The sequence below is a fragment of the Patagioenas fasciata genome, chromosome 24 (genome assembly GCF_037038585.1).
Source record: "Patagioenas fasciata isolate bPatFas1 chromosome 24, bPatFas1.hap1, whole genome shotgun sequence".
In the NCBI taxonomy this organism is placed as follows: domain Eukaryota; kingdom Metazoa; phylum Chordata; class Aves; order Columbiformes; family Columbidae; genus Patagioenas; species Patagioenas fasciata.
The window spans coordinates 8,250,000-8,315,685 of NC_092543.1; the positions used below are offsets into that span (position 1 = coordinate 8,250,000).

General features: G+C 49.2%; 6 protein-coding genes and 2 long non-coding RNA genes across 14 annotated transcripts; 5 read left to right on the forward strand and 3 right to left on the reverse strand.

Annotated features, from left to right (window-relative positions):
* The first annotated feature begins 1,628 nt into the window (after window positions 1–1,628).
* Window positions 1,629–17,999, forward strand: DDX6 (DEAD-box helicase 6). 2 transcript variants are annotated; one of them, XM_065855548.2, is made up of 14 exons: window positions 1,629–1,785; window positions 3,834–4,293; window positions 5,797–5,860; window positions 6,322–6,426; window positions 7,204–7,333; window positions 7,799–7,945; window positions 8,180–8,278; window positions 8,528–8,646; window positions 9,127–9,255; window positions 9,531–9,647; window positions 11,180–11,243; window positions 11,558–11,659; window positions 12,419–12,598; window positions 13,808–17,999. In XM_065855548.2, the coding sequence occupies exons 2-13, from the start codon at window positions 4,094–4,096 to the stop codon at window positions 12,592–12,594; spliced, it is 1,452 nt and encodes a 483-aa protein (XP_065711620.1). In that variant the 5' UTR covers window positions 1,629–1,785; window positions 3,834–4,093; the 3' UTR covers window positions 12,595–12,598; window positions 13,808–17,999. The 2 variants fall into 2 exon arrangements, with proteins under 2 accessions (XP_065711620.1, XP_071654768.1); XM_071798667.1 differs by lacking the exon at window positions 1,629–1,785 and adding an exon at window positions 2,893–2,958.
* On the reverse strand, window positions 17,556–18,503 carry LOC139825541 (uncharacterized). The gene is made up of 2 exons (XR_011735632.1): window positions 18,294–18,503; window positions 17,556–18,215 (listed from the first exon to the last, which is right to left on the reverse strand). It is a non-coding gene; the product is annotated as an uncharacterized lncRNA (long non-coding RNA).
* An 82-nt stretch (window positions 18,504–18,585) lies between these two features.
* On the forward strand, window positions 18,586–27,230 carry VPS11 (VPS11 core subunit of CORVET and HOPS complexes). Its single transcript, XM_071798662.1, has 16 exons — window positions 18,586–18,771; window positions 19,084–19,232; window positions 19,417–19,552; window positions 20,315–20,478; window positions 20,580–20,827; window positions 21,231–21,432; window positions 21,714–21,865; window positions 22,836–23,022; window positions 23,416–23,559; window positions 24,046–24,228; window positions 24,524–24,685; window positions 25,179–25,318; window positions 25,619–25,821; window positions 26,304–26,475; window positions 26,580–26,802; window positions 26,961–27,230. Exons 1-16 carry the CDS (start codon window positions 18,618–18,620, stop codon window positions 27,123–27,125), a joined length of 2,784 nt encoding a protein of 927 aa, XP_071654763.1. The 5' UTR covers window positions 18,586–18,617; the 3' UTR covers window positions 27,126–27,230.
* A 164-nt stretch (window positions 27,231–27,394) lies between these two features.
* On the forward strand, window positions 27,395–35,965 carry HMBS (hydroxymethylbilane synthase). The gene is made up of 13 exons (XM_065855638.2): window positions 27,395–27,565; window positions 29,148–29,220; window positions 29,888–29,937; window positions 30,034–30,089; window positions 30,938–31,015; window positions 31,329–31,406; window positions 31,976–32,051; window positions 32,729–32,842; window positions 33,180–33,218; window positions 33,667–33,786; window positions 34,027–34,080; window positions 34,615–34,701; window positions 34,923–35,965. The coding sequence occupies exons 1-13, from the start codon at window positions 27,449–27,451 to the stop codon at window positions 35,094–35,096; spliced, it is 1,116 nt and encodes a 371-aa protein (XP_065711710.1). The 5' UTR covers window positions 27,395–27,448; the 3' UTR covers window positions 35,097–35,965.
* H2AX (H2A.X variant histone) lies at window positions 35,885–36,817 on the reverse strand. The gene has a single exon (XM_065855639.2). The coding sequence runs from the start codon at window positions 36,632–36,634 to the stop codon at window positions 36,203–36,205; it is 432 nt and encodes a 143-aa protein (XP_065711711.1). The 5' UTR covers window positions 36,635–36,817; the 3' UTR covers window positions 35,885–36,202.
* A 380-nt stretch (window positions 36,818–37,197) lies between these two features.
* On the reverse strand, window positions 37,198–41,799 carry DPAGT1 (dolichyl-phosphate N-acetylglucosaminephosphotransferase 1). Of its 2 annotated transcripts, XM_065855637.2 has the most exons (9): window positions 41,511–41,799; window positions 41,307–41,427; window positions 41,017–41,230; window positions 40,688–40,834; window positions 40,465–40,549; window positions 39,836–40,024; window positions 39,149–39,236; window positions 38,685–38,840; window positions 37,198–37,769 (listed from the first exon to the last, which is right to left on the reverse strand). In XM_065855637.2, the coding sequence occupies exons 1-9, from the start codon at window positions 41,663–41,665 to the stop codon at window positions 37,704–37,706; spliced, it is 1,221 nt and encodes a 406-aa protein (XP_065711709.1). In that variant the 5' UTR covers window positions 41,666–41,799; the 3' UTR covers window positions 37,198–37,703. The 2 variants fall into 2 exon arrangements, with proteins under 2 accessions (XP_065711709.1, XP_071654769.1); XM_071798668.1 differs by lacking the exon at window positions 38,685–38,840.
* Window positions 38,789–57,628, forward strand: C2CD2L (C2CD2 like). 5 transcript variants are annotated; one of them, XM_071798665.1, is made up of 16 exons: window positions 38,789–38,874; window positions 39,818–40,052; window positions 44,293–44,388; window positions 44,864–44,983; window positions 46,845–46,955; window positions 47,832–47,945; window positions 48,536–48,653; window positions 48,809–48,932; window positions 49,285–49,349; window positions 49,954–50,081; window positions 50,371–50,542; window positions 51,310–51,402; window positions 51,538–51,671; window positions 52,157–52,439; window positions 52,964–53,173; window positions 54,282–57,628. In XM_071798665.1, the coding sequence occupies exons 3-16, from the start codon at window positions 44,386–44,388 to the stop codon at window positions 54,392–54,394; spliced, it is 1,788 nt and encodes a 595-aa protein (XP_071654766.1). In that variant the 5' UTR covers window positions 38,789–38,874; window positions 39,818–40,052; window positions 44,293–44,385; the 3' UTR covers window positions 54,395–57,628. The 5 variants fall into 5 exon arrangements, with proteins under 5 accessions (XP_071654766.1, XP_071654764.1, XP_071654765.1 ...); XM_071798663.1 differs by lacking the exon at window positions 39,818–40,052 and having other exon boundaries at window positions 38,806–38,874; XM_071798664.1 differs by lacking the exons at window positions 38,789–38,874; window positions 39,818–40,052 and adding an exon at window positions 41,893–42,023.
* A 6,065-nt stretch (window positions 57,629–63,693) lies between these two features.
* On the forward strand, window positions 63,694–64,031 carry LOC139825553 (uncharacterized). The gene is made up of 3 exons (XR_011735653.1): window positions 63,694–63,752; window positions 63,828–63,866; window positions 63,951–64,031. It is a non-coding gene; the product is annotated as an uncharacterized lncRNA (long non-coding RNA).
* The last annotated feature ends 1,655 nt before the right edge of the window (window positions 64,032–65,686 follow it).

Sequence of the window (65,686 nt, forward strand, 5' to 3'; positions counted from 1 at the left end):
GGAAGCTCTGTTCCCAGGAAAACCCACACTAGAAACCACCCCAGATCCAGGCAAGGCTCCACGATTGGCCACCTTCCTGCAGTGCTGGTCTTGCCCACAATAAAGATGTGAAAACACGATATCCTCTGCTAGTGGAAATGGACATTTTTGGCGTGGGAATGACAGAGCTTCAGGGGGGCCATTCCAGAGCAACAGACACCAACAATTTCACTTGCAAACACACACTACGCTGAGAAAACTGCGGCTGTACAGGCATGACCTGTGGGATCTGGGTGTTGCTGTGATGTGAAATGTGGGAAAGACGACGGTGAGAGAGAAGAGCATGGGAGAAAAGCAAATGGGGAGAAAGGAAGTTTAAACAAAAAATATGTCACTTCACAGGCAGCTAAGGAACTGACTATGGCAGAAAATAATCACAAAATTCAATGATAAATATTTGAGGGATGTTTTGGTGTCCACACATGGGAATTCCTGGCCAAACTCTGATTTTCTGCTGCAGATACACACGTGCACTGGAGAGCTGTTCTCGTCAGGAACATATCACTTTCTTAACTTGTCTAAGGTATTCTGATAGTAACAGTTCTACACAAGGGTGATAAAACGCACTGCTTGCCGATGAAGTTGCTGTGTTCTGTATAACTGCGTCTGACGGGCACGTCCAGGGACCAGTTCGACACCGCACTGTCCGAGCTCTGCTTGAGAAAAGCCCGATTGCTGCTGGCTCTTGAATCATCTTACCTTACTTGCTGTCTTATTTGCTATCACCATAACTAAAGCTTTGCCTGTGCTGCTTACGGATGTCAGCCCTATTTACTGATCTGTTGATTTCTGTTGTCATCTGTTCTGTTCAGTCAGAGCGCCCTGTTTCCTGTGCATCTCCTTGCGAAGCGCGGCGCTCAGCCCAGCGCAGGGCGGAGGTGGAACGCGGGTCCCCGCTCAGCAGGGCTGGAGCGGCAGCAGGCACGGGACAATGGGACCTGTGGGGACCATAAGGCGGGCCCAGAGTGTCCCTTGTGCTGTTGAGGAGTAAATGACCTAAAAACAGCTGTAGAGGTGAGGAAGTAGGAAAAAAATGCACTGTGAGCAGAAATAAATGGGCTTCTCTGTCCTTTTCTGCCTATCTCGGGAAAACGTATGAACAAAAATGTCTGCAGAACAGTTTTGGAACTACTTTTAGGCTGGTGTTTGAGATTGTATTCCTGTTGTGCCTCGATTTGCCAAAATCCCCGGCTAAATAGCAGCTCTCTAAAAAGAAGATGATGATTCCCAGTCTGCCCCGCAGGTGGCTGTGGCTCCTGCAGGCCACAGGCCAGTGCTTCAGCCTCAGTCTGTGTGTGCCGTGTGCTAACGGCTGCGTGAGGAGCCGCGCTCGCTCGCAACAGCCCTGGTTTTGTTGTCTTTACTCCGAGGTCCGAGCGCAGAGCGCCCGGCGCTGGCGGTGCCGCCGCTGCCATCGCGTACCCCCCGCCCCACACGCACGCGACCGGGCAGGGCCGCTCCGGGGCTGCATGCGCGTGCCCGCCCCGAGGCCCCGCCCACAACCCGCGAGGCCCCGCCCCGGCGAGCGGCGCGCGCACAGTCACGTGGCCTAGGGAACGCGGCGCGCGCCGTGCGTGAGCGCGTACATGCGTGAGGGGCGGGGCCGGCCTGCCCTGCCGGGAGGGGGAGGGTGCACGGGAGGAAGGAGGAAGCCGCCATCTTGGAGCGTCGAGTCGCCATAACAAGGCACCAAGGGGGAGCGAGAGGATTTTATACCCGGGCGAGGGGCGAGCGCAGCTGGTGGCGGTGAGGACGGGCCGGGGTGCCGGGGCGGGCGCGGGCCCGCGGGGCGCGGCGGGGGGGCTGCTGCCGCCCGGCTGGGCTTCGCGGCCTGCGGCGGGAGCGGCGAGGCCTGAGCGGGGCCTGGCGGCGCTGAGGAGCCGCGAGCGGGGCGGGGGCGGCCGGGCAGGCCGGGCCCGGCTGGGCCGCGGGGCCGGCGCGCGGGGCGGGGCCGCGGCGGCGCTGGCTGCCGGCCGGGGCGGCGGGCGGAGGCCGCTCCATTGTTCGCGGGCGGGAGGTGCCGGTGTGGCGCAGCTGCGTTCGGCGGGCGGTGCCGGCCCCGCCGCGGGGCCCGGAGGCCGCGCCGCTCCCTGCCACGGCAGGGGCGGCGTCGCAGCGCGTCCCGGGCTCACCGGGAGCAATGAGCCCCATGGGGGCCGCTGTGTGCCGGGGCCGGACCTGCCGGGGTGCGGGGGCCGCTCCGGCGGAGGAAGGGACCGGACCGGACCTCCACCCCGCCTGCCTGCGTGGGCGACGCTCGGAGGGGGAGTCGCGGTGCGGGGAGCGTTTTCCCCTCCGCCCGCCGGTTGGCGAAGAGCTGATGCCTCTGGTCTCGGAACCGGGAGAGCTGCTGTTTTCGGTGGGGCTGTGCGCTCCGCTTTGATCTCTGCCCTTTCAGAGGGCGGTTACGAGCGCGGGATGGAGAGGTTCCATCTCCTGCAGTCTCGGAGAGCACCTCGGTGTTGGTGTCCGGGTCTTTCGAGTGGCCCTGGTTACTTTTGTGACTCGTCCGGTTTTTACGAAGTTATCGAGCAGGAGAAATCTCTCTTGGAACAGCGCTTCCAGCCAGGGAGAAAAATCCTACCTCTGCGAAGTTTAAAGTTTTGCTGTGAGGCTAGAACCGGCACGCTTGAAACAGCGAGGAAGAATCTGAATTCCTTTTCTATCCTCTCGAAATGGTCTTGAATGCGCCTTTTATTCACTGGGGCAACGCACCTTTTTTTGGTGGATGCTGAAGTTAGGAAGCAGTAGTCTGCTGGTTTTTCCTTTGCGTTTTCCCGAGGTACAGACATGTTATGGTGAGAAGTTGTAGAGGTGAGCCTACTTTTTGTTGCTGCTGAAAGGTTTGGGACTAGGAATGTCTTGGCTCCCTAATACCATTGCAAGGAGGTTTTCAGCTCTGGGCCGTGCTTACTTTCGGTATGTAAGGTGCAAGACTTTATTGCTTTACAGTTTTGCCAACCTTTCTGTTAAATACGATGTTAATATTAAGTCATGTGTACCAAGTGTTATCTTTTAAAGCACAAGGTGAGTTGTTACTGACAGCTGGAAGGTAAGGTCACATGAACACATAAGCAGGAAGCCAGATATCTAGTGTAAATGTATATTACTTACCGGTTCAGTTACTTAAGCTTAACAAAACAGGAAGCTACTGTCAGTTTAGCTTGGCGGTGTTGTTAGTTTCACTGTTCCAAATGGTGTTAAATCAATACCCAGTGTAAAAGTTTGAGTAGGCTGGTTGAACTAACTTTTTGGGTTGGAGGAGGGCAAGCTGCTTTTTTTGGTTGTTGTTTTTAAATGTGAAAAAGATAATATAATTTCTGTTTCCCTTTCAAAGTGAAAACAGCAGAGTAACTTAAGGGTTTTGTTAGCTCTAACTGGAACGTCTGCTTCATATTGTGATCTTACTTTCTGTCACAAACTTGTGCATAACATTGTTGCTCAGCATTCGAGGGCTGCCTTCCTCTGTCCCAGAACTAGGGGAACGTCAAGCATCGGCATAGCAATTGATACAGTTCTTGCTTGCTTTGATGGGGGGGCAGGTAATATTTCTCAAGCATATAGCTGTTTAGAAAACTATCTTGGGTTACTGAGGGTGGTGGGCACAGATGTATAGAAAGGGGAAAAAGGTTTGATGCTTGTCTGGATAATTATCACCGAGAAGACAGAAAAGCAAATACTGTTGTTGCATGCTGCCTGAGAAGAAGTGATTCTTAAAAGACAAAGGTAAACTGATGTGATTTTATGTAGACAAAAATCCACATTCTAATTGTTATCATCTGCTTCTCTTTCAGATTGAAGCAAGTGAATTCTGATATAACTCAACTTTGTTAGAGGGCTTTTTTTAAAAAAAAAAGTTGATCCACAGTGCATCAGAGCAAGTTACTACTTTACTTTTGAGTGACTTACAGGTGCTTGCCTGCATTGCAATAAAGGACTCATATATTGAGCAAGACTTATTTATCTCTTCATTTTGGAGAGTCTAATAAACTGTTATTACAGTTTCTGTACTGACTTTCAAAGTTTTGAAGTCTAAAAAGACATCTTTAAAAACATGAGCACGGCCAGAACAGAGAACCCTGTTATAATGGGTCTATCCAGTCAGAATGGGCAGTTGAGAGGCCCTGTAAAACCCAGCGGGGGCCCAGGAGGTGGAGGCACACAGACTCAGCAACAGATGAACCAGCTGAAAAATGCCAACACAATCAATAATGGCACTCAACAGCAAGCACAGAGTATGACCACCGCTCTCAAGTAAGTGCTGGGTCTGGCTGCTGCAAAAGTTGTGTTTAGAAGTGATATATGGGGAAGTGTTGTTCCTATGTTGAAAAAGATTTTCTTCTGTCATTTTATGATGTTGGTGGTTAGAATTGTCCTGTGGTGGGCATTAGACAAAGCTGTGTTGCCATGTACGAGCTCCTCTCTGTCAGTGCTCTTTGCAGTGTGTTTGTTGTGAAAATCAAATGTGATGCTTTGCTTTTCAGAACATGTAGTCGCTGGTCAGAGGTAGCCTGCTGAGCAGCAGTAGCATCCTGTTTTCTTTGCTTGTTGTGAACTGTAGGAGAGGGAAGTTGGGGAGTGGCAAGGAACTAAACTGAAATTTAAGACAGAGGAGGAAACACCACCTAGGCTCGGTCTAGTTGTGTGCTCTTTTCAATTGTTTGTTGCAGTCCTTTTTCATGGTGAGAAATATTATAAAGTTGATTATCTATCTTTTGTCATTGATCTGAAATAGTAGCGCTTACTCTCCTTGGTGTAATGCTTTGGCTTTAACTCTTCAAAACATGAGTCAATATAATATGGTACCACTCTGATACCCTCCTACCATCAAAACATTTTGGAAGTGTGCTAATAATACCTAAATGTGGTGAATGGAAATTCTGAAAGATGTAAAAGACTTGGATGGAACAGTAATGTGGTGGTGGTGTGGTGTGGTTTGTTGTTGTGTTTTTTGTTTGTTTGTTTGTTTTTCCTACCTGTGGTTCTTTCTTCCCCTGAAAAACATTCACTTTTATTTTGTTACTTGGTAATTTGTGAAGGAAATGTTAGCTGTTGTCAGAGGGTGTATAATGGAATACCTAGTTCTTAAAGTTTGTCTAACTTGTTTCCGTTTAAAAAAAATTATCTCTTTTGAAAATGGGTTACTCTGAATTAAACTGATGAGTTAAACGTAACTTCCTGGGATGGGAGAAGAGGAGCACTTACTCCTCTCTGTACAGTGGCTTTTGAGAGAGGATGGGTGTCTAAATCTCGGAGAGCAAAAGAGAACATTTGATCAACAAGTGGAACGTGTGCTGACTTAATTTTCTCCCCAAAACTGTTTTTTGTCTTCTCACATTACTCATGGGTTAAGAATGGATATTCCCTGGGCAAGAATTTTTATTTTTTTCAAATGATGAAATATTCTCATGCGGATTTATTACGGCCCGTTTCTGTCATATCACTAAGTCAGTGTTCAGTTTTAAGTCTCTGTTCTGCTGGATTGATTCAGTGCTCTAAAAATGGGACTTGAATAATGACTGGATGAAGATTTTACAAATTGTGCGCTTGGCAGACTGCTTGTTTTCTCTGTTTACTCTTTCCTGCCTGTTGCATGCTGCATAGCTCTGAGAAGACTTGAACTCATATGTGCAGGTGCTTTAAGCTTTCTGGAGGTTAATATTTTATGTGTTTGTCACTGTACTGAAGAAAATAACATGCAAAATGAAATTATTCAGCCTTTAAAAAAAAATAAATATAATTTTATTTTTGCTATAGACCTGGTGATGACTGGAAGAAGACTTTAAAACTCCCTCCAAAGGATTTGAGAATCAAAACTTCGGTAAGGATGGTTGAATTATCAAATATTAAATAAAAGATGTGTGAGAAGCTCCAGTGACGAAGTATTTGTCCTAAGCAAAGATTCAAAAGCAGTTCAGCTCTTGCTGTTTCAAATGAAGAACTGATTTGTTCTACAACTGTTTGGGAGAGATGCTTCTCTTGGCAAGCTCAAGAATGGACTTTACTGTGGGTTTCTTATTTCATTAGTGTTACAGCATGGGACTGATTGTCAGTGTCTCTTGCATAGCAGATGGAAAGATGTCAGTGTATGTTCACAGTACTGTATTTGGTTGTGAGAAAGCTGATGTTTAGCATTGCACAATTTAGTGGGAACTCCTGTACAGGAATGGAATGCACTTTGTGGTCTTCCTGGACAGGGAAACTCTCATGAAGTCAGACCAATCTACAGCTGTAGGTTGTGTGACCTTATCTTACGTATGTGCTTTTTCTCTGATTGTTCAGGACGTGACCTCCACAAAAGGAAACGAGTTTGAAGATTACTGTTTGAAACGGGAGTTGCTGATGGGAATTTTTGAAATGGGCTGGGAAAAACCATCTCCTATTCAGGTTGTTTACAAACTGCTCACAAGCAATGTTTAAGTTTTATAACTTTACTGAAATTCTTATTAATGCTTAAGTGTCAGATGCATCATAATTTAGGAAGGCTGGGGTTGTGCACGGTAGAACTCGGTGGCCTTTGGGGAAGATGTAAATTTCTAACACTCAGCTAAATCACTGAGTCATGCTATGAGTGGCTTTGGAGGTGGGACTGACACTTTAGAGAAAGCAACTTGGATTTTCCTTTTCACTGCAGAGGCATTAGTGTGTTTCTGTTACAAGCAGTCCCAGTGGGAACAGGGTGGTTGTGTAAATTTTCCGGAAAACTGACTTACCATAGGCTGCATACCTTTAGTTGTTGCAAAGATAATTATGTCTTTATTACAGAGTCTTGTTTTTTTATCATAAGCATCTGGAAGGAGCGTAACAGAGATTATGGGAGAGAGATTAATATGTTAGCAAGTCTACTTTTCTGTCCCTCCATGTGCTTTTACAGCTTGCTCCATTAAGAACTGTTGATGTGTAAACTTCGGGGGCGGGGGGGGAAGGTTGAACTCTGTTTTAATTGCTCTTTGGAGGATTATCCTTGACACAGTTCTGCCACTTTATCCCCTTAAAAGCCATAGCTTTCTCATGCCTTAGGTAATTTGCCTGCTTGCAGGCTATTCTGTACATGAAACAATTAGATTTTATGTGATACTGCTGGTGTGGAGAGTTAAATTTGGCTGGCTGCTTTAGCGAGCATGACTTGTGATTGCTCACGCGCTGTCTGTTGCTGTGTTTCAGGAGGAGAGCATCCCCATTGCTTTATCTGGTAGGGATATCTTGGCTAGAGCGAAAAATGGAACAGGCAAGAGTGGAGCCTACCTCATTCCTTTACTTGAACGGCTAGACTTAAAGAAGGACAATATACAAGGTCAGTTGAGATGAATCTCACTTACCTGCATCTAGGTAACGGTATGAGTTGCTACGTAGCAGACTTGAATCTGAAACTGGTTAATGATGTTGAGCAGTGTAGGATATCTACTTGTGCTTTCAAAGCAAGTTAATGGGGAGTGGTGAGGGGAGGTGGAATTTCAAAAGGTCCTCAGTCACTTTCAAAAGCTTGAAGTGGAAGATGTCTTATGGATTTTGCTGTCTTGCCCTGACAAATGGATTTGGAGTAATAAGCAAGCATGCTGTCTTGAACTCGTGCGGAGGGAACATCAGGGGATGGAGAGCCCTTGCGTGGAATTTACCTTGTCGTAAGCAATTTCTGGATCTGGATCAGGATACTCGGAGTGGAACTCCAAAACCATGAAAGTATAGCTTTCATGAAGTTTCTTAGTATTTAAGAGACAGTGTGTTACTGGTAACTCACACTGATGCTTTTACCTTTCAGCAATGGTGATTGTTCCCACCCGTGAACTAGCCCTGCAGGTCAGTCAAATCTGTATCCAAGTCAGCAAACACATGGGAGGTGCCAAAGTGATGGCAACAACGGGAGGAACCAATTTGCGAGATGACATAATGAGGCTTGATGATACAGGTTGGAGCCCTTTTGCTACACTGTAGTTGCTGTTTGTTTGTGGCTTTTACAGGGTGGCCGTGGGATTTCTGCTCATTATTGTTGTTTGCCTGTTACAGCACAGACTGCAATATGCCGTGTTCATTGTTTATATGCTGTCATCATTCTCTGACTGTTTGTATGAAACGTGGTCAGGACTGCTGGAAACATTGTTTTAGTTACCTTAACCACTTTTTTTCTCTTTTAACCTTACAGTGCATGTGGTGATAGCTACCCCTGGGAGAATCCTCGATCTCATCAAGAAAGGAGTAGCAAAAGTTGAGCATGTCCAGATGATAGTATTGGATGAGGCAAGTTGCTCATGTTAAACATTTTGGGATTTTAACACTAAGTTGAAGCAATTATGTGTCTCAGCGAATCTCCTCATTATGCACAGCCACAAATCAAACATTCCTTTGATTCCATTTAAATCAAAGTGCTGGAAACCTGGAGAGGATAAAGTTCGTTTTGCTGATGAATCCAGTCTCCAGCAGCTAAACCACACATCTTCTGAAAGCTTACCCGCTTAAACTCACTCTTTATTACTTGTGTTGTTACAGGCAGATAAGTTACTGTCTCAAGATTTTGTTCAAATAATGGAGGACATTATTCTGACGCTGCCTAAAAACAGACAGATTTTGCTTTACTCAGCCACTTTCCCTTTGAGTGTGCAGAAGTTTATGGTGAGTGCAGATTTCTTCATATACGTATGACGGTGAAGTTGCATGTGCAGTGTGTGAATGAGTGACACGTAGCTGTTCGTGCTTTTTTAAATGCATCCAGACTTCACTGATTTTACCTATACCAGCCTGAGCCTGAGGCAGAAGTTTGAAAATAATTTTTGACCTGACTTAGCATTTTGACAAAGCTAGGTATGCACAGTTCTTGCCTGTAAGGTACTGTTTTCCACTTTGGACATTATGTGCTGTCTGCGCTGTTTTGCTTCCAGAGGGTATTTGTGTTTGACCTGCTTGGTCACGTTGGATTTATAAGGAACCCTTTGAAATTTTACCCACCCTGTCAGTGTTGTGTGTAGCATGAAGAGCGAGTGGGTGGGTAATGCATCCGTGCTGTGGAGGAAGTTCAGTGTGCCAGAGGGCGGGAAGTACTTCTGTTGTTTTATGTGTAGATATGCCTGCTTTATCCTTACTTTTATTTTTCAGAATTCCCATTTGCAGAAACCTTATGAGATTAATCTGATGGAGGAGCTGACCTTGAAGGGAGTTACCCAGTACTATGCTTATGTAACTGAGCGTCAGAAAGTACACTGCCTCAATACACTGTTTTCCAGGGTAAGCAGCAGGGCTGGTTCAAGAACACATGGAATAAGACTGAGGGTGGCTAAGAAAGCTGATCTTGTGATATAAGCTGAAACTAGAAATGTGTGCTGCTTGTACTGCACCTTTGTGTTATAGAATCTTAATTTTTAGCCCCCTTGTACCAAAACATAACGCTCTGTAAGTTACCAGCAGCACACCTGCTTTGCTTTCTTTCTGGAAGGACTTATGTCTTGGTTTATTTGTTAGTCAAATGCTGCGTTTACTGAGCACACTACGTATATATTCAGCTCCAGATTAACCAGTCGATCATTTTCTGCAACTCCTCTCAACGGGTTGAATTGCTAGCCAAAAAGATTTCCCAGCTGGGCTACTCCTGCTTCTATATCCACGCTAAAATGAGGCAGGTGAGTATGAAGTTAACAATGCTCTATTCCACACCACCCCAGGCTTTACTGTCTAGTTGAATTAAGTCTCATGTTTGCTTTAAATTTGCATATTCTTTGAAAACTGAAACATGTATTGCTTTGCTCTCGGTTTGCATTTAGACTTCAGCCGTGCACCCTTTAACCTCTTTCCAGACTATTCGTTGCAGGTGGTCAGTTGATATGTGAGAGGTGGCTTTGATCCAACCCTTTGGCGAAAGCCGCAACTGGTGTGTGGTGGCTGAGCCCCTGTGGCCTTGGTGTAGATGATGAAAAATGCCAATGTGGCTTTGCCAGCACAGAAGTTTTGGTTAATTGTATGTTGGCTCACATGTCCTTGAGCTTCTTAGCATAACTTCCTTGTTTTCAGCAAGTGCACTAAAAAGTGTTGTCGGAAGGTGGAAATGAGGCATGTAAAACAGTAATACTTGGAAATGTTTTTTCATTTTATATGTAAGCTAGAAAAAAATAAAATGAAAGCTTTAGAGGAAACCTAGCTTGCTCTTTGTGGAACTTACAGGTAATGCCAGTGTTTGCCGGGCCATATGCAGACCAGTAATTAAGCAGAGATAGAAGTGGTGTCAGTATTGAGAATGGAGAGATAGGCTAAAGGTTTTCCTTGAAGTCTGATTTTTCGTATGCTTTTGATCAGTCCATAGATGACCTTTGTGGCAAAATGCACGTGTGTTTATGTGAAAACCTTCAACTTGTTCATTCCCACTGTTAATTTCATTCCTTAACAGTGATACTACTTAATCTCTTTGTGCCCCAAAGTGACTTGTTTGTGAGAGTCTTCACAGACAATTGACTCATCCCACCCCCAATTCTGAATTGATAGTGAAAAATACTCCATACTGGAAAAAGAAGTTCCTGACAGCTTAAATTTTTAAGGGAATGAATAAAACGTGCATTGGATTTGGCACAGGACTGGCAGAAGACGATAGTCAAAATATCAGAAACTGTGTGTAATGAAACACAGTCCTACCTGATTTCTTGCAGTTGCACATATGCTGGTGCCTGTGTTCACTGCTTGCAGAAATCGGTGTGCGGTGTGTCTGATTGGGAAAGGGGAGGGCTAGTGGCAGCTTCATTAGCTTGGTGCCATTCCTTTTAATAGCAGTCTGCCGTCAGCTTAACTTCCGGGTGCACATTTTGTGTAATTTTAACTTAAGATACTCCTGGTCTGAGGTGGCTTTGATGCAACTGTGGGAGTTTAAAACACAGTTAAGTGTCTAAAAGTGATACTGGGGCCCCTCTGTTAAGTTCTTTAGAGTATATGGGTAAGAAGTGCTAAAAAATGTGTTGTAGCATCTTAGTTTGACTCAGCTGCTTTGTAACTTGAATATAGCTGAAACTCATAGCTAGTTTTGTTTTGGGGTTTGTTTTTTGTGTTTTGTGGTTTTGGATTTTTGTGTGTGTGTGTGTGTTTGTTTGGTTTTTTTTTAAACAAAACAATAAAACCCCAACAACAACAACCCTCACCACTTTGTTTTTATATATGTATCTATTTCCAGGAGCACCGCAACCGTGTATTCCACGATTTCCGAAATGGCTTATGCCGCAATCTTGTTTGCACTGGTAAGAGTTCCTGCACGTTTTCCTGTTTTTCCGAAGGCTGCAGTAGAAGGTGGATTAGCCATTAGCCCAGGTGTGATAGATCAGTGAAGCAAAACTATGTTTGTTAAGACGTCTTTGTCAAGCCTGCGTGTAGCAGGATGGAGAACTCCTTTAGGCAAGCAGGTCTTGTCTTCTGTGACAAACTGTAAACTGTCTTCTAATGCAAGGGAAGCTGGAAACTAGTGCAAGCCAGTGTTAATCATTATGAATCTTTCCACCCTAAATACTGCCAGCATTTGATCTCATTTAAATTAACTTTCTGGATTCTTTTTCAGATCTGTTTACCCGAGGTATTGATATCCAAGCTGTGAATGTGGTGATAAACTTTGATTTCCCAAAGCTGGCAGAGACTTATCTCCATCGTATTGGCAGATCAGGTGAGAGGAGAAACACCTTTTAGGGGCAGTTTTGATGAGGACTCTATTTCTTAGGATTGAATTGGCTTATGGTTTATATTACTATATCTGAGAATAATTTTAGGTAGTTTTGATTTTTCCAACAAATTTATTTTTGGCTATCATCTCAATGGCTATCCTGACAAATATCTGAATAAAAGGCTGTTGTCTTGAAACTGGTGTGAACAGCTGAATGAGGGAGAGGAAAAAAAAAAAAAGAGAAATGCATATTTTGCTTGAACCTCAGGAGACTTAGTGGTGCACCGGTGTGCCATTTGGAGAAAGTCTGTACTGGAAACTTAGCTTCTGTGGTGTCTTAAGTGTAGTTTTCTTCTGAGTGTGCTCCGAGGTGTGTTTCTAATGTCTGGACATCAGCAATCTATACTCTTTAGAAAGGCAGTAAACAAAGGAACTTGGTGTACTTGAACTTCATAGTTCAGGCTTATTCAAGATCTGCGTTATTGAAGAAGGGCTGGATGTACATAATGCAGCAGCGAAAGTCTTCTGTTGGTAATTAATGAGGAGGTTTGGTCAGAGCATTTTGAACACTCCTGGGTTTTCTTATTCCTATAGCAGTACAGAATTCCTTACCAAAAACGATGCGGAAGTTGTGGAGACCTGTTGCAGGGTCTGGGTTTGCTTTTATCATCAGACAGTGATGCTGATGCACTCTGCCGACTCTCTCAGTCAGCCCTCTATTACTCTAGTTCAGTGTTGGTTGGTTGGTTGTTTTTTTCCTAGGTCGCTTTGGTCATCTTGGCCTGGCCATCAACTTGATCACCTATGATGATCGATTCAACCTGAAAAGTATTGAAGAGCAGCTGGGAACTGAAATTAAACCCATACCGAGCAACATTGACAAGAGCCTGTATGTGGCAGAATACCACAGTGAACCTGTAGAAGATGAGAAACAGTAAACATGTGCGTACATAAATGCCTTTCTGAATGGAGAAGTTGTGTTGGATGTAAGGAGAGGTGACGTGTGTGTGTTACTGCAGGGGAAGAGGGAAACTGGTGTGCTGAAAGGCGGTGAATGTGAAAATAAGGGTTTGAAATACTGTCAGGGCAAGGAATTCTGCACATGTCCTGAAGCTGGGAGGGGAGGATAAGTTATTTTTAGTTGTTTTAATTGAAATGCTGACCGTATGCGAAGGAGACCAAAAATGGGGTAAAAGAGGGAGTGGGGAGAGGCCAGGATTGCTACTGGGGTGAGGGGCAGAGAGGAAGGCTGTACCCAAAAAGGCAAGGACAGAAAATGGGTCACTCTGGGGACAGAGAACCCAGAGAAGAGCCTAAGCCCCTCACCAGTTAAATGAAACAGGTCCAGACTAAAGGTGCTGCATCTGTGGCATCCTTTGGCTCACAGAACTCTTGCAAGTAAACAAAGTAGGTAATAAAGCTGCAGTTTGTTTTTGCTGCCGCTTGAGGTCGTCTATGTAGCTTTCAGAGAAAATGAGTGCGTCTTTCTGACCCAGGGTGGTGTTTGATCCGGCTTTAGTTGAGCTGCTATATTGTGCAAGATCAGACACTGTACAGTTTGGGTTGGAAATCATTCTTGTGTGTACTCATCTCGGAGATCATGCATTAGAAAGGGACTTCCAATGAAGCTCCTGAAATTCTGCTCAGGTAACGAAAAGTTTAAAATGAACCTATGTTCCTCCTTTGAAATCGTTCAAGGATAGCCCTATTTGATCACGCTAGGCTGACTTGCAGGCTCTGCTTGGTTGGCTGAGCTTTCTCCATGTTTTATAGATAAATCAAGAAAAAAAAAAAACAAACCCAAACAAACAGAAACCAAAACCCAAAAACCCAGAAAACACAACAGGTGATTAACTTGGAACCAAGGCTTGTGGGTGGCTTCTGTAAGGGGGGTGCTCTGGTCTTGCCTGAGAGCTGTTTGCTGCTTCCCAAAGGACAAAGAACCAGAAGGCAGTCCTACTCCATAGCTGTAATAGGATGGTAGCCGCGCCTCCTTCTGTGAAGCTGTGGTTGAGGTTGAGCTGTTCCAAATGCCCTTTGCTTTTCCAGAGCCGCTGCGTAGTCAGTGTGATTCATTACTTACATGCTGGTTTTGCATAAAATTGGTTTAACTGTGGGTGTTGCGGTTGTGTTTTTGTTTTTCTTTTTTAGGCTTTGATTACACATGCCAGAAGGTGAAGCCCTTTGATCCGGATCTGTGACACATCGTTTCTTTGGGGATACCCTTCTCTTTCTGGGTTTTTCTTCGTCTTTTCGTTTCGGAACTATGAAGACTAAAGAGCTCGGCCTTTTTTTCTTTTTAAATTCGGCAGCAAGGAAGAAAGAAGATAAAAGGAGGAATGTCTTTTTGTTTTTCCACTTGTTTGCACTGTGTGCTGATTGAACATTAGTTGCACTAACTGCTGGTTTTAAATTTTTTTTTCTCTTTGGGTGGGAGGGGCAGCAAGGGAAGAAGAGAAACCCTGGAAAGAGAAGAATCTTGGTGAACACTGGCTTGTCTGCTATTTCAAACTCTTCAACCACCGACTGAGTGCATTTCAACTTCTCCCTGGTTACTCATCTGTTTTTAAGCTCAAGAGCTTGTTACTTATTCGTGCAAAGTGCCTTATGCTATGAGACCATTCAGAATATCACCTTTCCGGCAGCCCAAGGAATCAACAGCTGTTTTTGGTTTCAGGTCAAAGTTCCCCTCTCTTCCCCCCATGCTCCTCCCCAAGTACTCGAGCCCAGGGCTGGGAGCTGAACCGTATTGGTAATACTACTTATTTCTTCAACTTTTTTTTTTTTTTTTTTTTAATTGGAGGAGTTGATATGCATCTGCAGTTCACCCACACTGTAAATATGTGTATTTAAAACAAAACCAACTTAAAATCCGGGCTGGTTAGGTGCAGCATCATAGCTCCAGAAGGAAAGAGTAGCCTGTCGTCCTTTGCAGGAGCCATAAGAAAAGCCCTATGCTCTAGCAGAACACTAAAGACTGGTTTCCATAAGTCTCCATCAGTAGTTACAGCACTTGATACGTAGACTTGTTTCAGAGCCATGGCCCTCTTTCCTCTGGTGCAGTGTGTCCCATAGAAAATCAGATGTGTATATTGTACAAACTTTGTAAATATGATTTTTTTTGTTGTTTTTCTGTTTGGGTTCATATATAACTTTTTCTTTTGTGATGAAGGTTGCTGAGGTTAAAGGGATTAGACTGATTATGGGAGCAGCTGAAGATGAGAGGGGCTCAGTTTTCTGCAACACTAACCGATGAGAAGTGCTCTGACCTCAGAGAACAGGCCTCTACAGGCGTCCCTTGTCAGGGTGGGTTTGCTCTGGTGCTAGCAACATTGTCCTGTGCCGCTCGCATGGAAGAGATCACTCGTGGGGCTGCCAGGCCCCCAAATCTGTAGCTCAACCTGTTGGGAGATGCCCTTCAGTTTCCCCCTTAGAAACTTGAGGAACCGTACAAGCTCTGAAGGGGGCCGTGGCTTGTGTTCCACCATGGCGTGAGGGAAATCCAGCGGGTCTCAGTGTTGCTGCGCGGTATACGCATAAGGCGTGGGTTTTGGATTTAAGAGGAACCATAGAAAACCAATTTACATGCATAAACTGACAGTTCTGGAGCTTTATGGGATTGATTCACTTCCTGCTGCGTTGTGCATTTTCTGCCCAGAGCAGCCTCTACACAGACGTGGGAGCAGGTGGGGGCAAACCCCTCGTAATGTCAGAAGCTGTAGAAGGCTGCTTGCCATCTTCTCCATTTTGGCATGAACTGCTGTCTGTCATTTTGCATTGTATATTGCTGAAAAGTGCTTTCTGGTCAAGTAGTGTTGCTTTAAATTGTGCCCCTCCCACCATGCTTGATGTTTGGCCTGATCTACAGGCAAAAGGAGTGAGACAAATCAAAACCGTACTCTTTTTAAATTCCCTTTTAGCCTGTTCACCAACACTGTCAGGAGGCACCTGGATGAAATGCAGTCCCTTTTGCTTGGTCGTTTATTGTGTATACAGATGCTGCACTCACACCACGCTTGCTTACCTTTGAGGCAGGAATTAATTGTCTTAATTTCTTCCCATTTTGACCCTGTTTCTTTGTTTTAATTTCAAGTAAAATTGTTTGGAACTACGAGGCGGACTTACCTATCCGTTTCCTTGAGGATCATAAATAGAAGCCAGGTGCCTCCTGACAACAACTTTACAAGATGGAAAGGTTTTTGTGTTTGGGATTTTTTTTTCCTTTTGTCAGCAGTGACTCCATAATTGTAGCAAATGCTGCACTAGAATACAAACTCAAGAGCTTGGTCACAGACACTCTGTGAGCCACACAGCTTACGTTTGACTGGCAGGTACTACATGTAAACAATTTTGGGGTGCTTTTGGGGGTGGGGGTGGGAGTTTGTGGGTGGTAACTTTGACCAAAAGTAAAATCTTGCTCTTGTACTGCAGCCAGCTTATGATTTTCCAGAGAGACAGAAGAGGGATCATTTCAGTGCAACAAAGACAGGAAAAATGTAAATAAGTGTGGTATCGTCCCAGGGCACACATGTCACAAGAACAGGATAGCGGTGTCGGGTCAGACGTGTGCTCTGGCTGCATTTGTGGTAGGTTAGCCTGGTGCCATGCATCTGTGATCCCTCTTGAAGCACAGAACTTCTGAAAGTATTACTTGGCCTCGAATTGAGGATTGGCACTTACCTGAGCTATCGGGGGCACCATTTTAGGTGGCTTCTTGTTGAGGAGGAAGCAGCCTATTTTTGGTGCTAATAGGCTATTTTGTAACAGATGCGATCTTGCAAATGGAAAGATGCTCCAAAGGACTAGGATAATCCTAGTGGCGCTTTTTTCCCCGCCCCCCCCCCCCCAGGAGTGAGGACTGTGTATAAATCTTGGCTTCCTGAGATGCCTCGCGAGCTCCTGTTTTTGCTGGTCACGCACCAGCTTTTACATTTATGCATTACTTGGAACCCCCAGTGGTGAGCCCTGGGTCAGATTCTTCCTCTGACACAGACAATGTGAGTGAGAATCTGCTGTATTCTGCACTCTGCCCCTTGGAAGCCTCAAAGTGTCACTGTGATGAAATGGAGCTTCACAGCTGGGTGAGGTGGCTGTGAAGAGGGTGACATGAACCTTCAGCCAGCGTACTTGAGGGAAGCTGTAGGCTGGTCTGTGTCTGGAGGGCTCTGCAGCTGCTGGAGGGTTTTCCCAAAGGGAGGGGGGTGGGTTGGTCTCAAATACACGTTTCAATTTCCAGAATGAGATGGGAGCATCTTTCCTTTGCCCTCTGACTTTTTTTGTGGGTAAGAACAGGGAAGCTCAACATGAATTCATGTTGTGTACATGTTGGTATCAAATCATCTCATTCTGATCTTTTGTTCTTTATTTTTTACTTGGGATGGGGGTGGGTGTCTGCTCCAAGGATTTAATAATGCTTCACACACTTTTTTTCTCAAATGATTAATAGGACGCAAACCTGAGCAGATGGCTGTCCTGCCTCGGTTTCTGCTGTAGGGCTTATGGAGATGCTGTGTCACATCTCCTGAGCTGCTGCTGCACTGGTTCTTGTGCTGGTGCTGGACTTGTTGTGCCATGGGGGTTGAGCAGCTGTTACTTCCTGAGGGCAGAGTTCTGTTCCCAGGAGCTCTGGCCGTATGGCTTTAGTTTGGGCAACAATAGCCTGCGCAGGGAGTTCTGTGATTGCCGTGAACTTCTGGTCCATCTCTCGTGAATCGCAGTTTCTCTTTGTGATAAACTGGGTCTCTGGACCAAAGAGCGTCCAGTCTGCAAAACGAGGCTGTGGCAGATGGTCCTGTGGGTTTTGCTCAGTTTGTGGTCGTGTTGCTAACGTGTCCCTGTGTGGAAGCGTTGTTAAATTCTGCAGTAGACAGGGAAGGGTAAGGAGGGGTGGGGGGAGGGATGGGTTTATTAAGATACAGCCTTGCTGTATTTTAACCAATAATTATGGGGAAGGGGTGTCAGGAGGAGAAAAGAGTCACTGTTCCCTTTATTGAAAGAAACTGGAACTTTTATTTCAAGAAAAATTATTTGCAATTCAGGTGGAATATTATAATCCACTGGTCCCTGGTCAAGAGGTTGATATTTTTACTGTTAACCAGCAAACAACATGGACTAGTCCTCGAAGACGTTCTTCAGGGGAGGGAGGGGAATTGGCTTTCTGTTAAAACAGTAATTGGCAAACTCTCCAGCGGAGCGCAGGTTTTGTTGAGTGTATTTTCTGTGGCGGTGTGTCTGTTGCAGCACTGGCTTATGAAAAGCTTCATGAGTTCCCAGTGCAAAAAAGATGAACGGTAAAATCCTGATTTTGTTGATTAAACTCAATAAAAGCTCCCTGGAACTCCAATGCGGTCTCGTTTCTCTTTTAACTGCGCTGACTTCTTCAGAGGGAGCCCCAGCCGAGCAGAGTGACTTGTGGTCCCAGCTGAAGTGTCTGTGAAAGCTGCGCTGCTTTTTCTCGCCTACGTGTGCGGTAAAGCGGGCTGGAAAGGAGGGAAAGCTGCTGCCACACTTCGGCGCAGACATTAGCACAGCCGGTTCTCTTGAGCCGGAGTAGCCGAGCCTGCAATCAGCCGGTAAAACCAGCAGTGAGATGAAAGCTACTTGCGTAGCCTTGTGGAAGAGGCCTTGTGTAACGTACCTGGTCCAAGTGAGAGTGCACCTTCTCACAGGAGCTCCCTGTGGCAGGAGGAAGGGGTTGTCTGTGAATCGCGAACGTCAAACTGAAAATAGTTTAAGCTGTGACCGAGGCCGTGTGACTGGAACGGTGCGAGGCCTTCCTGGGCCTGGAACTGGCGTACAACTAGAGGCGGGCCCTCGCCCGGCCGGTGAAGGCCGGCTGGAAGGAGCGCGCTGATGGCTGTGAGAGGCGGGGCTTCTGCTCTTCCAGATTCCTGGGACCTAAGGGGAGGATCACGTGAGGTGAGGGGGGCTGGTCACGTGAGGCGCCAGGCCCCGCCCCAACATGGCGGCCTACCTGCAGTGGCGCCGCTTCGTCTTCTTCGACCGGGAGACGGTGAAGGAGCCGTCGGGGCTGGATGGGACCGGGGGAAAACCCTTCGCTCTGCCCCCGGGCATCGCCGTCTGCGACTCGGGACGGGGAAGCCTCGTCTTCGGGGATATCCTGCGCGGGGCGGGGAGCGGGTCCCTGCGGCCGACGCGGAGCGGCTCCGGCCGGGGGCTGCGGAGGCTTCGTGCGCTTGGCTGTGCCCCCCCCCCGCCCCCCCCCGTTAAATATCAAAGTGCCGCTTAAATGCTTTGGTGCTCTTGGGTTACTGAGCCTAAGTGAGTTCACTGGGGCCCTAGCGAGAAGCAGGCAGTAAGGTGGTTGTGTCTGGTGTGGTTGGCGAGTGTTGTTTGTTTTGTTGTTGTGGGGGTTTTTTTGTGTTTTTTTCTTCTTCCCAACTGTGGGCCTTAACCGTGATCCCCACATATGGAAGGTCAGATTTGGTTTCTGCCTCGCTCCCTGCAGCTCAGTAGCTTCCAGGCATACAAGCTGCGGGTGACGCACCTGTACCAGCTGAAGCAGCACAGCATCCTGGTGTCTGTTGGCGAGGATGAAGAGGGTATTAACCCCCTGGTAAGTCACAAGGAGAGGAAAATGCATTTGTATTATGCATCTTTCTTAAGTCTACTGTGGTTATTGTGGTTGATCTTTCTCACCTTAAGTAGCTCGCTCGTTCTGGGTACTGTTACATTTGGTGCCAGGTCTTGGCCTCCTGATACCCCATGTTTCGCTCATGCTGGATCATTGCTGTTTGTAGGTTAAAGTGTGGAACCTGGAGAAACGAGACGGTGGCAATCCTCTCTGCACGCGAATTTTTCCAGCAATACCGGGTAACAAGCCCACAGTTGTGTCCTGCCTAACTGTCCATGAGAATCTGAATTTCATGGCTATTGGTAAGTAAAACTGAACTATAATAGCTTAAGAAAAATATTATGGTCCTTACTCAGATGTAGAGAAGATGAACAGGTAGCATAAAAATCAGCATAGAACATCTTGACGGTTTTTGTTCTCGTGCAGCTTTTATACGCAAATTTAGCCCGAGTCTGTGTAAATTACAGTAATAACTTCAGTGCTTAATAGGGAAGCATGTATTTTTAGTTGATGTCATCTTTCCCCGTCTGTCAATAAGGTTACACATTACTGAACTTAGAACTAAATTTAGCTTGTGTTTTAGTACAGGAGAAAACATAAGTTTTGTGATACCTAATGTTACGGGGAGTTTTTTTAAAAGAAAAAAGCCAATTTCTGCTTTTGTTTTTAACCTCTCCTTTGTAACATTTCTTGTTTGACTTCTGACAGAATAAGAGCAGTAGCATCGTGGGGTGTTTTCAGTGAGTTGGGCCCTGTGCTGAAATCAGAAAGCTTTCTGTATGTGTGTTGTGGCCCTCAGCCCTGGAAAGAATTGTAGGACTGGGGCTGTTCGCAAGCAGTGAAAACCGCATGTTTTACTCGCTCTTAGGAAATCTCTCTCTAGTCTTTTTACAGCATGTGATAGGTTTCAAATAAGCAAGTGAATTAAAATGGTAGTTACAATTCTAATGCTTAATACGTTGTTGGCGAGCAAGGTGTTGTCACTGACTGGAACTGCCCTGCCATGCTGGATAGTACTTCAGATGTGCTGTATGAGTAACAGTTTCGTCTGGCCCCTTCACCAGGTTTTGCAGATGGGAGCGTTGTGCTTACGAAAGGAGACATTACTCGAGACAGGCACAGCAAGACCCAGATCCTGCACGAGGGCAATTATCCAGTTACTGGCCTCGCTTTCCGACAGTCTGGTAAAACAACGCATCTATTCGTGGTGACCACAGAGAATATCCAGGTGGGAAGTTAATTGGAAAAAGTGAGACTCTGACTCGTAAATTGCATTTGGCTTCAGAGTCTAGTTCAGAGCAATCCCCAAAACCTTGCGTTTTTGTGTAGTCTTACATGCTTTCAGTTAAGGATTATCCTCACCTGGAGCTGGACACTCACGGCTGTGGATTGCGCTGTTCGTCCCTCAGCGACCCCTCCCAGGATCTCCAGTTCATCGTGGCAGGAAACGAGTGCGTGTACCTTTATCAGCCAGATGAACGTGGGCCCTGCTTTGCCTTCGAGGGACAAAAACTGATTGTTCACTGGTATCGGGGGTACCTCATCATCGTCTCCAAGGACCGAAAGACTTCTCCAAAGTAGGGCTCCTCAGAACAGAGGAATTCTTTTGGCTCTCGTAGCTTCCTGCTTTCCCTCTTTTTCCTACTTCCTTGTGAAGCTTTGCTCTTAGGAGCCGGTTGCACCTTTATCAAATGTTGTTAAGATTCATCTGGACTCACATATTGTTTAAGTTCTGTTTTGAGAGTAGCACAGTTAAGCATGTGAAAAGAGTGGGATTTTTTCCCAGTCCTATGAATTTCTCAGTGTAACACATAGATGGGATTCGTGTATAAATATGTGCTGCTTTGCTTCTGGGTCTGCTAAGCTTAATCGTCCAAATGAATCCATTTGTCTTGCTCTCTGGACACCCCTCACTTGCATAGGTGTTAAGAATTCCGGTTATCCTCTCCTTGTTTTCTAAAACCTTCTTCTGCTCTCCAGGTCAGAGTTTGCTGGGAATGAGGCACAGAATTCAGACAAACAGGTCTTGAACATCTATGACTTGTGCAACAAATTCATCGCGTACAGCTCAATCTTCGATGATATAGTGGATGTCTTGGCAGAGTGGGGTTCTCTGTATGTGCTGACCAGAGATGGGAAGATTCATGTCCTGCAGGAGAAGGATACACAAACCAAACTGGAGGCACGTAAATCAGTTTTGTTATTAATCTCTACTTTACGTCTGCAGGATTGCACTGACTCTGCAGACTAGAAAGTTGAACTGTTTAGGTCAGTGAGTTACCTAACCAGTGACTTGATGGTGCTTCAGCATAACCAGTGTTATAACGCATTTGGTATTTAAAAGCCTGAGCACACGTATGTGTACAGCACCAAAAAGAAGAAATAGCTTGTTTTCCAGGTGTGTTTGAACTGATTTTGTAGGGTGGTACTTCCATTATGCTTCTCTGTCCATGTATTTAACAGATGCTGTTCAGGAAGAACTTATTTGAAATGGCCATTAACCTGGCCAAGAGCCACCACTTGGACAGTGATGGCTTGTCAGAGATTTTCCGGCAGTACGGCGATCATCTGTATAACAAGGGGAACCACGATGGAGCCATCCAGCAGTATATCCGGTAAGTGGGGGTCCTGCGGAGCTGTGATGGTGTCGTATAGGTAGGAGCTGCAGAGGTCTTGATTTCTGTTTCAGCCCAGGAATAGAAACAAACCCAAACAAAAAAAGCAGGACTTGAAGTGAAAATTCTACCAGTGGGGAGAACCATGTCAGTGGGATCAAAAGTCTCAGGAAAAGTTGGTTAAACATTGCTCTGTACACCCTAGGATAAAGTTCTCCTCTTTGATCATATTTTAGCATGAATAATGATTGCATGTTGGGATGGAGTGGCGCCTGGTGTTGTTATAAACAAGGGATCGCACTGGGTGAAATGAATGGTGTGATTTGACCATGTATGGCATTTGTCTTGGAAAATGCTCGAACAGCTTCACGTCAATTTTAAAACATCTCGGGTTTTTAAAACTTGGAGCTGCCTGTGTGTGGCTTGTGGAAAGCTTCAGGGTAGTTCTCTTTAAAATGCCACAAAGTGTTATGTTCTTGTAAAACTTAAACTTTGGAGCCCCAGTTGTCTGGTGAAACTTGGCATTTATTTTGTTGCCAACTTGCACTAAGTGTCAGGATAACTGGCTAAACTGCTCCTTGTGGGCATGAGTTTCAAGCTGACTTGGAGTTATGTGGCTGAAATAAAGGAAAACACAGCTTTTGTTGCCCCTCTTTTGGGCTTCCCAGTTAGCCGTGGTCAGAGCGTCATCCATCTTCTCACCGCTTCCTTTAAAGGTGGGTTGCCTGCTTGTGTGCTGTCACACATCAACGTGACTGCAGCCTTTGTAGAGGGTTGGTTGTTTCACCATGTGCGCAGACGAGTGGTCTTACACTGTAGCTACTCCTAACTGCTGACGGTAGCCGAGTGCTCCCAAGACAGTTAGTTCCCGCTGAAGTTACGACTTCTGTGTGCTCCATTGTTAATGTCTCCACTTATTTTGATTTCTGGAGTATTAGGGTCTCTTGTAACATGACTGTTCTCCTCCCAGGACAATAGGGAAGCTGGAGCCGTCTTACGTTATTCGGAAGTTCCTGGATGCTCAGCGTATCCACAACCTCACTGCTTATCTGCAGACGCTCCACCTGCAGTCCCTGGCCAACGCGGACCACACCACGCTTCTACTGAACTGCTACACCAAACTCAAAGACAGCTCCAAGCTGGAGGAGTTCATTAAGGTATTGGGGGAAGGTGAAATCATGCAAAGCTCTCACGTCATCATAAGGATTAAAAAGGGGTAGTGGTGACATTGTAAATCGGCTCCTGTGGGGGTGCTGTTGGGAGAGAGGACGGATTTGTCCCTCGGTACCCCTATGTTGGCTCCGTTATTTCCAAGCTCTCGGTTGTGTTTTCTGTTTGGCCGGTTTGCCGTCTGAGTCTGGAGCGTGCTGACATTTGCCAGTGTGACTGGCAAGCTCACGAGAGGCAATTAGACTCTTTCCTTTCTGCACATGTGAGGTACTAAGTGATCCCTGCTCTGCCTTTCCTCCTCTTATAATACATACATGACTGCTGCTTGTGGACTGTGGGAATGTTGCAGAGGGACCACCTTTCTGCATTGGTTTTTGCAGACGAGTGAGGGCGAGGTCCGCTTCGATGTGGAAACAGCGATCAAGGTGCTTCGTCAGGCGGGTTACTACTCTCACGCTGTGTACCTGGCAGAGAAGCACGTGCATCATGAATGGTACCTCAAAATCCAGCTAGAGGACATCAAGGTGAGGCAACATTGCTCCCGTGTTCTTTTTGGGAAGGAGACCGCTTCTCTCGCCTCCTCTGCAGTGAGAACACCATTTCACTGGCCGCTTGCCTGCAGCTGGTGTGCTGACAGGACTGCTGAGGCAGCAGTAACAACACCTGCTGCTACTCGTGTGTGCTTTCCGCTTCTGGCTTGCACGGTAGACCAGGAGTGGAAATCAGAGGGTCTTATTTGTTCTGTTTCGGATGTGGCTTTTTACAGTGCCCTTTTGGAGGAGGGAGGGTTGTTAGTGAGAGACTGATCTAAATTGCGCTCTTAGCCCTGGGCCACAGCCGCTCTTCCTCCCTGAGGAGGAAAGCAAGCAGAAATAGTGAAGTAGGCGATACTTCAGAGTGAATGGTGTTCATGGCATACTTGCAGTGTGTCTTCAATGCTTTCTGTCCTAACCTCAAAGTGGAGAGCAGAGGCCAATGTCATGTGATTATTTTGCTGGCTGCCTCCACAGAACTACCAAGAAGCTCTGCGCTACATTGGAAAACTGCCTTTCGATCAGGCAGAGAGCAACATGAAGCGGTATGGTAAAATCCTGATGCACCACGTCCCTAAGGAGACCACGGAGTTGCTGAAGATCCTTTGCACTGATTACCAGCCATCAGGGGACAGTGAAGGGATGCTGGAAGGAAAAAAGGTACAGCATGTGCTGGCTGAGTGTTGTTGCTGTTGAGTAGTAACTTTGCAGCAAGCGAGTGCTCCTGTGCACCTTGTGGTGCAGGCCTGATGTTTTGGGTGTAATGAGAAGCCCTGTCCTGGTGTACTGGTAGCCCCAGAGAGAGACTGCTATTGCCGGGACCTGATTCCTGCTGTAACTGCCATCCCGTACTGTGCTGTGTCTGTCACGTCACAGACTCTGGAAGTGAGCATCTGGGCGGCAGGGAAGAAGCATCAGTCTGTCTGAGGCTTGGCTTTTTCTGACTGTGTTACAGGCTAATTCGGAGGAGTTCATTCCAGTCTTTGCAAACAACTCCCGAGAACTGAAGGCTTTTCTGGAGCACATGACTGAGGTGCAGGCTGACTCTCCACAGGGCGTCTATGACACTTTATTGGAACTTCGACTCCAGAACTGGGCACATGAACAAGATGAGCAGGTTTGAGCTCCACCAGCTTTGTATTTTGAGTGGGAGATATGGTGTCTTTGAATCCTGTTTGCGTTCCTGCCAACCTGTTGCCTTTCCAGATGGCCATCGATAACACGAGGCAATACATACACTGTGCTGGGCAAATGGCACAGAAGTGGGAAGGCAGTCTGCTAGCTGGGAAAATAATCCTTTCAGTGAGGCTGAGCTTGTTGTGTATGAATCTCATTTAAGAACAGATTGCAGACAATACAACCTCTGTGGGCAGATGCCTCTCCCACAAAAGCAGCTTTATTTGCTTGCCTGGAACTTGGAGGATGCTGGCTATTTGGGTGAAAGAAGTCACAATTTTTGTGTTTGTTTGTTTTTCTGTTTGCCTAAAAGGGATGGAGGGCATACAGCAGAACTGTCCTCTTTGAAAGAGCTGCAAATGGTTGTTGGGTCTTGGTTCAAAGTGTTGTCTGTGTGTGTGTTGCTGTTCCCATCCTCTCCCCCTTCTCTGTAGATCAAGGAGAAGCTGCACAATGAAGCCCTCACCCTCCTGAAGAGTGGAAGGTTCAAAACAGTCTTTGATAAGGCCTTGGTCTTATGTCAGATGCACAATTTCAAGGACGGTGTCCTCTACCTCTATGAGCAGGGCAAACTGTGAGTGTTGCGTGTCTGTGGAGTCCTGTTCCCCCTCCACTGCAGGGATTTCTGAGCCATAAATGTCCCTCCCTTACAGTGGCAACAACCTCTGTAGTATCTTGAGACAGGAGCTGTAGATCATTGCTCAGATGAAAATATCTTGTTAGAGCAACAGAGCAGTTATGTAGAGAGTGAATGACAGACCTGTTTTGGCTTCTGTATGAGTGTCTGGGGGTTGCATGGCTGGGCAAAAACCTGAGGTCCCTGTACAACTCGAGAGATGGAGTGTTGCAGCTGATGTGTCTCTTTTGCCCACAGTTTCCAACAGATCATGCACTACCACATGCAGAATGAGCAGTACAAGAAGGTGATTGAGGTGTGTGAGTTGTATGGAGACCAAGAGGCTTGCCTCTGGGAACAGGCGCTTGGCTACTTTGCACGGAAGGAGGAGGACTGCAAAGAGTATATTGCTGCGGTGCTGAAACACATCGAGAACAAGAATCTCATGCCTCCGCTGCTTGGTAATAATGTGTGGCACCCCAGCCCTCCCCCAAAACTGATTTATAGCATGCTCTGTAGATTAGAAATTTGAGAGAAGTATCAGCCAAGTTGGAGCCCACCATTTGAGGTAATAACCTGTGCTCTAGGGAAAAGCGATGCCAGTCACAAAGATCTGAGGCATCAGCCGTAGAGATGTCTGTAGGTGATTTCTGTTTTGTCAGTGTGGGGAGGTGAAGGGCTTTGCCTTGCTGGAAAAGTTGAAATGGAATCCAATCTGCTAGATCCTTGCTTTGCTCCTTTGGGTCTGAGCTGGCCGAACGTGCTCCCAGTCACCCTTTTCAGGAAGACGTCAGGCTGAAACTGAGTCTTTAAATGAACCCTCGATTCCGTAAGAATGCTGACTGCCTTTACCTGAAGCTGGCAAGGCAGTCTGGTCAGGGTAGGGCTGATATAGCTGCTGGTTTTTTGCTTGTGTTTAAACTAACATCTTGCTTGCTCTCAGTTGTGCAGACACTGGCGCATAACTCCACAGCCACACTGTCTGTGATTAAGGATTATCTTGTCAACAAGCTGCAGAAGCAGAGCCGCCAGATAGAGCAGGATGAGCAGAGAATTCAAAAATACCGAGAAGAAACGACGAGGATCCGCAAGGAGATCGAAGAGCTAAAGGCAAGGTGTGGGGCTGTGTGATCTCTTGTCTTATGTAGGACAGAACTACTGGTTTATTTTATTAAGGAAAAATATGCTTTGTCTTTCTTGCCTCCTCTCACTCTCTCAGTCCCAAGATCTTTCAGAAGACCAAGTGTAGCATTTGCACCAGTGCCCTAGAGCTGCCCTCGGTCCACTTTCTATGCGGTCATTCCTTCCACCAGCATTGCTTTGAAAGCTACTCCGAGAGTGACTCAGAGTGTCCCACTTGCATGCCAGAAAATCGCAAAGTGATGGACATGATTCGAGCCCAGGAGCAGAAGAGAGATCTGCATGACCAGTTTCAGCATCAGGTAGGGGTAATGTTGCCTGTCGTACCAAGTTTAAACATACAGGGCTTAGATTCTTTTTTGAACTGTCGCTGTGTCTCTGGCAAAGAGGCTGGAAGCACAAGGGGTGAAAGGAGCGGGGCTGGAGGCTCTTGCTGATGCTGCCGCTTTGTGTCTGGCAGCTCAAATGTTCCAATGACGGCTTCTCTGTTGTCGCTGACTACTTTGGCCGCGGCGTCTTCAACAAGCTCACGCTCATCACAGACCTGCCCGTGGGGAAGGCGGCTGCCACCATCGAGGCCGGGCTGCAGCGGGAGCTGCTCACCCACACCAAGCGGAGCACCTGACCCGGGCCCTGGCACCACTCCGCGTGTCCTCGGGAGACCTGTGCGCGGCCTTTGCGCTGTCCCTTGTCCCTGTCCCGTGTCCCCAATAAAGCGGGCTGGCTGGGAGCGCGTTGAGTGCGGGCAGGGGCGGGGCCTCGGGCGGGCAGGGGCGGGGCCTCGGGCGGGGAGGGGCGGGGCCTCGGGCGGGGAGGGGCGGGGCCTCGGGGAGCGCGCGGACTTTCGCAGCGCCGACGGCGCCACAGGGTGGTGGTGGTCACGTGGGCGGCCGGACGTGACGTGTGGAGGCGGTGCCGAGGGGCACAGCGGGCAGCGCTGAGGGGGCCATGGCGGAGCTGGGTGGGGGCAAAGCGCCGCCGGCGCCACCGCTGGCCCGGGTGTTGCCGCAGGGCGAGAACGGCGTGGGCGGCGGAGCGGTCCGCGTGGGCACCCGGCGGAGCCAGGTAGGTAGCGGGGGTGTCCCGTTCTGGCGTCCGCGGCCCATGGAGTCCCGGTCCCTGTCTGGAGACTCCCAGGATAAGTTCGGAGACCGCGTTCTGTGGAGCCCGGGTGACAGGCAGTTCTGTTACTAAGCTGGGTCACCTTTGTGTGGTGAACGGAGAGAGCAGGTGCCCTTCCGGGACAGCAGGGATCTTGCTGGGGACTTGTGGACTTGCGGGACTTTGCGGCTCTTCCAGGGAGGCGGGAAAAAACCCCACAAAAAAACCCCAAAGGACCAATGGTCTCAGCCCGCACGAAGGACGAGGAGCGGATGTGTCCAGAGATACCGCGGGTGTCTCCTGCCCGCGGGCTGCAGCAGGGAGGAGCAGGCTGGCAAAGGCAGATAAACGGCCGTCAGGCCTTTGTTCTGAGATAATCTTATTCGTTCTGGGGAGGGATCTGTACTTGCAAGAGGGCAATTCGCATAGATAGCAGGGCAAGGGACGTAGCCGTGCATGCCTGCTTCCACTTTTCCTAACCTGAAGCTCTCGTGGCAGTGTGCAGAGGGAAACCGCTACTTATGTTCCTTTTAGCTGTAGGGAAACAACAGTCGTGTGAACAAAGTTAATTGCCCCAGGCCACACAGCTCCTCAGTGGGAATAAAGCTGAAACTCAGCTGGTGTTGCTCGAGTCTGCTGCTGTTTGCGTGCGTGGAGTGATCCTCTGATAGTGTAATTTTGTTTTTATTTTGCTTGCCTCTGCTGTTCTTATGCAAGGGAATGTTCTTCCTGCATTTTTCTGCTTTAAGATCCGTTGCTTGTTGTGTGTGCAGACCTAAGCTGTTGCTTTTTTTTTTTAAATCCATAGAACCTCTAAATAGAGCTCTGAGTTTAACAGTGGTTAAGTAACTCATTTGCCAGCAACTATAGATTTTTCAGTGACGCAGCGAGATCCTCCTGGCTTCTCCCAAAACGTGCAGTATTGTTAAAATTCACACTCTTAGAAAAAGAGAATACCCAGTGTGTGATGTGACTTGTTCTTTCATCACTGAGAAACAGGAGGATGGTTATGTTTGCTTTCCACCTGCTTGCCAATGAGCAGGCGTCTTTCAGCAGTCGCATTCCACAGGGATGAAACCAAGCAGCCCAAAGTTAGGTGGGTAAACAATGTGAATAAGGGTGCCGAGATGATGTAGAGAAATGGAATTTCTGATGGAGGGGGACAGCTAATGACCATAATAACACAGCTGGCCACAGAGTCTGTGAATCCTCACATATAGGCTGCTGTTCTGGTCGCTCTTCCTAGCTTGATAAATTATTTGCTTTACCTTGTCAGTGCTTTGGTCACAACAGTGCTGGACACGGGGCGACGACATTCTGCCACTTAGTAGATGCAATAAATTCTTCAGTGAAATGCTCTAGTCACGATGCGAGCTAACATGGTTCGAGGAGTGATTTTACCTGGGGCTGTTTATTTCTAACGCTTTTGGTTTAGAGAACGTAGTGGTCACACATGCCTGGCTGTCGAAGAACAGCAAAGTCCTCTCTCGCTACCATATGGATGATGTGCTTTTTGTTTAAAGCTTTGCTTTCTGCTTTGTTGCAGCTGGCCCGGATTCAGACCGACAGCGTGGTCGAGATGCTCCGTGAGCTGTACCCTGACGTCCACTTTGAGATCGGTGAGTTGTTTGGATGCTGCCCCGGGGTAGACGGCAGCAGGGGCTTATCTCTGTGTGCAAGAACTGCGTGTAGAGCGCTGTCTGAGGAGGAGGATTCAACCCCCGCTTATCTAAGAGCGCCATCTGAATTCAGTTAGGTCTTGCGGCTGAGCAACTGCTGCTGCTTTCTTTAAGGGAAAGACGGATTTTGTGAGCTGGTGATTGAAGCTCTGAGCGTGTCATGCAAATGGTGTTATTTCGCTCCATTTGAGAACCTGGTGTCACTCTGGCCATGCCCCACTGTGCATTAGGGACATTTTTCTGTGTGGGGCTTGAGGCATTCAGTGGGAATAAGGGGATCCCAGCCTTACACTGAAGGGAACTGCTGAGTAGCTGTTTACCAGCACTCCAGAGAAAGACCGTGGCAGTATCCGTTGGGTCAGCTCTTCCCAACACCTGCCCTGTTTCTCCTTGCTCTGTTTTTGAGGACAGTGAAGGAAGTCACAGTTTCCCTTATCTTGAGCGCAGGGTATTCTAGAGATGAGCTGCTCTTACGTTTATCTGGAGTCTGCATTCATGCAGTAGCCTGTGACCCTGCGCTGCTTGTCACGTTACATAGGTATTTCCAGTCTGGGCCCAGGTGCTCTGACCCAGCCTCACGTTTTACCTGTGTTCTCTCTCTGAGCAGTTGCCATGTCAACGACCGGAGACAAGATTTTGGATACAGCCCTTTCCAAGGTAAAGGATCTCTTCCTCTATGCAGGAAGTAATCCTGTTTGATGGTGTATTTGCAGATGTTTCTTTTGTGATTCATATTCCTCCATTTATGTGTAGATCGGGGAGAAGAGCCTCTTCACCAAAGAGCTGGAAAATGCACTTGAAAGAAATGAGTAAGAGCTCATGGTTTTCTCTTCCTCTTCTGGCATTCCTGGTGCTCTTTGGACATTTTTGGCATGCTGTATACATGGTTTCCTTCTGGTCTGGTACCTCTCTGGCTAAGAAAGAAATCCTTTGATAAGTCATTGTCCTCTCCCTCTCCCTCTCCCTCTCCCTCTCCCTCTCCCTCTCCCTCTCCCTCTCCCTCTCCCTCTCCCTCTCCCTCTCCCTCTCCCTCTCCCTCTCCCTCTCCCTCTCCCTCTCCCTCTCCCTCTCCCTCTCCCTCTCCCTCTCCCTCTCCCTCTCCCTCTCCCTCTCCCTCTCCCTCTCCCCTCTTTACCCTGGGTTTAGGCCATGTATTGTGGAGTTGTTGTGTAGCTTGGTCTGACCCAGTTTGTTTTCGTTTGTGTGTTTGGTTCCCCCCCTCTCCCCGCCCCGTGACTGATGTGTTACATGTGCATCAGAGAGAATACAATGAAATCCAATTCCTGTTTAGAACTACGTTCTTTTAAAACTACTTTGCTTGGTGGCATTAACATATTGCGTAACTTTAGTGTAAACATTTATTAATTCATGTATTTGCATGCTAAACATGCAAGATAATTGGGCAGGTTGTGCTGCTTTCTGGGTAACTTCCTTCTACAGAGAAACTCTGTTCAGACTCTTTCTGGAGCAGACAGATTAGTGCCTTTTTTGCAGGTTGGTTTGTTTGTTTGTTTTTCAGTATCACGAGGAGGGTTTCACTGGTGCTTATGCCTTAGTTAAAATAGGTTTAAAAACAAACACATTCTTCTGCACGCCTCTGGTAGGTACCATGGGAGCTCAACCATCTGTTCAGTGATCACTGTCTTCTGATTTTTAGAGTTGACCTTGTGGTTCACTCTTTGAAGGACCTGCCCACTTCTCTTCCTCCTGGCTTTACCATCGGTGCTGTCTGCAAGTAAGTGTGGATGTGAGGCTTGGTTCTTGCCTCGTACAGTGTTGGTAATGGTAGAAAAGCAGAGACAGCTTAGGTCTTTTTCCGTGTTCAGAGCTTGACCACCCTCTGATTAATCTCTGAAAAGGTGGAAACGTCAGGGCTGTCTTAGTGTTCCATTGCCAGCGAGTTTGCTGGAAATTCTTGCTTTTACAATGATGAGGGGTTATTTTGGAGCCAGAGTGTGCTCCTCTGGGGACCAATAGCAAAACTGTTATGCCTAACAGCCTTCTGTTAAATGACGTGTCAGCCATTCTGCACTTGTGCTATTTTGCAGAAGGGAAAACCCACTCGATGCTGTTGTGTTTCATCCCAAAAACTGCGGGAAAACACTGCACCTCCTTCCTGAAAAGAGGTGAGTGGGGAGAGGAAGGGGCAGACAGGTATGAAAATGGAAGGGAGGAGTTTGTTGGTACTACCCAGCAGCGAGTCAGTGAGCTCATTACTTTATCCTGTTGTGGTTTTACGCTGCCATCCATTAGTTCTCCATAGACACTACACCGAACCCACCTGCTAAAAGAGCAGCGTTGTCTCGTGGGAGTGCCACACACTGAGTGAGGCTGGATCTCTGGAGCCACACTTGAGTTGCAATGTTTTCTCAAATTAGACCCTTTCTTACAGTCTCCAGAGTGAAGTTGTTTTCCTTTGTATTGTGCTTACTGCAGAAGAATGCACACAAAAGCCTGCAGCCTTCAGTCAGGCTTTATGGTAAACTTCAGAGTGGTTTTCTTTCTTCTAAGGAGACATAAATCATTGGCAGCTTCTTGGATCTTCAAACTCAATTATAAGCAAAACAAAACACAACAACCAAACACAAACAAAGCAAACAACAGTCATAATTTGTTTCCTTGAAAGTTCTGACATATCTGGCTGGAGGTAAGTGTAGGAGTATTCTGGATTTCATTGGTTTTATTTTCCCCACAGTGTGATCGGAACCAGTTCACTTCGGCGAGCAGCCCAGCTCAAAAAGAAGTTCCCTCAGTTAGAATTCAGGGATATTGTATCCTTTCCCCACAAAGCGTGGGAGCTGCATAAAGCTGCAAACAGGAAAATATAGTTTTAAAAAAAAAAAGTTATTGCGAAATCTGGAGTCAAGGCTGACTTAGACCACCTGACCTACAGGAAAAAAATGCGTCCTTGAAGGGTGCCCTCCGCTAACCTGCTCTGAGAGGGGTGTATGGACATACCATAGCCTTAATCTAGCTGAGATTCAGGATGCAGATGAATTTTATGTTAAGGTTCAAAAAACTGCTTGACAAGTGCCTGTCACGTGTTGTCACAGTGATGTGGCCAAATGCCGATTAGTTCCCAGTACCCTGGATGCAATTTGGGCCACTAGTTCCTGAGTGGGCTGTGGAACTAGTGCTAAAAGGCACCACAAGGTAACCAATTCTCTGCTATGCAAAAGGAGTTGGTGTCGGGTGTTAATAATGTACTTGAATGACATGCCTATCTTACGAGAGTCAGTGCTTGAGTTAATGTTCCGTAATGCTTGGCAAAATTCTATTGAAGGAAACAATTGTCCACATTTAACACTTCTTTCAGGATGGTACTCTGACTGGTTCTCAGCTGGAATCTGTTGGATTCTGTACATCTGGTAAACACACTCATGCGAACGTTAAGTGGTTATAGAACTGTTTGGCTGCTGTTTCTTTGCTTGCTTAATCACTTCTACAGAGAGGGAACTTAAACACCCGCTTAAAGAAGCTAGATGAGAAGGAAGACTTCAGTGCCATCATCCTGGCTGCTGCGGGGCTGAAGAGGATGGGCTGGGAGAATCGCATTGGCCAGGTGAGGAGCAGCAAAGCAGAAAATACCATTCTTTGCCAAACCATCAACTGGTTGCCTTTCAGACCTTGCGGTTTTTCTGTCAAAGATGAGCATACAGTCTGCTGAATCCAGTGTAGATTTTTCTGGGTAGCTAATTCACAAAGTGTTCCAGTCCAGGTGAGGGACAGTGCATGATCTCCCTCTAGGGTGTAAACATTGAAGTATGGGAAGGGGGAGGTGATATTTCTTTGATCAGGCACAAAATGAATTGATGTTAGAGGTGAGCATAGAATTGGGTTCTCACTTCCTCTATTCTGAACAGTTCAACCTGAGTTAACTCTGATTTTACTTCTTGCAGCTCCTAAGCCCTGAGGATTGTCTGTATGCTGTTGGGCAGGTACGTTACAACTTTGTCTTAAGCCATACTGCATCTTGAAAGCCAGGAGTAGCATAATGTGTCAGGGTAGTTAATAGTGCCAAACACTGCTGGTGTGTTGATTGCCAAAGAACTACTACATCCGTCTCTTTCATTGCCAGTTTGGGGTGCGTTTTTCTATATGGGCACTCATAACTGAGACAGGTTCCAAGGGTGCTTTGAGGTGACATCATGATCGTGAACTCTTGGCTGAAGTGAGTTCTGATCTTCTCTTTGTAGCAGCTACTATAGGATGTCTCTGCAACTAGTGGGTTGCTTGGTAATTTATTTCTGTAAACATCACTCCTGTAGTGAAATGCACCCAGCCTCTGAGTTCTGTTTCATGACCAATGCTGAGTGCACACGAAGATGGATGAGGTTGAGGAATTGTTACGATTATTATGTTGTGTGTTTCTCTTTATTCTTCTAGGGTGCCTTAGCAGTGGAAGTTCGTGCCAAAGACCAAGAAATACTGAATATGGTCTCTGCCCTGCATGACGCAGACACGGTGTTATGCTGCATCGCTGAGAGAGCCTTTATGAAGCGTTTGGTAGGTGTGGCATCCTCTCTCTTCTGCCTGCAGCAGCAAATACTGCTCTGCTACTGGACCTGACGCCATAGTGTGGGAAATCTGTTACGCTTTCCTAGAACTGCTAAGTATATACTACTTCTGAACTGAGAAGGGCCTGAAGAGCAATAGGCGGTGTTGTAATAATGCAGCCAGAACCTTTCAGAGGCCTTTGCTTTGAATGTGTTGGGGCGGAGCCTCAGTGTTACCTTTCTCTTTTAGGAAGGTGGATGTAGTGTCCCTGTTGCTGTCAACAGCATGCTGAGCGATGGCCAGGTGAGGAGTGCTTTATATTTGTCTGGGACTGTCTCTGGAAACCTGTTCCAGTGTGTGCATGTTCCCTGATCCTTTGCTGAAGGTAACTCTGGCAGATACTTTCATAGCTAATTAGGGTGGATGGGCTCCTGACTCGAGCCTCTGGGTTTGTGTCCATGAGCGTGAGAATGAGTCTGGCTGCTGAAGCTCAGTTGTCTAGAAAATGCCCTCATAGTAAGTACCAGATTTCTGCCTCCTCTTCTTTAAAGACAGTGTTGCCCTGAGATTCAAAAGTCTCACTTTTGACCCCCAACAATCAGTATTTTTACACCATGGCCTGTGATTGAGGAGGTGGGAAGCTAGAACAAAGTTCACCTTTTTTTCTTAGGAAGTTACACCTTCCCTAGCAGGCATTACTTTTCTTATAGTTGTATTATACTGCTATTGCTGATCCTACTGTGCTACAAAAGCCTTCCCCCCTAGACTTAACTTTATTATGTCATCTATTATTGTTTGTTTGATGTGGTATTAATCCCTTCTGTATGTCTTTCCAAGTTGTATTTGACAGGAGCGGTCTACAGTTTGGATGGATCGGACAGCCTGAAGGACACTATGCAAACCAGTGTTAATTATCCCCAACAGGTATGTGAACCACCATGGGTTCAAAACCTGAACCCAAAAGACAAAACCAGACCCCTTGAAATCTGTTACTTTTGGTCTGGTTCCTTGGAAGCTGTAGCAGCACACTGTTCTTGTTTTTGAGGCTCTACAGACCACAGATTTTACCCCATCTTGCATGTGGCTTCACCTATTCATCGCCCATGCCTTCCCGCTGCCTTACATCGAAGTGTTTATATTTGCAGAATGAAGATGGGCCAAACGATGATGTGCAGCATGTTGGCATCACAGCCAAGAATGTCCCTGGTCAGGCACTGCAAGCTGCAGAGAACCTTGGTGTGGAACTAGCTAGTTTGCTTCTGAGCAAGGGAGCGAAGCACATCCTTAGCGTGGCAAGGCAGCTCAATGATGCCCGCTAAACCCGTGGGTTAGCTAGCACGATCGCCACAACTCCGACAGCTCTTTGCAGCTACCCCAACATTCTCCTTTGGAGGAAGTGATTTATTTAAACATTCACACCGGTCTTACTGGAAGTTTGGGCACAAGAGCTTGAGATACTAAGCTGAATAACTTGAGCAGTTGATGCTGTTCAGGTTTGTCATCCCTCTCTGCATTTCTCTAGATTGCAGTGTCTGTGAAGTTTTTTCAACAATTTTTGTGGCTAGGAAGCTAAAAAAAAAATATTTAAAAAAATACAAGTGTTCTATTCCATGTAGCAGCAAGGCACTTATTAGAGATGATAATCAGGGACTCAACTGTGATGGTACTGAAGTGCTGTACTGTGCTGACGGTACTAAGTAGTCATTAATAGTATCTGGGCCTGTTCGCTCATTGGAATGAAGACTATTAGGTTCCCAGTGCCAGGTTTCTTACAGTACAGTAGCACAGATGCCAGGTAAGAAATTAAGTTATATTTATCAGATACAAATTTGTCAGTTGGCCAGTAATAAAATCGGAAGTAGGGGGACAGCCAGTTTAATTGCCCTTGTATGCTTGTCTAGGATTGTAATCTGAGACTTTAATCTGTATTAACCAGTCACAGGGGAGATAAAGCAGTGCAAATTTGGGTTATTGTGCCTTTCTCTGTAACTTATCCCCCTTTTACTGTGGCTCCTTGTGCTTGCTGCCTGGGTGCCATTCTTTGAGTGGGGCTCATGCCTGACAGTGCCTTGTAGAAACACTGAAACGGCGCCTTACTGGGGTCCCGTTTTGGAAATGAAGCATGATTTATTCTCTATGCAATGTCCAGTGAATGTAACAGACGATAAATACAGTTAAATTATAAGCACCCCAGTGTGTCAGTCTTTACGGAGCAGCCCTTCTCCTGACAGTTTTTGTCTGGCGGGACTCGAGCAGCCCCGTTCCTCACCGGTACGTGAGTTGGCCGCCACCCCGCGGGCGGGGCCCAGCGCCGCCTCCGGGACAGGGACGCGCTCCCCTCCCCCCCGCGGATCGCAGCTCTCCCGGTGAGCAATGAGGATGGCCCTGAAAAGGGCCTTTGTGTGGTGCTGCGGGGCCGGCCGGCCTAGTACTCCTGTGACTGCTGCCCGCTGCCCTTCTTGCCGGCCTTGGCGGGGCCCGCGCCGCCGCCGCTGCTCTTCTTGGGCAGCAGCACGGCCTGGATGTTGGGCAGGACGCCGCCCTGCGCGATGGTGACGCCGCCCAGCAGCTTGTTGAGCTCCTCGTCGTTGCGCACCGCCAGCTGCAAGTGCCGGGGGATGATGCGCGTCTTCTTGTTGTCGCGCGCCGCGTTGCCCGCCAGCTCCAGGATCTCGGCCGTCAGGTACTCCAGCACGGCCGCCAGGTACACGGGCGCGCCCGCCCCAACGCGCTCCGCGTAGTGCCCGCGCCGCAGCAGCCGGTGCACGCGCCCGACCGGGAACTGCAGCCCCGCCCGGGACGAGCGCGACTTGGCCTTCGCTCGGGCCTTACCGCCGCTCTTGCCACGGCCAGACATGGCGTCTCGGGTCGCTGCCAGCAGCACTCGCTCCCTCTCGAGCTCTGCGGCGAAATGGGGCAGCAGCCGCCGCACCCAGTCCTTTTATAACCTCCCGCAAAGTAGGGCTCCGCTCATTGGACAGCGCCGCTACGCCTCGCTATTGGTGCACCTGACAGAAGAAACTTTCTGCTGATTGGCCGCCTCTGCGACACCACGGCGCTTGCCCCGAGCCTATTGGCGACGGAGACCGACCAATGAGAAGGTAAGGCGCGAAATTCATACTGCGCTGAGCGCGTTGGTGGGGGGTGAGCGTCCCGGGGGGCGGGCGGTTTGTGGCGGCTGCGGAGGGGCCGCGTTCTGCCGCAGTGACCCGTGACAGTGACTGCGCTCAGAGCACCTCCCGCGCGAGCGCTGGCGTGCCCGGCAGAGCAGCTGTGTCACCCTCAGTTGTGTACGGAGGGAGGGGCTCTGCTCCAGGCATGATCAGCCCCTGGCAGGGCAGAAGGCCACAGGGATGTATCGTGCAACCTGGTGTCACCGTGTGTCAGTATTCTTGAAGCAAAGCATGGAAGGGGAAAGGCTACCGTGAGTTATTTTATTCTCAGAGTGCTCTGAGCTTTGGTTTATAACACATTACTCTATGTCCATGGACCAAAAACAAGACTGGAGAAGCCAGGAGAGGATTCTGGTTCACTTGTTCTGCTGTAGAGTCTCACAGAAATTGCAGTCCCTGTTTTCTCTCTTGGGAACAGTAACGTGCTTGTCAGATGTACAGATCTCATCTTTCCCACTTGCCCTAAGCGCTGTAAATAAACATCTGTTTCCTTCCTCTCTGAAGAGTATTCCCAGTACCCATCATGTCCAAGTAGCAGCGAATCTTTTCTGTCAGAAGAATTGAACAAAAGCCTTCTGTGTGCAAAAGGAGAAGATAATTACAGTTCAAGCCCATGCAGAATAGGTGCTTGCATTTTGACAGGTGTCCTGAAGTTCTCGGAGGGCCAGAGTAAGATCCGTTGAATCATTTGGTCAGCAACTGGAAAAACTGAGTGAGAGGTACAGCTCTTTCCTCTGCTCCCTGACAGTCCAGTCAGACATCATAAAACAAGCGCACTAGTTGGTACCGGATTGAAAATGCAATTGTGCTGCCCAGGACCTAGGTAAAAAATCAGATAGACAACAGAAACATTAGTGTTAAATAGCTCACAGGCTGACAGATTCATCCTTTTTTGGATGGATTTGCTATGCTTTCCAGCGTGCCTCATTTCACTAAGTATCATTTAGGCTCAATTTTTTAGGTGTCGAAAAATGAAAGGCAGAAGTCTAGCCAGAGTCTGCGGGTCTTTCACTGAGAACCGCAGCTATCCACAGAGGATTTCTGTGTGCGCTTTCCTCCTGAATGTGGATTTGGCTGAGTGTCTCTTCTTGGTAATAAGAGTCTTTTATCTTTGATCCAAGGAAGAAAAAATTTTATTGCAGGCAACTATGCAACGCAGGCCTTTCCAAAAGTGGTGTTTCTAGTATATTATGCATGAGAGTTCAGGTGCTGAATAGAGGTAGCGGCAGCATCTGTGAGGCACGTTATCCTTGCACTCTAAGTTGCTTCAGAATGCTCCTGCACCCTGCTCAGATTTCCAGATACAGCTGACGTGCATGTCACACATACTCAAGTCCACCAGCCAGAGATAAGTCTGGGACTGTGTTATTTCATACGACCGAGAAATAGGAACATGGAAAAAGGCTGTATTGAGTCAGAGTGACAAGGCATTTTGCCTTCCTAATGTTTTTCTAGCATCCAGCGATTTGTGCCTAGGGAAACTTCTCAAGTGAACCTAGGGCCTTTGTATGTATTAGCTCTCAGTGGACAGGGAGGAAGAATCTGTTTCCTCCTTGAGCTGCATAAACCTCCAATTCTCCTCAAGTTCCACTGCTCAAGTGCATCATGTGTGAGAAGCATGACAGTCTACTTCCCCCTTTCCCCTAACAAACTTCTCTAACAGCCCTTGAAACCCATTTAGATCTGTTTGTATTGTAGACTGTGTCTTTCCACTGCAGGAACCATTTGTCTGACCTGAAGGAGTAACAACAGGAGAGTGAGACTTCGCTCATGGGTGGGTCCAATCAGCTTTATCACAAAGTTAATGAGTGTCATATTATTGCACTCAGTGTAATCGCCATCTTCATCTGTTCCACTCCTCACATCTACTATGCGCAAGATCTTGACTGCCTGGGGAAAGAAATATTGTACGTTGTTTCACCAGGTATGTTGGGTGCTCACCGGGCCCGTGCTCTTACTAAAAGACAGGCCAGGCCTATGATGGTCCCGGGACACTGCTGTGTGTGGTTATTCTGAAAGACTATTAACGTGATTGCGTGACTGTGAGGGACGGTGAGAGACTAAGCAGAATATTTACTCCTGGATTTGAGCCAGGAAATAACTAGTGAACCCAGAAGTTCTGCCTTCCCTCCTATGTCCTCTCACACTTCATCACCGCCTCAGAACACATCTGCATTTTGAATGTTTTCCAGATTTACCTTCAGGATGTTTGTGCCCAGGGCAGAGAGGCTCTTCGTTTTGAATTTGGAGTAGCTCATCTCCAACTTCCCTGTACTAGCATTGAGCCTAAAAGAAACATGAAAATTTTAGTCAGATAGAGCAAAGAGACAGAGAGATCCCTATGTAAGCAGAATTAGATCCCTAGCTGAATAGTTGAGCAAGAAATCCAGTGAGGGAAAAAGCAGGAATAATCTGCTACACTTCACAAGACCTGCCAATACCTAGTCCCTCAGACTGGACAGTCAGGAAGAGACTCCTCCCCACCGTACTCCCAATATATCCGTAAAGCCGTATAGTTTTCAAAAGAAAACTGAAGAATGTAATGTCTGCAGAGATAATCGCTGCTATGGCTGCAGACTGATTACTACTATGAATGCCTGTATTGATTTATCTCAATCTTGTAGCTGACAATAATTGTATTCTAACTTTGTTAAAAATCACTCTTCTGTATCTGGGAGAGCAGGGTGGTCAGAAAAGTTAACTTTGTTCAGAAACCTTTACTGTATGGTGTGACTGCAGGTGGCAGAGTGAGACAGCTGGCTTCTTACCTTTAAAACTTACTTTGATGGCTTTTAAAAAGAGCATACTCCACCACCTTTCTCAGCTGATGTTGGAAATAAAAGGCACAATCTGCGGTACTATTCTAGGTCACTCGGGTACGCTACCTTGGCAGCCGGTGACGAGGACAAGGAATGATGTGGAAGAGTTGAGGCAAGGAGTAGAGGAAGTTGAGCACTTGCGGGATGAAAAAAAGCAGCATTGTTTTGCTGAAGTGCCCCAAGATCCCCACCACAGCAAAGGTCATGCCGGCGAAGTAGCAGAAGGTGTCCCCAACAAACACGCGAGACGGATACCTGCAATCCACAGGGCAGAAAAGCAAAGGTCTGTCGTGATCGCTGTTGCCGTGAAAGTTACTTTATAGCTACCAAATGTATCCCCGCGTGGCAGGTTAGGGACCAAGAGGGAACTGCCGCAGATCTACACAGTGAAAACAATGATTGCAGGTACTTATTCTAAGAATTGCAGGACTGGGACCCACAGCCTGACTTTCAGAGAACATGACGTGGAAAAAAATAGCTAGTGAGACATCTGAGGAAGTGTATTCTGTGCATTTTGGTGAGCCAGTGTGACCGAATTGTTCTAATGAAAGAAAAAGCTTCCAGTGCATTGATGCTTTGTGCTCTTGGTTCTGGCAAGAAGCCTGTTTATGCTCACATGCACTCCAGTAAGTGGTTTTGTTTGCTTGAAAAGGGAGGAAGTAAAGGGAAAGGATGCTCTCTGTTCATCCTCTTACCAGTTGTGGTAAAGCAGCCCCAGCGTGGTAAAAAAAAAAGGAATCATGAAGTAGAGAGAAAAAATGTGATCATCTCGACAATCCCCTACAGAAAAAAAGAAAAAAGAAAAGCATTTGTGGTAAGACAGGACCAACTGATTATTAGTACTGTCAGATATTGAAATCTAGGATCCTCTTTCCCTTTGCTTTTTGTACCTGCTAACATACACATTATCTTCCTTACCATTTAACTCTACAACGTTGAATACGATAATGGAAGCAGCTATCACCAGCGACTGCCCTGCTTCAATTCCATTAATTCCAGCGAGAATATTGATGGCGTTAGTGCAGAACACTGCTAGCATGCCCATGTACACGTAGTAGAGGATACCTGCAGATCAGAGCAAGCCAAGTGCTTTAGTATTCATGTTTAGTGGGTGGAGTTGTGCCCCATCACTGGTTACTTAAGCAAATCCTTCAGGTGTTTCCTCTGCAGCACAGAGTACTGTTGGGTGACCCCTTCCACTGGCTGCCCACTGCTTCAATGGTGGCTTCTGGTGACTCCAAACTTACCCAGGTCCAAGTGCACGCCCAGCAGCACCCGGAAGGGCTTGGGCACCACGATGGTCGTGTTCCCAAAGTTGGTGAAGTAAACCATGAGCAGTGGGAGAGAAGCCATCGTGGGAAGAAGGAGCTTGTGGCGCCAGCGCAGGTTCAGAACATCGTCCGCAAAGCCCAAGAAAATCATGCAGCAGATGGCGAGGAGCGAACCGATGAACTCGACGAACTGCAGGCCAGAGAACAGGACCCCGTTAGCAGTGGCCACCTCTGCCCGTGCCCGCCGCGCCCCCCCGGAGCCGCACCTCGTCGTGAGGGAAGGCCGCACACTGCTCCTCCACAAAGCACCGCAGGAAGGGCACGGGGATGAAGCAGAAGAGGATGATCAGGAACACGGCACCGCTGATCACGCCCTGTGCCTCGGGGCTGAAAGGAAGGCAGGGCAGGGACTCAGCGCCACCACCCCCGCTCCCGGGGCAGCTGCCGGTCTGGAGGGCAGCGCTACTCACACAGGCTGCCGGGAGGCCTTGTTGAGGTCCGCACCGAAGAGCCGCGCGGCGAGGAAGTGGTCCTTGAAGGCCGGGATCAGCGTCAGCGTGGCCACGAAGCCCAGCAGCGACCCGCCCAAGTTGATGAGCAGGGGCACGGCGGGCCAGGCCGCCATGGCCGCGGCGGGCGCTTCCCCGGCCAAGGGCACGGAGCGGGGCCGGGCTTGCCAACGCCTCCTGCCGGGGGTTTCCAGCCGGATGCTACAGGGCAAGTACCGGATACGCCGGCCCCCTTCGGGCTATGAGCGCTGGGAGCGCCATCTTTTGTTCTGGCAACAGCCGCCTGCCAGCGCGGGACGCTGCTCGGACGCCGGTGGGGACCGGGCTCGCGTCAGTTGTACGGAGAGCGGTGCGCAAGCACCTGTGCCCGGCGCTGGAGGCCGCTTTCCCTGCGCCTCGTAAAGCGAAGCTCCCTGCGGATGCACCGGTGCTCGTCTGGAACGGACTCCGCCCGCACCGCCGCGGTCAGCCCCGGTACGTCACTTCCTCCCCCCGCGGTGCGGAGGTGCGCGGGGCAGCGTCTCTTCAGGCCGGCGGAGCCGCGTTTCACCAGCGCCCGGGAACCGGCGCTTGCGGGCGGCTGCCGGCGAGCCCTGGGCAGCGGCTGGGCCGGCGCCGAAGCCCGCCATGCCCGCCGGGCCGCCGTGAGTCGCTGCGCGCGGCGCCATGGGGCCGGACACGGGCTGGGCCGCGCTGGTGCTGCTGTTCGCCGCCTCGCTGCTCACCGTGGCGGCCTGGCTCGTTCAGTACTGCCGGTGCGCGGCCCTGCGGGCGCCGCGGCGGCGCGGGGCGGCGGCGGAGGAGGCCGGGGCGCGGGCGCTGCTCGCCGCGCTTCTCGCCCTGCGGTCGCTGCGGGAGCAGTGGCAGCGGGCCTGGGTGCGAGCCCTCAACAGCCAGGCGCGCCGGCACGGGGTACGGCGGGGCGCGGGCCGGGGCGGGGGGGGCTGCCGGCCTCTGGTTCGGGCTCCCGGGGAGGTTTTCGCGGCGGAGCTCGGCCGGAGGGTGCCGGCAGGCGCACAGGGACCCGGTGGCTCTTTGCGAGCCGCTTTGCGCTGTGAGGGCGTGCAGAGGCGGGCGTCGGGCTTTGGTGGACGCGGTTCTGAGCTCGAGGCAGGGGCGATGGAGCCGGCTAATGTTGCCGCTTGTACATTTCCACAGCAACCTCTTTCCCCTTTAATCCCCTGGCATGACAGTTGCATTGATCTGCAGTTTTGGAGTTCACGAAGGAGGATGCGTACTGCCGATTCCAGATGGAAATAATCACACAGCAGCTCGAGCTGCCTTCAAGGCGGGGGTTTTTGTCCGTGAAAGCTGCGGTCTAGAGTGTCATAAACTTCTTTTCTGTCATATGAACAGGAAGAGGGAGCTATTTAAGTTGCACAGGGAAATCAAGAGTTGGAAAAGGTCAGCATGACGCTAATGTGTTTCAAGAAAAGTCTTGAAGATGCGATCTGGTGTTTGAGTTTTCCAACAAGTTTGAAAATGTCTCTCCCCTTCTGACAAAGGTGGTTAAATTCTGGACTAGAGACAGGAGAGAAAAGTGGATCTCAGTGCAGCACAGCCATGGGAAAAAATCAGGCAATTGGTGACAGTGGGAAGGAATCAGCAATTATTACTCTGGCTGCCCCCAACTGTTGTTAGTTGTCTCAACGCAGCAGGCTTTGTAATCTCTAACCCCATAGGTAAGGTCATGACTCTGTCTTCTTTGGGAATGTTTGTGCAGCAGTTTTCCCAGCAGACCTTCTGTAGCTCTTAATTTCTCTGTCTTTGCATTTGCCTCGCTGCCATCCCCTGACAACTTGCTGGGATGAGATGAAATTGGATCTTTGAGGAAGGCAACTTAGGAAGAAATGCTTGTTTTTGTTATATGTCACTTTGCAGTACCCATCTGTTTTCGGGGAAGTGATTTTCAGTGATGAGGCATGTAAGTCACATCCCCGCGATGCGGTCCTCTGAGGACTTAACTTCACCAGCAAGTACGGGCCAGTTTGGTTTTGTCCTTTTGTTTTCCTACTTAAAGTACATAGTGTTGTCTGGCATATCGAGAGCTGAAGGGTTAATTGAGGCTTGTTAAGCAGGTATCCTTGCAAGTAGCTGCACAAGATGGAACAAATCTTAATTGCACAGGTCAAGCATGGTGTTCTTGGAGTTCTGTCATCCTTAATTGTAGCAGAGCGGAACCCTTTTTGAGAGTAAGTATTACTTGATTTAATCAAGTAATCTCCTTCAAAGTGCAGAGCAAGGACTGCGATTATTTTAAGATGACAGTTGCCTCCTGGTATTAGGAAGTGCAGATATTTGTGTGTAGTGAGCCACCTTTGCAATCCTTTCCTGGGCTGACCCGTGTGGGTGAACACGTGGCTCTGAGGAGGAGGCTTGGGAGAAGAAGCAGGCATGACTAGTATGGAGCAGCAGGGAGTGATCTGATATTTTTTGTTTTTTTTTTTTTTTTTTTTTGTCTGTGTTGATTTTTTTTTTGTTTGTTTGCTTTTTTTTTTTTTCTTTTTACTTGGGGCAGGATTAGCATAGAGCGGAGAGAGAGAAAGAGAAGATACAGGAAAGCTTTTGCAATGAAGAGGGGTTAATGTACTTATAGTTGACTGCTATCCAGAACAATTTCCCATTCTCTTTTGGGCTTCCCCGCCTGAAATTAACGTAGTGTTTGTGACTCTAAGCCTTGACCAGAGACCTTATTTCTTTTCTGCCTTGACCACTGTGACCTAATGGAATTCTGTCTTTGTAGAGTTCAGTACAGATCACATTTGAAGAGGGTCCTCAGTTACCACCAGCTGCAACTATAAGTGACGTGACGTGTAAGGGACAGTCGGACCACAGCATGGTGAGGCTCTGCTCTTCTGAACTGTACAGCACAGGGTGTCTCTGTCAGCTGGTGATGTGTTCCATGGAGATCGCTGAGCCCTGTGTGATGGGGATGGTGGGACTGGGGAACTGAGCAATATCTGTGGGTTCGGGTACCTGTCGACAGACTCATGATATTGTGGCCCTGGGGCTGCACATCAGTGAGCTCTGGGACAGTGCTGGGGGGATATGTCTTGGTGGAGCTGGAGCATATGGATGCTGAGCCCAAACATCAGGTCCTACAGTGGGGAGGATAATAGAGCGTCTGTAACCACTACGTCTTTACTGGTAGTCTGAACTGGCAGGTTTGCAGTGCAGAACTGCATCTGGGAGCGAGCCTGATGTTTCTTTCCTGTCGTGGTGGGTCAACCTTGGCTATTGCTTTTCGAAGTTTTACCATCGCACAGCTGCCTCTTGCCAAGGATATAAACTTACCTCCTTCCTTTTCTCTCTAGGTGCTATACTGCTGTCTGTCAGCTGAAGCTGTGAAATTCCCTGTCTCTGTTACTCAGCAGTCCCCAGTTGCTGTTTCTGTGGACACCTATCATGTCACTTTGGCTGTGCTGCAGGCTCAGGTAATGGTTGGCTAACTTGTTCTTTCACCTGGTCCCACATTGATCAAGGAAAGAGGACTCAATTTAGTGCAAATAAGGCCACATTGTGCAGGAAGAAGCAGCATGCTGTCACTGATACTTGGTGGAGTGGCAAAGATTCACAATCTGTGTTCTGAGTCTTGTTCTGCAGGTCTTGGCTATGTAACATATCCATAACAAAATCTAGAGATATGTGAGGCTTGGCAGCATTCTATACTGTGTTTTTAAGCGAGTGTTTAAGAAGTGAAAGGTCCCCAGAGTTCAGTTCCCCTTGTATTGTGAGGGATAGGGCAAGATGCATCCTATGTGCATGTGCAGTTCTGGTGTTGTCCTGGTTGTCATTGTGAAAAAGAAATACACACTGAGGGGTGGTTTGCTTGTCAGCGCTCCACTTAGTCCATTTGTAAGAGTGCAATACAGATTATTTTTTTCTAGGGGTTGAATATGGCAGATGCTTCTTCCAGTCTAGAAAGTCTGTGGAGTTGCAGTGGGTGGTAACTCCATAGTCACTTTCTGGCTGGATTGACTTCTCTGGAATGTGATTTTGTTCCCATCATGAAGAAGGGCTTGACGCTGGAGGCGGTATCTTGCCTGAAGACTGCACGCTTCTTTGTGCTATAGGGAGACACAGTAAAATCAGAAGTAACTGTGGTGGCAGAAGCCAATCCCATACTATTGCACGTGTTACAGTGGGAAGATGGATTTAAAACGCCTTTGCTTTCAGAAGTTTTATTAAAATTTTCAACCTACATTTATCACATCATCCCGATTTGGTTTTGTGCCTCTGTTCTGCGGTCGTTTAAATAGCTGCTCTCTTTCTCCTCGGTGTTTCGCGTGCCTGCTGCCGATCTGATTGTGGGCAACAACTGTGATCGGTTTTTCTGTTTGTCTAGTCTTGGGGAGCCAAGTAGCCTTTGTCACATCTCATCAAATTCCTCCTCTACTTGTTAGCATTTTCCAGGTCTCCTTGTCTGGGACTGTTGAAATTTTGGGTTAGTCATTCTTGTAGAGAATTGCACGTGGTATTCCAATTGAGGTCTTGCTGCTGCGTTGTGAAATGCTGGTAAGGTTACCGTATGCCTGTTGCTTGGATTACTTCGAGGACTGTATTCCCAAATGTGTCTTGCCTCTTTTATGCACCTCTTTTTGTTAGTTACCTGGCTACCCTGTCCCAGATGTGTCACTTCTGACTGAGGACCTTCTGTGCTCATGATAAATGAATGTCAGTCTGTCAGTTACTATAGAACTAAGTTAAATTTTGTTCCCCAGTTTTTACTAGAAATATTGGGTCAGGAGTTCTTCCTGTGTGGTTCTGTTTCTGTCTGTTGCATTAATGATGCTTTTCAGGTGTATTGGTGTGCAGCTTTTCAGCAGAACTACAGGATGGTGGAGAGTCTGGTTTGTTGTTGCAGACTATTGTGACATGGTTGAGTTTTCAATCTGAGGATGATCTAGAGATGCATTGCTAACTTACAAATGGCCTTGCTTAGGTTTGGCAATGGTTAATTGATGTAGCTCAGTAAACAGTCTGTGTTAGTGCCCAGTTCACTCTTTCGGATTGTCCCTCAGGCCTTTTCTTCAGCCAAAGAAGTAACCTATCATTATTCCCTGTGTGATGGTATCTGGGCATCCAAAGGTCACCAGGAAGCCAGATCTCTCTACGGATCAATGAGGCTTCTGCAGCTGCTTGTTCCCGTAGGCCTGGCACTGCTTGTGTTCTTACATGCTCTCTCTTGTTGCTGCGCTGGTGTGAGGGCCCTTCAGTTGCTGGGTTTGAAGTGGGGTAAAAAGCACCTAATGAAACAGAAACTGTTCTTGACTATGAGTATTTGTTCTGGGCCAGGTGGAGATCCACTTGGAGGAGATACAGAACGAAGGTCTCCTGGTGTCATGGATGTTCAAGGACAGACCAGACCTGAACCTTTCTGTTTTTCCAAGACTTCAGCTTCGTGAGGTGAGCTATCAACAGCAGGTGCCTGGACTCGAGCTGAGGAAGGGTGGGAGTGGCAGAAACGGCGCCAAGCCAGGAGGAAGGCTGCTGCGGAGGGGAAGGGTTGGCAACTCGCTGTCATGGTCCTTTAGGGCAAGGCAGGTGACTCTCTCCCCCTGGAATTCATGCTAGTTCAGCTCTGTCAAAACAGTGCAACGTCAAGAGAGCCGAAGCAGTACCGGTGTCTGTTGTCTGAGTTTGGTGTAGCAGCTGAATGGGAGTCTGTGTAGCAAAAAAGGCTTTCTGTCTATGTAGGTCCTTCTGCTGTTGTCAGATGTAGAGTTGTAAAATGAGCTGGGTTGGTTTGGGGTTTTTGGGGGGGTTTGTTTTTTTGGGGATTTTTTTGAGAGGTTATTGTGTGGAACCTGTAGGTATTAGAGGTTTAATGCACGAGACTGAATGCAGGATTGCTTGGCCTTCTGTGATCCAAATGGGTTGGTTGATTTGTTTGTTTTATTGATGCCCTTGCTGCTTTGTCCTGAGTAGATGTTGGAATTTGGCTGTTCTCCGGAAAGTGCGATACTCCCATCTCACGAGGTGATGAGAATGTGGCAAACTGTAAAAGAGGTGTATTGTCAAAATTTGCAATAGGTGGACTAGAGATGTGGAGGCTTAGTTTGTCTCGTTTAGACAACTTATGTTTACCTGTAGCTGTTTCACAGAAGCTTTAAGTGCTGGGGAGAGCGAGGACAGGATGTGGGAAGATACCTGGGCGGTTATTACTGGGAGAAGGACTGTAGCGTCTTGGAGGCTTGAGGGGCAGTTGGAGCTTGTATAAGAAGAAAATGCATCTGCCTCCTTATGACTTTCCTGCATTTCCTCTTGAATTGCGGAGAGAAGAATGAAGGGAGAGTGGATCTGTCCACCATCAGGGATCTGATCGAGGACACCATTGTCAACACGCAGCCAGCCATGATGGTGAATCTGAAGGCCTGCACCGCTGGAGCTGCTGCGGTAAGGCTGCATGCTCCCGTCATTCCTGCGCCTCCAACATCGCGTCCTGAGTGCTTCTGAGGCTCGGGCAGGAATCCAAGGGTTGCGACTTGCTTCTGGGTGACAGCCGCTTCCTGGCCTGCGCTGTCATAGGAGCTGGGGTGCCATGTCACGAGAGAATTAGAAACTCCGTGGTTTTTCTCCTGAACGCTGAGTGCCATTTATGCTGAGGTGGAACCAGACTGCCCGAGATCCGTCTCCGTTTTGGCAGTCACTCTCTCACTCTGAGCACCAAGGCTCCATCCAGGGCAACCCTCACAGGAATGGCCCATGGTTTGCCATCTTCTCTTGTCCGTCTGGCAGCCAGCAATCTTGTCCTTATCTGTCTCTTTTCCTGTCTGCCTTAAATTCCTCATGTGAAATAACACAGGGGCCCACCCGAGATCGGTAGCTTGGGGAACCTGCAACATCTTTTGATGGCTCTGTGGGTATTCCCCGCTGTTGCTTTGAGGAGCTACCTAGTATATGCAAGGATGGACGTAATGCGTCTTGCCATTATCTGCTGGTGACTGAATGATAAAGACATCGGTCTCGGTCTTGTTGTTCCTCAGGTACCCAGCAATAAGTTGACTCGAGAGTCCCCATCAAGAGTAGCAGCAGCCCCACTGGGTTCTAAGCTGTTGCTCCGGAATCTTCGAGTGCTGAACTTGGGCAGCCAGGGGAAGGGAGGTAAGCGTGAAAGCATTGCTGATCTGCAGGGGCAAAGGATGCAGGTGGTGAGATTGGAGCGAGTGGATGTTTTGGGTGGGTTTGAATGGAAAAGAGGGTTGTGCGTCTGCATGGTGCTGACGATTGCATACGCATGCTCTGCCCCTCTGTTGCAGGAGTTGGGGAGATACGCTGCATGGCAGAGCTAGACAGTCCCCCCCAGCAGAAGCAGACGAGACTGGTGACAGCTGGCAGTGCTGATGCTGCAGCAGAGACGGAGTGGAATGAGGAGCTCTTTCTGTAAGCATCTGCTCTCCTTCTGGCTGGCATGGTGGAGGCAGACCGACACTGTCTCAGGGTGTCATTAATGTGACGTGGTAACTGAATGTCAGCCTCCCAGACAGATCACCCTCTCAGCTTCCCCTGGTGGTCTACATGGCCCTGCAGGGGACATGAACCAGAGTCTTCCTCTTCTGTGTAGTTTGCTGCCCCTTTTTGTGTCCCCCAAAGTAGTGCATGTGTACTGGGGCTTTGGAAAAAGTGATGAGGTGTGTGAGATTTGAGGGTGGGAAGATACAGAATGGGGTTGTTTGCTCTGTGACTGTTTTGCAAAGATTGCCTAATACCAGCCTGTTTTTTTCGGTTTCAACAGGGAGTTGGGACCGAGAAGTAAAGAGCTGAAGCTACAGGTGCTGGGGAACAGTGACGGAGGGACAAGTGAGTATGGGGAGCTGTAAGATGGTTTGTAAGACAGGGAGACAAAAATGCCTAAGGGACTTGCTGTGCTTTGAGCCTCTGGTAGTTCTGTGTTGGTACGATGTGTGATGAGCTGCGCAAAGGATATTTCATATCCGATTTTTGTGAGCCTCTGACTGCGTGAAGTAAGTCTAGAATCTGTTCTTCTTAGTGAAATGCTCTTACTTGGGCCTTTTTGGTACCCCGGAGTTTACTGCTGCGACCCGCCTGTCTCCACTCTGAAATGGGGAGAGGGATGCGAGGATTTCCCCCTGTGTATTGGAAGAATGTTGCAGAAGGCTCTTAACTCTGTTTGTTTGTACTCGATCAGGGAGTAACCGCAGCATCTATTTTTGATGTAGGCTGCACAATGGCCACCTCTTTAAGGGAGTCGATTTCTGCATTGGTAAAGAGGAGTGGAGGAGCGCTGCCTGTCCCCTCCCACCTCGAACCTGGGAGCTACCGGGGTTGTGAGGATCTGCTTTGTTGGCCCACAGAGCTGCTTCCCAAAAGCAGGGGTTGCCTAGGAGACATCTGAGGTGCTGAGATGGTGTGGTATGTTTTATTTTCCTGTTCCTTCTCGCAGATGTGCTCCTGGCACATGCCACACTTTTGCTGGATTCTTTGGGCAAACAGCCATCTGGGAGACAGGTCTGCTCGCTGGCCCCAGGAGCCGGGCAGTCACTGTCCGGTGAAGCTACCATTGTATTGGAGGTAAGCTCACGACTCCATAAGTTTGGCACAAATGCACGCTGCAGAAGCATTCGCGATGCAAGCCTCTGGAGACAAGCATGATTAGGCCTGGGCTCGTCACAGGGGACTGAGGCCCTTACGCCGAGGAGGGATGTTGCCTGACCCTCGGTTCCTGAGTCTCCCTCCATTCAAGTGACACTGCACTGTCACGGAAGAGCTGTGCCGAGTACAGAAGCTTTTGTCACCCATGTGCCTGCCTTTCTGTCGGAGAGGGGGAGAGCTGGTCTGAGCTGTGCTTTACTCTTTGCAGCTGCTGTTCCAGGAGTCTCCTGCATCTTTGAGTGCTCAGCAGGCCACATCTGTGCGAACCAGCATCACCCCCACTAAGAAGGTGGAGATGGACAGGACTATCATGCCCGACGGCACCATCGTGACTACTGTCACTACGATTCAGTCCCGGCCTAAGGCAGACTGCAAACTGGGTGAGGCTGCCCCACAACAGGCGTCTTGTACAGGTGGCTGCTATGGTGGCACAGACTTGGCCATGACATTCCTGAGGCCGCTCACGCAGGCAGTAGCAAAACTATGTAGCCATTGAGTGTTGCAGCTGCAGACTCACATCTTGCGTGGCGCTTTTGGCTTCTGGGTCAGAACATGGGCATCACTGCCTTTCCCTTAGTGTCTTCTCATTGACTGGAGACTCATGTGGCCATGGGGGGTAGAGTGGGTGCAGCCCAATGTTTTGGGGGAGGCAAGAGAGGGACGAGCCTCTCTGACACCCTTTGGTGGAGGGATGTCCCAACTCTAACATGTATGCTGCCACATAACATCTACATGATGTTGGGCTGAGCATTTTGCCATTCTTCCTCTCTGTTCTCCACTACTAAAAAAGTTATACCATATGTACTGAATGCAGAGCGGAAAGCATGGTGACCTTGCTTACTGGCAGTTATTGCTGCTTGCAGTCTGAGGTGGTGATGAATGTGGTGCTGGGAGTTCCATGAGGTGGGGCTGGGAAACAGCATGAACTGGGGCTTGCGACTGGGCTACTTCACGTGTCTTTTTCCAATAGGTTTCTTAGAACTTCATTGCTGCAAAACCTCACAGAGCCAGCCTCTGCAGGCTCCCTGTGCACACTTGAGGCTTTTTGGGCGTGCCTGTAGGGAGCCACAATACAGCAGTGAAATTGCCTAAGCTTCATCTCGAGTTACTGGTGTCTTTGTGTTTTTGCCTCTCTTTCACTGTAAAGATTCACCATCAAGGTCGCCTTCCAAGGTGGAAGTGACAGAAAAGAAGACAACAGTGCTTTTGGAGAGTGGCTGCCCCTTGCCCAGCAGCAGCCGTAAGTTCATAATGAATTCCATTCTCTACCTTCGTGCACACATAGTTGCCTGTTGCAAGCATCGCAGTCAGCAGGTGACCTCTTGCCCATGCTGAAGGTTGCTACTTCAAGTGCTGGTATCTTTTCTGTGCTCAGGAGACAGCCATATGCCCAATGGCTTGGATCCGGTGGCCGAGACGGCGATCAGGCAGCTAACCGAGACGAACAACAAGCCTGCCAAGAAGACACCAACAAAACGTAGCACGCTGATCATCTCGGGAGTTTCCAAGGTCTCTGGTAGTTATGGGGCTCCATTTCTGATCTGGGAGGCTGTTTCTAGGGATGCATGTGTGAAACCACCCTGTCCCATAGTGAGCAGTGTGGTAAGGTTCCAGCATGGATGACTTGCTCGACAGGACGCTTCCTTGCAGCTTGTTGCTGCCTCCCAGTGAGCGTCAAAGGTACCTTGCCAGTCTGCAGGGCAGCTGCCGGCAGGAGCTCACACGAGAGCTGCGGAAAGGGAGAATGCTTTTGCAGCCACTTGGGAACCCCATGGACAATCTAAGGAGTTTTCCTTAGGCTTGCCTATGGGAGTGAGGGAGGTGCTGTGGAATGCTTTGCAATCAGCCACGTTCCAGTATGTTCCAGCAAAAGGCTGACGATTGTGCACTGGTGCTGTCTAGCGCTGATGATCGGAACTGGAGCATCTGTAGGTCATTGCAGGCGGAAGAAGGGAGATCCTGTCTTCTTGTCTGACCCTCTAACCCCCCTCCAGGTACCTATTGCTCAAGATGAAATGGCCCTTTCTCTGGGTTATGCTGCATCCCTGGAGGCCACGGCATACAGGGATTCTGCCTCAGAGGGCACAGCTGACCGGGTACACGATTCTACCGAACTGTCACAGCTGCTGGAAGCATCGCCAGCAGGACAAGGGGCCAGTCAGGAGCTGGATGAGACGACACGATCGGACATCTCTGAGAGACCGTCGGTGGAAGATGTTGAGTCTGAAACTGGCTCCACAGGAGCCCTTGAGACCAGGAGCTTGAAAGATCACAAAGGTAGGGATGAACCATTAGACGGTAGCTAATGTTAGCCTGTTGTACTTGAGGGCAAAGTGACATTAGAGTTCCCACCCGAACACGGAGGCTGCATTGTGTGGCCCAGATTCCCGAGAGACCTGGCAGGTGTGGAAGAGAAGGAAGAAAGCAGAAAACAAGCCCCTTCAGTAGGAAATACTGCTGTACCTTTGTATGGCTTGCAGGTTTTGGATGTGCATTTTTGCACGCGTTTGGGGCTGATGGCAGTCAGGGTCTCCATCCTGTCCTGCCTGAGTGTGTCATCTGGAGCCATTGCTGTTATTTTAGCATTTGAGCGTTGTTGCATAAAAGGAGGGTTACGCACTGGGGACACGTGATGGTGTGCTTAGCCGTGGAGATTGTTGGTATTGCAGTCTGTCCTGTTGCTCGGGATGAAAGAAGTCTTTGCCACCCCTCTGAGAATGGCTGGGTGCATTTTTGCCCCTGAGACCTGCTAGGGCAGGATACTATCGTGGTTTCTGTCTCCTTCCTCTCTGTCTCTGCAGTTAGCTTTCTTCAGAGTGGTACCAAACTCATCTTCCGGAGGAGGAGCAAGCAGAAAGAAGCGGGCCTGAGCCAGTCACATGATGACTTGTCCAACGTCACCACCAACTCCACTGCCAGGAAGAAAGCTGGCAGCTTCTCCCACCGCCTCATCAAGCGCTTCTCCTTCAAGTCTAAATCCAAACCCCTAGCTAGCGACAACACAACAGCGGGTGAGAACTGAAGGATGGAGAAGCCTGTCAGAAAGATTGTGCGGAGATCCTTTTCTAGTCTCTTGTCTTCCCACTCCATGGTATCTGTGACCTGCAGTGCGGTTCCTTCCGACTTCGGCTGAGGGAAGACACCCCAGTGCTTTATGCCATTTGGGGACTGGAGGTGGTGAACCTGGGGCTTAGGCTGCTCGTCTGCCTTGGCTTAACCTTCTTCGACTGTCATACCTCACCGTGCTCTCCCAGAAAATTCAGGTGGCATGCTGATCCCCGTGGGGGGTGCCAGGAGCTGTGGAAGCAACTCTGCCTGTGCAGCTGGCTGGCGTTGCCTGGTGCATCCTGGGAAGGGGTGGGGGGCCTCTCAAGTGGCAACCCTCAGAGATAACGGTTAAGAAACTACTGGGTTAGCGATGTTGCTGAGAAGTGTGGGATGTAGCCTCTCTCAGCTCTTCTAGCGAGACAGAATGGCATGGTTGCTGGCCATCTCGTTGCTCTCATTGCTTCTGCTTGGTGCAGAGGCTGTAATGTGACTGGGGTGCGGAGCGATGCGTTCTGGGGCTGTGAGATGTCAGAAGAAGCTGTGGGTCTCCACCCAGCTCTGCCATTGGAACAGTCTCTGGTTCAGACAGTGCTGAGGGATGCCTGCTTTCTGTGCTATGCTGACGAAGGAAGGAGTCGCTAAGAAGAAGGAAGTTTTAACCATTTTAACCACGGGGCAAGTTTTTGCAGAAGCCCTGGCCCTTGCAAGAATGTCTGGTGGGTTCTGTGAGTGCTGCCACCCTGTGACGCAGCCATCCTTCTGCAGCCATGTCCTTGAGCGGGGGAAGGGGCCATGCTGCAGCAGCTGTTGTATGAATGGGGCCCTTTCCCTCGAGGGCAGTTGGGGGCTGCGCCAGCAGGGCGCCAGGCCACCTTCCTGGCCTCTCGTGCCAAGAACTGGCACTGCGCCGGGGATGGATGGCGAGGAAGGTGGTGATGCTAGTGAAAGGTCAGGCTGACAGCCTGAAACTGCGTGGCAGAAAGAAGCAGGAGTTCACGTTTTCACTGATGAAAGGGTTTCCTGTAGTAGAAGGAGCCTTCTTGATTGCATCTGGTATTTCCTTTCTTCTAGCAAACCCGATCTGCCACGTTCAGACAGTGGGCATTTCTGCAGCGAGTATGTACGGAGGGGAAGGCCCGCGGGGGAAAACTGACTCCTTGCGTGGGCAGAGACCGCCCTTCTAGACAAACGACTTTCTGGTCTCCTGATGCACATTGCAGGTATCCCCAGAGGCCCCATTTGGACAGCGTAACAATGCTCTTTGGTGGAATGCTTGCACTCTGTCCATACCCAGTTTGAACGGAAGATCCTGCTCTCCTGTGGGCTACACAGTTAGGAAGAGGGGGCACAGGGGAAGCAAAAACTCACTGAAGAGCAATCGCCTAGCGCTGCCTGGATTTGCCAGCTCTGCTCTCCTGTCACAGTACCTCCTGAGGTGGGGACTGTTGCCTTGCCTTACACAGGATGCAATCAGCTGAAGAAGCAGTTTTTCTCTTGATGATGCACATGAGACATGTCACTTTCTTCAGAAGGATAAATCCTGGCATACTGATGTGGCCATCACGTGCCATTTCCAAAGAGCAGAATGTGTTCGGTATGCCGCAGTGAAGGCTTTACGGGCAGGAGTTTCAGGTGTCTCTCGTGTCTGGATGTCGGGAAGGCTGGAGTCATGTGGGGCTTGGACTGAAAGTGCCAGTGCGCGCCAGCAGAAGAGAGTCTCTGTTTTTCCTGCCGATTCCCCATGAGGTTGGGCGTGTGGGAGAAATTCGACTGGTCCAGCTGGCTGACCAGGAACCTCTTCTCCATCTCTTTGGTCCAGGAGGCTTTCTGTCATCCCTGAGCTCTTTTGTGTCTTTTATCCGTTTATCCTATTTGAAAGAATTCCTTGTGAAACCTTGCATTAGACATGCTGCTTTGAATAGAAAGGAACTTCCGGATGAACCAGCAGCTCTTCAGTTGGAAGTTTATCGCAGAACCTTCTGCGAATCTCATTTAATAGTCCTGTAGTTTTCTCTTTAAACCACAAGAGCAACTTGAACTGTCTTGGTGCAGAGCGGCCGGAGGCAAATGCCCAAGGCTTGCACCCGCGCTTCTGAAGTGTGAATGTGGGGCTCAAGTACACGAGGAGGACAGCAAGCATTGTCATCGTGACGAGTGGCACATGGGATGCATGACGATTTGCGTGTGTCTTCCCTTGATTTTTTTGGCCATGCTTTTTATCACAGGCAGTACTTTGCTAGGGAGGTTTGTATCTGGTCAGAATGCAAGGGAAAAGGGGATATCATTATGTGCTGACAGAGAGCATCCCCAAACATTCATTCCTATACCCACTTGTGTTTCCTAGTGGAGGTGTACTTACGGCCATTTCATTGCTTCCCAAAGTCGTACACTGCAGGACTGATATTGTAACCTTTTATCTTCTTGTTGTCTGTAAGCCCGGAATGTTTTTCAGGGTGTTGGGGCAATCTGCTGGTTGAGGGACAGAGGGCTGAAGGGGAATGGTTCAACTGTGTGCAACTTGGTTTTAGTTCTGACATGCTCCTGATTAACATGTTGATCCTTTTTCTTTATATCTGTACTGCTTGCACGCACAGTTGTTTTCATTCCCCAAGCAGGAGGTGGCTGGTTTGGTTTGTCCTGGCCACATGAGCACGGGTGACTTTCCTGATTTCCCAAACCAAGAATGTTAACTGCCCTGTGGGGAAGGCATGATTATTGGTGTCAGAAACAATTCTTCTATCCTAACCTTCTCAGGAGGAAAGGTCACCTAGTCTTGACCTCCAGAAACTGTAAAGACAGAGTCCCAGGGAGTTTCCCCCTGTAGAACTGCTGCTTGAAAAAAAATCCCTTTTGTGTTTAATCCCTGATTGTGCTTCTGGCTTTAGGACAGAAGAAATGCTATTTGAAATCTGCTTTTTTTCCCTATTCAACTTCTGGATACCCACGTCCTCACCTTGGTGCCATTGCGGGCTGTGTGGCATTTTGTAACACCCCCAACCATGAAGTAACCCCAGTGCGCAGCGCGGGCCGCCATCCAACTGTTTAGACTTGAGTGGTCTGCAGTCGCGTGGTTGCTGTCTCAGGGTTGGCTCAATATTTGCACCTTGTGAAATTGGTCCTCGACTGAGTGCGTGGGGGAAGAGGAGCGGCGGGCTTGACTGCACAGGGGCTTCTGAAGAAGTTCAGTCTGCTCATGATGGTGCTGCATTTCTGGTGCTGCGTTTCACTCCCAGCTGCACACAGGTAGAAATGGTGACTGGTAAATGAAGCCAAAGTATACATTTTGTGTTGGTTGTTTTTGGTGTGAGTGTTTTTTTTGTCTTTTTTTTCCCTCTATTTTGGCTGAACAGAGTTACTAGAACTTACCTATGCTGTGCATTTGTACTTCTCTGAAGAAAATAGACTTCTGTAGCTGTGAGTATGCTTGTAAATATATCTGTATCTGGATACATCCTCTCCCCTTGTTTTGGTAAGAGCTTTTGAGAGTCTTCACGTTGGAAAAGCCCTTGGCATCGACCTGCAAGCGGGTATCCTCTGGAGGTGAGAGAAAACAGGCATGGGAAGAAGTGGAGGGAACCGCAAAACCTGTTTTGGGGGTGTTGTAGGCTTTAGAATGATGGATGTCTGCGAGTACCCTCACGCTGCTTATGTAGCTGAGGGCAAATTTTTAGGCAGATTGGCTGAACTGGGAGAGAAGACTAATCAGGTGGAGAGCTCGTCACAAAACAGTTCAGCAGAGGAGAGTGTAATGAAAACTTCTTTAAGGCAATGTAAGAGGGCCACAGGCACATGCTGTTTCTGGACTACAAAGGCATGCACAGCAAAGTGTATGCTTACAAATGTTTTTGTTCCATTTTCTTGTCTTTAGTGGTGCCGCTTCCTTCCTGTGATGGCTTCTCTCAGTTAGTTGTTTGCTAAATCTACAAAAAGTCATTTCCGGGTAGCTGGAGAGATGCTTGAATGTTGGCTGGCTGGCGTTTGCGTGTTTTGGGGTCTTTTGCGTTGTTCTTCTGCCCCAGGTCATGGTGAGTGTCACGGTAGAGTAAGAATCTCAGTTGAAGGTCTTTGTGTACTGGCCATATCGCAGCTCCTTCTGCAGGCACGACTGCCTCGCACCACCTTTCCTTGCTTGTGCAGGTACCGGACCAAACACCCACGCTAAATTTGAATTAGCACCCCAAATCCTTGTGCGTGCTCTTTTGTACTTTGATGCCTTCTCTCTGGGTGGATTATTTTAATCCCAGATTGTTTAGAGGAAAAAAAGTAGGAACTGTGTAGCTATTTAAGGGTTGAGAGTCAAATGACTTTATTTAGACTGAATGAATGAAGTTCTTGCACCTTTGTAAATGTTGCAGAAGAATTCCAATGCAGTGTAATGGCTGAACCTGTTAACTTATTAAACCACATGGAAATCAAAATCTAACTCCTAGTCTGATTTTTATAGCTGCTGTAGAGCGGTGAGCTGGGCCATGGCTTTCTAGAAGCTCCAGGAGTTCAGGGCGGGACCCACCCAGGAGTTCAGGAGGGACCCACCCAGGAGTTCCCCAAAGGATCCAGAGTTCAGGAGGGACCCACCCAGGAGTTCCCCAAAGGATACAGAGTTCAGGAGGGACCCAGGAGTTCAAGGGGGGACCCAAGAGTTCAGGGGGAGACCCAGGAGTTCAAGGCAGGACCCAAGAGTTCAGGGGGAGACCCAGGAGTGCCCCAAAGGATCCAGATTTCAGAAGAGACCCAGGAGTTCAGGGGGGGACCCACCCAGGAGTTCAGGGGGGACCAAAGAGTTAAGGGGGGAGACCTAGGAGTTCGGGAGGGACCCAGGCATCTGGCTGCCCGTCCTCCGCAGGTTCTGGACTTGTCACTCAACAAGGTCACAACTCTGCAGGGTTTCCCACCCCTCCCCCACCTGGAGGAGCTGGATCTCCATGGAAACCGTGAGAACCAAGGGGGCACTGGGAGGGACTGGGAGACACTGAGGGGTCAGTGGGGGTCAATGGGGATCAGTGCGACCAGATCAAAGGGAACTGGGGTGAACTGTGGTGAACTGGGGGTGCTGGCGTCAGGCTCTGCTTGGTTCCTCCCTTTGACTCTGACCCCAGAGACTGGCGACGCCTCCGTCCTCACCCCATTGGCCGCCTGCCCCCAGCTGCGCCGCATCCGATTGGCCGACACGCCCTTGGCCGCTGCTCCTGATCGCTCCGCCCGCCTGGCCGAGCTCCTCCCGCAGGTGACCATCGCTCTCACCTGATTCGTCAGTGCCTCCGAAGACTCCGCCCAGTCCCGCACAACCCACCTTAAAGCACGGGGGGGGGGGGCATTAAATAAAGCGATGTTACCACAATGTGAGTCCGTTTGTGTAACCCCAGCCTCGTCTGGTTCTGAGCGCGTGTCTGTCAGACGGCTGCTTTGCTCTTACGAGTTCACTCCTGTGCGATTCTGATGGCGAAGGGCCATGCAAGATAGAAGGGTTTGTTCTGCCGGGGGTGATCACCCGCCCCCCTTGTCCCCGTAAAGCAAAGGAGCGAGGTTTGTTGTTTCCTTCCAAACGCGGCTGCCGGAAGCCGCGCGGGCAAAGGGCGCGGGGCTCCCGGCGAGAAGGCGAGCGAGGGTGCGGAGCGGGCCAATCAGAGGGCGCGGGAGGGCTGGAGCGCTGGTGTCCGTGCAGGAATTTGTCACCGTGCGGCGTGTGTTAGACTTTGTCCTTTTCTCTGTCTGCGTGCTGGACTCTGTCTGTGAGCGTGTGGGACTCCGTGCCGTGCGAGTGTTGGACTTTGTCTGTGTCTATGTGTGTGCGTAGGACTCAGTGTCATCGTCCGTGTGCCGGACTTGGCATCCGTGTGGGCGCGTTAGACTCGGTGTCTATCGCTGTTGTGTGCGAGTGTCGGACTTTGTCTGTCTGTGCGTGCCGGTCTTTTTTTCTGTGAGTGTCGGCCTCTGTCCGAGCGTGTGTTTGATGGAGTTCGAGCGGACCGATTGGTGAGGTTGAATGGGATCGCGTGTGCAGTTCTGGCAGGGTTTCTATTGGACAGCATGTCAGTTTATCTAAATTGCCAAACTGAAAATAAAATGCAAACTAGACTGTCTTGTTTTTTTCAGGTGCAGCAGTAGGGCTGTGGATGCTCTAGGGGATTAAAAAAAATATATATTAAATAAATAATTCCAGTCCTCCCCTAGAGGATCCAGAGCCCTACTGCTGCACCAGACTTGTAGGTATTTTGTGTGGAAAAAGAAGAAAAAACTAAATTATACGTTCCGATCCATTACATGACATTACCGTACCCCTAGGAAATACTCAAACAATAAACAGCCAAACACACATGAAACAAATGAGACCCTGATTATGCAAATTAAACCCCGATTATGAAAACTACCTAATTAAATATGCAAATGAGGTAAACACACCCCCGCCCCGGCCACCTCACACCCCCGCCCCGGCCACCTCACACCGGGTTGGGGTTTAGGGTTAGGTTTTTAGATATCATCCCAAAGTTCAAGTTAAAGTTTTGAGTCACTAATGCTCATAACAGTCTTTTCAAGTTTTAATTGCTTCACCGTAGTAATTACCAGTTTACAGGTGGTTACATGGCCGAGAATATATTTTTCACTGCGACTAATCGCCTTCCACAACACAGTTCCCACTTTTTCCCAGGTCTCTATTTGAAAAACTCCTAACAGAGCAGCAGGAAACCCATTGCCTCTGCACCAAATTAACAGTCTTTTGAGGTTACTCTCCTCATACTTCACCCCTCTCTTAGAGAGAATATGTGGGAGAACCCCCCAGTATTTCTTCTTCTTCTTCTTTAAAAATATTCTGCCCCACCTCCTCTCGCCCCCAGCCGCTCACCTCTTTGGGCGTCCGTTGCGACGATATCGGATCCTTTATCCCTCTGTCGCTCCGTAGCCATCAATCGGGAGTCACGCAGCCCGCAGCCCGCGTCCCGGTCCCGGTCCAGCCGAGCCGTTCCAGCTGGGGCTCGCTCCCCGCAGCGGTCGCGCGCCTTCCGTAAATTCTCCTTAGGGATCACGTCGGGGTCACCGCTCGCGAGGGCGCAAACTCACGGACTCCACGCAACTCCATACGAATTCAAGCGAAGCCGTTTATTGCAGAGACAAGCCTCCTTATATACGCAGTTATTTCCCGATAAGCGTCCACGTTCCAAACACGCGTCGGCTGATCGGATATCGTCCACGTTCGGGTCTTGCTGTTATAGAATTACCTCACTCTCATAACAGGTGTTGTTTTTCAGCCTTCGCGCCGGCCTCGGAGTCGCTTTGTCTAGGTCAGAAATAAATCTCTACCTAACAGAAACCCATCCGCACAACAACCTTAAGAACATCCCTTAAATCTCCCACAGGTGCTGTCATTTCTAGTTAGGGTCCAGGTGATTTTATAAGGGTGGTGGGCGGGGCCTGGGACGATCGACCCCTCCCCTCGGCAGCTTTTGAGCCGTTTAATCTACGTGGGCAGACGTCTTTGGAGAAGCGGAGGTGTCTGTTCGAGGTAAGAGCTTCAGGAGCAGCCAAGGTTCAGTAGCAGCTGTAGTAGAAAGGTTGCTTGTCATTATGTTTCATTCATTGATTCGGTTCCAGCTGCTTTGCATTTTCCCGAAATTCCTGACTACAATGGAGATGGAGTGCTGGCGATTGTATTTCACTTTCTGTCTGCTCCCTAGAAAAACTGAGTTGACATCTATACTCGGTCTCATTGTAGCTGCAATAGCAGCAATAAAGTGCAGGTGCTGTCATTTTCAGGGAGATTCCAGGTAATTTGGTAAGGGTGGTGAGGGGGTCTGGGGTGAATGACCCCGCCCCTTTCGCAGGGGTTTGTGGGAAGGGGTGGGCGGAGCCCTGGGTATTTGAGCCCCGTTCCCTGGGCAGGGAGCTCATTCTGCTCCAGAGCCTCTTTGGTGGTGGTTCTCTGCTGCTCCTTCAGCAGTCGGCAGCTTTTGAGATGTTTAATCCAAGTGGGCAGACGTCTTTGGACAAGTGGAGGTGTCTGTTTGACGTAAGAGCTTCAGGAGCAGCAAAGGTTCAGTAGCAGTTGTAGTAGAAGAGTTGTTTGTCATTATGTTTCATTTGTTGATTCAATTCCAGGTGCTTTGCATTTTCCTGAGATTCCTGACTACAATGAAGATGCTGGAGTGCTGGTGGTTGTATTTCACTTTCTATCTGCTCCCTAGAAAAACTAAGTTGAAATCCATACTCAATCTTATTGTAGCTGCAATAGCAGCAATAAAGTGCAGGTGCTGTCATTTTCAGTGAGATTCCAGGTAATTTGGTAAGGGTGGTGAGGGGGTCTGGGGTGAATGACCTCGCCCCTTTCCCAGGGGTTTGTGGGAAGGGGTGGGCGGAGCCCTGGGTATTTGAGCCCCGTTCCCTGGGCAGGAGCTCATTCTGCTCCAGGGCAGCTTGGGTGGTGGTTCTCTGCTGCTCCTTCAGCAGCCGGCAGCTTTTGAGATGTTTAATCTAAGTGGGCAGATGTCTTTGGACAAGCAGAGGTGCCTGTTTGACGTAAGAGCTTCAGGGACAGTGAAGGTTTAACAATAGCTGTAGTAGAAGAGTTGTTTGTCATTATGTTTCATTTGTTGATTCATTTCCAGGTGCTTTGCATTTTCCCAAAACTCCTGACCACAATGGAGATGGAGTGTTGTTTTTTGGTTTGTATTGCTGTAGTAATAGTTGTTAATATAATCTCTTTTCCTGGAGAAGCATCTAGTCTCCAGAACCTTTGCAGCGTGAGGTGATCTCCGGTGGATCATTCAAATGTACCTCCCAGAACTCAGCCAAGGTGAGCAACGAACCGTAGGCTACTACGGATAAATATTATTTGGGCACTCTATAGCGTGCGTGTCCTCGCTTTCCTTACTGTAGGCGACGATGGAGAAAGCGACAACTGCGAGAAGTGGCGACAACGCACGTGGCGTTTTCCTCTGTGGAAGGTGGATTCGGTCCCTTGGCTCTCTGAAAGATAAGTGGAGGCACGGGGGCTGGGAAGGGGCCGGGAATCGCAGGGATGGGGGTAAAGGTCTGATAACGGAGAGGGCTGTCCAGGAAAAGTCCCCTTTGGGTGGGTAAAGGGCCCAGGGAACTTTACAGTGCGATGCCAGCAAGTGCCGGGCAGGGCAGCTCCAGCCTGCGTCTGCGTTGTCGTGTAGCTCGGGAAGCCTGCCTTGCGCCTGTGAGATGATCCCGGGGTCTCGCTGCGCTCCGGGGGCCCAACGGGCCTCTCAGGTGCCATCCCGGGATCCGGAATGCTGATGGTAATTGGCGTAGTGCTAATCAGGTGCTGGATTATTGTATCATCAGCCAAAAGTGTGGACGGTGCTTGCATTTTGGACGTTTCTGGTCAGTTGTGACTTATGGTGTCATTCTAGGCTGCTTCAGCAGCTCTGCTCTCTACTCCTCCAGTCTAAGGGACTGGCACTTCAAGATGCTGGGAAGAAGTTCTTAGGTCGTGCCGCCGTCTCCTCTGCGTGTGTGTGTGCGCCAGCGCCGCCGTCTCCTCTGCGTGTGTGTGTGCGCCAGCGCCGCCGTCTCCTCTGCGTGTGTGTCTGCGCCAGCGCCGCCGTCTCGTAAGGGGCTGTGACGTTCGGCTCCCTTTTCTTTTTCGTGGGGTTGCAGAAGAGACTCCTTGCCTCATCACTGCCTCCCTGCAGGGCATTTGGATTGATGCCGTCTCTGGTTTCGGGTCACTGTCGTTGCGGAGCGTTTTCGGTGCCATTGCGGTCGTGTCGTCCATAGCGTTCCATGGCGCGTTTGTCTGCGCACGTGCACGTTCGGCTCGGAGCTGCTCTGCCCGGCGGTGTGGAGTCAGGGGCGGGTGGAGTGAGCTCTAGGAGTCCAGGGTTAATCTGTTGACAGATCCAATTGTGTAGGCAAAGGTTGTGCGGTCATCTGGGATGCGGTAGCTGTGGGCAGGGGAGCTGGCAGTCCCTTCCCCAGTGTTTTAGGGACTCAATTAGAGTGTCGGGTGGGATTCCTGAATAGAAAGCAAACCTGTGGAATGGTCAAGCGGTTGGTGAGCGTCCGGGTGACTTGTTGAATACCTTGTTTTCAGAGGTAGAGGGATGACTTGGTACGAAAGAGCAACAGAAGAGGCCAGGAGCGTGCCGTAAGCAGGTGGGTCGGTGTGCGATGCCAGCGGGAAGATGTGCCGTGTGGCTCTATGTAAGTTTGGTCATTTGTCTCTTTCATAGAAGCGAAGAGGAAAGCTGGGTATTAGCACCGCAACTCCTCGGGCAGGGTGTACAATGAGCGTCGGGCCGAAGCAGCAGCTCGTTTCAGGTCCCGTGTTGCCAGTGCAGGTGTGAGCGTCATTGGGTTGTGTTTTACAGGCGGCAGCTGAACCTCTGTGGTCAACAGCGTTGCAGTCAAAAGCAAGGGTGGGCAGGCAGGTGAGAGAGCGGCCAAGGTAAAGGAGTGGGAGACGGGCCCGTCTACGGGCGGGCTGTTTTCAGGCAGCGTCCGAGCGGGTGCCTTTGTTTTCGCAGGTGCCGCGGACCAGCTCGGAGGGGCGAAGCCGCACGCCGGCCAGCAGCCGAGAAGGTGAGGCGGCAGTGGGTGTCGAGGAGCCCGGTGTCGTCCGGTGACTCGGTTCAGCGTTTCCTTCTTGTTTTGCAGGCTCCTTTTGGGCCCTTTGGACTCGGAGGAGCGTTTCTGGTGAGCCGGGGTATGGGCGAGGAGGAGCATGGGACTGGGGACTTGCTCCAAGCCCTACAGTTCTTTTGTTTCTCACTGTCTTAGGTGTCACGAGCGATGAGGGTTTGTGACCGCACCCGTGACACAACGCACTAAACGGAACGCCGAGGAACTTAGGTGGAGGTGGGTGTTGCGGGAGGAGTCGGCGTTCACCCCGCGATACTGTGTGCTGGCACGGCTTAGTGAGCGTGTGTTTTCCTGTGTTACCGTAGATGTTGAAGAGGACCCCGGCAATGCAGGAACATCTCCGTTAGCGCACGTGGCGTTTTCTCTGTCGAAGGTGGATTCGGTCCCTCGGCCCTCTGAAAGATAAGTGGAGGCACGGGGGCCGGGAATCGCAGGGAGGGGGGTAAAGTTCTGATGAGGGAAAGGGCTGTCCAGGAAAAGTCCCCTTTGGGTGGGTAAAGGGCCCAGGGAACTTTACAGTGCGATGCCAGCACGTGCCGGGCAGGGCAGCTCCAGCCTGCGTCTGCGTTGTCGTGTAGCTCGGGAAGCCTGCCTTGCGCCTGTGAGAGGATCCCGGGGTCTCGCTGTGCTCCGGGGGCCCAACGGGCCTCTCAGGTGCCATCCCGGGATCGGGAATGCCGGTGTTAATTGGCGTAGAGCCAATCGGGTGCTGGATTATTGTATCATCAGCCAAAAGCATGGACGGTGCTTGCATTTTGGATGTTTGTGGTCAGTTGTGATTTATGGTGTCAATCTGGGCTGCATCAGCAGCTCTGCTCTCTACCCCTCCAGTCCCAGGGACTGGCACTTCAAGATGCTGGGAAGAAGTTCTTAGGTCGTGCCGCCGTCTCTGTGTGTGTGTGTGCGCCAGTGCCGCCGTCTCTGTGTGTGTGTGTGCGCCAGTGCCGCCGTCTCGTAAGGGGCCGTGACGTTGGGCTCCTTTTTTGTGGGGCTGCAGAAGAGGCTCCTTGCCTCATCACTGCCTCCCTGCAGGGCATTTGGATTGATGCAGTCTCTGGTTTTGGGTCACTGTCGTTGCGGAGCGTTTTCGGTGCTGTTGCGGTCGTGTCGTCCATAGCGTTCTGTGGCGCGTTTGTCTGCGCACGTGCACGTTCGGCTCGGAGCTGCTCTGCCCGGCGGTGTGGAGTCGGGGTGGGTGGAGTGAGCTCTAGGAGTCCAGGGTTAATCTGTTGACAGATCAAATTGTGTAGGCAAAGGTTGTGCGGTCATCTGGGATGCAGTAGCTGTGGGCAGGGGAGCTGGCAGTCCCTTCCCCAGTGTTTTAGGGACTCAATTAGAGCTTCAGGTGGGATTCCTCAATAGAAAGCAAACTGTGGAATGGTCAAGCGGTTGAGGAGCGTCTGGGTGACTTGTTGAATACCTTGATTTCAGATGCAGAGGGACAACCTGGCACGAAAGAGCGACGGAAGAGCCGAGCAGAGCGCTGTAAGCAGGTGGGTCGGTGTGTGGTGTCAGAGGGAAGATGTGCCCTCTGTCTTTATCTAAGTTTGGTTGTTTGTCTGTTTTACAGGTGCGAAGCGAAGAGGAAAGCTGGGTATCGGCACCGCAGCTCCTCGGGCAAGGTGAGGAACGAGTGTTTGGCAAGAGCAGCAGCTTGTTTCGGGTCCCGTGTTGCCAGTGCAGGTGTGAGCATCCTTTGGTTGTGTTTTACAGGCGGCCGCTGAACCTCTGTGGTCAACAGCGTTGCAGTCAAAAGTAAGGGCGGCCAGGTGGGTGAGCGGCCAAGGTAAAGGAGCGGGAGATGGAATTGTCTGTGGGCAGGGTGTTTTCAGGCAGCGTCCGAGCGGGTGCCTTTGTTTTCGCAGGTGCCGCGG

What these genes read in the sequence shown, in the direction of transcription:
- DDX6 (XM_065855548.2), top strand. Translation starts at nt 4,094, where the DNA reads ATGAGCACGGCCAGAACAGAGAACCCTGTTATAATGGGTCTATCCAGT. An exon ending in TCAATACACTGTTTTCCAGG is followed by an intron (nt 9,256 to 9,530) that starts GTAAGCAGCAGG and finishes GTATATATTCAG; the next exon opens with CTCCAGATTAACCAGTCGAT. An exon ending in CCGCAATCTTGTTTGCACTG is followed by an intron (nt 11,244 to 11,557) that starts GTAAGAGTTCCT and finishes ATTCTTTTTCAG; the next exon opens with ATCTGTTTACCCGAGGTATT.
- VPS11 (XM_071798662.1), top strand. Translation starts at nt 18,618, where the DNA reads ATGGCGGCCTACCTGCAGTGGCGCCGCTTCGTCTTCTTCGACCGGGAG. An exon ending in TGACCACAGAGAATATCCAG is followed by an intron (nt 20,479 to 20,579) that starts GTGGGAAGTTAA and finishes GTTTTTGTGTAG; the next exon opens with TCTTACATGCTTTCAGTTAA. An exon ending in GGATGCTGGAAGGAAAAAAG is followed by an intron (nt 24,229 to 24,523) that starts GTACAGCATGTG and finishes ACTGTGTTACAG; the next exon opens with GCTAATTCGGAGGAGTTCAT.
- HMBS (XM_065855638.2), top strand. Translation starts at nt 27,449, where the DNA reads ATGGCGGAGCTGGGTGGGGGCAAAGCGCCGCCGGCGCCACCGCTGGCC. An exon ending in GCATGCTGAGCGATGGCCAG is followed by an intron (nt 34,081 to 34,614) that starts GTGAGGAGTGCT and finishes TGTCTTTCCAAG; the next exon opens with TTGTATTTGACAGGAGCGGT. An exon ending in GTGTTAATTATCCCCAACAG is followed by an intron (nt 34,702 to 34,922) that starts GTATGTGAACCA and finishes TTATATTTGCAG; the next exon opens with AATGAAGATGGGCCAAACGA.
- H2AX (XM_065855639.2), bottom strand. Translation starts at nt 36,634, where the DNA reads ATGTCTGGCCGTGGCAAGAGCGGCGGTAAGGCCCGAGCGAAGGCCAAG.
- DPAGT1 (XM_065855637.2), bottom strand. Translation starts at nt 41,665, where the DNA reads ATGGCGGCCTGGCCCGCCGTGCCCCTGCTCATCAACTTGGGCGGGTCG. An exon ending in GGGCGTGCACTTGGACCTGG is followed by an intron (nt 40,835 to 41,016) that starts GTAAGTTTGGAG and finishes TCTGATCTGCAG; the next exon opens with GTATCCTCTACTACGTGTAC. An exon ending in CCTCGTCACCGGCTGCCAAG is followed by an intron (nt 39,237 to 39,835) that starts GTAGCGTACCCG and finishes TGTTTCTTTTAG; the next exon opens with GCTCAATGCTAGTACAGGGA.
- C2CD2L (XM_065855634.2), top strand. Translation starts at nt 42,216, where the DNA reads ATGGGGCCGGACACGGGCTGGGCCGCGCTGGTGCTGCTGTTCGCCGCC. An exon ending in GCCAGGCGCGCCGGCACGGG is followed by an intron (nt 42,462 to 44,292) that starts GTACGGCGGGGC and finishes CTGTCTTTGTAG; the next exon opens with AGTTCAGTACAGATCACATT. An exon ending in GAGCTTGAAAGATCACAAAG is followed by an intron (nt 52,440 to 52,963) that starts GTAGGGATGAAC and finishes CTGTCTCTGCAG; the next exon opens with TTAGCTTTCTTCAGAGTGGT.